General features: G+C 38.8%; 5 protein-coding genes across 7 annotated transcripts in view; 4 read left to right on the top strand and 1 right to left on the bottom strand.

Moving 5' to 3' along the window:
• LOC110724571 (histone deacetylase 19-like) overlaps positions 1-4,109 on the top strand; it is a 13,494-nt gene extending 9,385 nt beyond the window's left edge. For both annotated transcript variants that reach the window (XM_021903983.1, XM_021903982.1), the window contains exons 5-8: positions 881-951; positions 1,066-1,126; positions 3,487-3,561; positions 3,674-4,109. In XM_021903983.1, coding sequence (XP_021759675.1) covers positions 881-951; positions 1,066-1,126; positions 3,487-3,561; positions 3,674-3,772 — 306 coding nt within the window. In that variant the 3' untranslated portion in view covers positions 3,773-4,109. The remainder of the gene's footprint in view (positions 1-880; positions 952-1,065; positions 1,127-3,486; positions 3,562-3,673) is intronic.
• Positions 4,110-14,478: 10,369 nt separating this feature from the next.
• Positions 14,479-24,470, top strand: LOC110724569 (ABC transporter I family member 6, chloroplastic-like). 2 transcript variants are annotated; one of them, XM_021903981.1, is made up of 7 exons: positions 14,479-14,892; positions 17,134-17,184; positions 17,373-17,594; positions 17,954-18,076; positions 18,455-18,631; positions 21,444-21,544; positions 21,660-22,307. In XM_021903981.1, the coding sequence occupies exons 1-6, from the start codon at positions 14,524-14,526 to the stop codon at positions 21,528-21,530; spliced, it is 1,029 nt and encodes a 342-aa protein (XP_021759673.1). In that variant the 5' UTR covers positions 14,479-14,523; the 3' UTR covers positions 21,531-21,544; positions 21,660-22,307. The 2 variants fall into 2 exon arrangements, with proteins under 2 accessions (XP_021759673.1, XP_021759672.1); XM_021903980.1 differs by lacking the exon at positions 21,660-22,307 and adding an exon at positions 24,058-24,470 and having other exon boundaries at positions 14,485-14,892.
• Positions 24,471-30,865: 6,395 nt separating this feature from the next.
• On the top strand, positions 30,866-34,559 carry LOC110724568 (very-long-chain enoyl-CoA reductase-like). Its single transcript, XM_021903979.1, has 2 exons — positions 30,866-31,604; positions 33,278-34,559. Exons 1-2 carry the CDS (start codon positions 31,272-31,274, stop codon positions 33,749-33,751), a joined length of 807 nt encoding a protein of 268 aa, XP_021759671.1. The 5' UTR covers positions 30,866-31,271; the 3' UTR covers positions 33,752-34,559.
• A 494-nt stretch (positions 34,560-35,053) lies between these two features.
• On the bottom strand, positions 35,054-36,346 carry LOC110724472. The gene is made up of 3 exons (XM_021903890.1): positions 36,091-36,346; positions 35,531-36,000; positions 35,054-35,422 (listed from the first exon to the last, which is right to left on the bottom strand). The coding sequence occupies exons 1-3, from the start codon at positions 36,344-36,346 to the stop codon at positions 35,054-35,056; spliced, it is 1,095 nt and encodes a 364-aa protein (XP_021759582.1).
• Positions 36,347-45,378: 9,032 nt separating this feature from the next.
• Positions 45,379-48,028, top strand: LOC110724471 (ESF1 homolog). Its single transcript, XM_021903889.1, has 2 exons — positions 45,379-45,714; positions 47,435-48,028. The coding sequence occupies exons 1-2, from the start codon at positions 45,379-45,381 to the stop codon at positions 48,026-48,028; spliced, it is 930 nt and encodes a 309-aa protein (XP_021759581.1).
• Positions 48,029-71,405: the final 23,377 nt, after the last annotated feature.

Raw genomic sequence — 71,405 nt, 5'->3', positions numbered from 1 at the left:
GATCTTGTTTCTTCCACCTCTTATTCTTGCGTGTCTTGATGGTATGGTTCTCCTTGTTAAAGAGCAAACAAGTCATAATGACCAAACCTTGTGCCTTTTTTTTTCTTTGGTGCCTTTGAAAACACAGAAATCATCATGAACACATCATAGCCAATACCAAAGCTTTCAAGTGGTTTTGTTCACATAAATAATTTAGATAGTTAAAAACTATCTGAACCTATTTCTTATGGAGTTAGACTAGGGTTTGAGTGGAAACATCTTCTTTGGTTTAGTAGGCGTAAGTTTGCTTGCATCTGAATCCATCCCCTTGTTTATCCTATTTGAAGTGGGAGCTTTGCTGGAAGCATTGGGGTAATGATGTCGTATGAGCAAATTTTTTGCAAAATTATGAGAAACATAGGCCTCTTTAAGGTTTCTAAAGCATGCCTTTATCTAGTTGTGCGTCACATTCACAATAATGATGTGGAACCACTTTTGTGGGCATTGTGGCGTTGCCGCGAATTCACGGCTTAATATTGTGGTCATTGTAAGCTCAACAACCTTTACAATGTGTTTGTTACGCAGTGAAAGTCGAGTTTAATACCATGTTCTATAGTAAATTTGGATGGCGATGTCCCTCTCTTAGAAAATTAGTTGTGGCCTGAATGGAACCTCATGGGTAATTTATGTGCCCTAATTGAGCGACATAAATTTTTTTGAGGATTGATTATGTTGCAACTTATTTGGATTGTTCCAGTAACCAAAAAAAAAACACCCTATATATCATACTTTTTTTTCTAGACACGAGAAGCAGATTATAGGTCCTTGCCCTTAAATTTGCATATGCTACTGAGCATTATTTTAGTTGTTTATTGATCGTGAAGTTTTTCCTACTGTTCAGGAAGATGAAGATCAACAAGATCCAGATCGAAGATGGGATCCAGATTCTGATATGGAGGTTGATGATGACCGGTGTGTAAAATCGATTTTCCTTTGCTTATTTTAACATTTAATCCTTTTTTTTTTTTTTTTTTTTTTTTGCGGATCTCAGTTTTGTGTTATATATACTTGGTTTGCTTGGTGCAGCCCCTTATCAATACGAAGCAGAGTGAAAAGAGAGATTATGGAGCCTGATCATAAAGATTCGGTATGTCTCTATCTATCTTGAGGTTGATTTGCTGTATATAGTCTGTGCTATGGTTTTAACTTATTTCGGGCAATATTATCCTTAAAGTTTAAACCTTTCATTGGTTAACTAGAATATTTCTTTTTGAGGCATGGACATAATAATAGGGGTGATGACATCCAGGTATTTGAGGAAACGCTAATGTCTGTTTAGTGATAATAAGCTGAAACTATTTTAGTTCTCTTGTGATATCCAAATCAGTGAGGATGCACCCAGGTCTGCTGAACTTGCAATGTTGCATTGACATATGTCATCACAACCTTCAATTCCATTTTTATTGCTTCATGTAATCATGTAGAGTGTAGATAATTTATTTCTTTCTAGACAATAAAAGTCTTAATGCTTCGCAGCCTTTAGCTTGTGATTGTGTAGCCAGATTGGTGTATCTAGGTACTTGAACTTCTTTTGCCTTTATTGCAAAGTTTGAGCGGGGTAGTTGTATCCTTTTTTTCTTTTGCCTTTTCTGCCCAATATAATAGTAATGGGAAACATTAGTTATGTTGAAGCACACAGAAATAAGGTAATCAATGGTCTGTTGTGTTTGGGATATTAATGGAAATGATATAAGAAAAAAGCATAGTTGTGGACACAGCTTATGTGCCCTTTTGCAAGCCACTAGGTTGAATAATTATGAATTAAGCGAGTTGTGGACCAACTTTAAAGGATGAACCATCAACCTGTGAATGAAACACCATCCAAAGTGCAAAGGAACCTAGAAATTGAAAGGATCATAAGCAAGTGAAGGTAACAAACTGTAAATCAGAGGTAATTAACTTATTTAATATAAGGACATTACTTACAATAGTATGAATTATCCTTATTAAGCATTGAAAAACTAGTTTAGCCATTTAGGAGTTTCCATTCACCATATATTCTGTAATTATTTCAACTATTACAAACAAGCATTTTATTGAGTTCAATACATTTCTTAAGCTGGATAACCTGATGAACTTGTGCAAATATTTCTTAGAGATGAGCAAAATGAGTAACCAAAAAAAATAAATCAAAATGTTTTATGGCTTCTACAAGTTTCAATGCACCTTCCAATTGAATTGTTGGCAATATTTTGAGGAAGAGTTTCTCCTTAAATATCTTTTGAAAAGTAGTCTTATTGTGCAATATTACGTGCAAGTTTTCTCTTGAAAAGTTGTCAGTTAAAAGTCACAGAAAGTTTGTTTCTTTTCTTGGTTTAATTCCAAAGTTTGAGTAATTTAGTGCGTCGCCATCCAAGTGTCCATTAGATATTTAGATGTTCCCAGAGAGTGATCCGCCTAATGTTTGATCCTAAGTTTAGCAAATAGAATTTCCCACTTGCAAAGTTGCAATGCCTACTTTGACTTGGGATATACCACAGAATGCTGCAAGGATATAGGTAAGGTATCCATACATGACACTTGACCTTGCCACATATACTTAATCCCCAAGTAAAGATGGGAGCCTCCTCTTAGCAGCTTTAGGGGACTCTTATATTCAATTAGTTTATATATATTCTGATTTCAACAACAAAGCCTTGGTCCCAAATGATTTGGGGTTGGCTAACAAGAGCATTACAAGATAATCGATTGGATAAAAGCTTGAGAATTAAAAAGGTGTGTAAAGTCTGCTTACAATTCTGATTATTTTGAAAAAAAATGTTTAGATTGACATGTCCCCATTCCCAATGTCCAAATTCAAGAGTTCCCATGTCCTATAATTTGAGCCATGGTCTAATCATTCAGATATGTACCTGTGTCCGGTATACATACCTTAGTCTTGATTGTATAGCCTACTTGTAACTACATCACTCGGAAAGCAAGCTCAACCTGGCATGCAGTCTAGCGGTGTTTTTTGGTTTTTGTTGTTTTTTTTCTTTATTTTTTTTTTTGCATTGCTTGGGCTGCCCCTCCTGCTTTTCCCTTCATCCTTGTGTATCGCCAGTATTGTTTACCTTAATGGTGCATTTAGCGTGGCATCTCATTAACTGAGCAGTAACATTGAGTGGTTTTTTTTGCTATGCATGTACCTGCACCAAGGAATATCATACTCTCTTTCCAGACTCTTATGTGATCTTTATAACTTCCCTTCCTATGGGTTGTATTAACTTGTAATTGTGTTTCAATAGATAGAAACTTTCTCCTGTTTGGACTTGGTACATTATAAAAGCCCTTTTTCTAAAGGTGTGAGCTTAACTAAATACATCAATAAGCACCAAGACACTTTTCTATCTGTGGCTTAAAGATGAAACTCATTACTTGGCTGTACCTCGTGGTACTAGTGATTATTTTAGATTTCTTGAGGTCGTAGAGGAGCAACTTATTGGTTTGTTGTTATTATGTGTTCAGGAGGATGTCAAAGAGCCTGTGGATCATGCAAGAGACATGGCCGTCTCTTATAATACAGGAAATACATCTTTGAAGGTGAACTGATGACATATCATCTACCTTTTTTGAGCCTGTCAAGCATTTGAAAATTTACTTTTTTTTTACCTTTTATAGGTGGCTTACTTGTTTACTTTCTTCTCACTTGTAGGCTCCAAATTTGGGCTCAGATCAACCAGAAGCCTGTGTTAAAATGGACCAGGACAGCTCAAATAAGCCCTCTGATCAGCCAACTGATATGAATTTATGAGGAAGTCTGACACATTGTTACCAACTGCCACCGCGGTGTAGATTATTCAGATTTGTTATTTCTCTTTTATTTATTTTGTAAATCGTTGGGGCATTGAGCATACTGCAAGTGTAGTATATTAGTGAGTGCAAAGATTTTTGTAGTGAATGAACATGGTTGAGGAAAACCTCTTTTAGCAAATGTAACTAGGTCTTTTGACACTTTGTGCCACACCTGTAGGCACAAATTGTATTAGATGTCGAAAATCTTATGAATGATAGTTGCATTGCTTTTGGGCAGTTTTTAGTTATAATTTAAGCTTAATGCAATTATGCAACCAAGCTAATTTCAACTTCAAGGTTATGTATTGAATCCCCTCTATACACTTTGAGTGGTTTTTAGTCCTAACTAGGTTAGGTCTTTAGTCATGCACAATAATTTAACTACATTAAATTTAAAAAATATTTATATTTTCATAAACTTAACATGGACAAAATACAATTATAATATAATTCGTATTTTTTTTCTTCTTATTTTGCATATATAATATAATGAAATTAAATATAGAATATAACGAAAGAGTCGTTTACACCAATATGTATTATTTTTTCGGAGTATTCGGTGTGCCACATAAGTAAAGATATTGTTATAACAAAATGGAGGATGAAAACAAGAGGGATCGGATATTTCTTCTAGGCACGTATCATAGCAGCTTTCCTAATAGTTTATTATCGACCCTCTATGAAACAACAAGTTTAGCACTATATAACTATTGAGATACAAAAAGAGACAATTGATTTTGGTTGCTTATCAAAATCAATCTACGAGAAGTTTGTGAACAAGTGTTTGTAAAACCAATTAAGAGAAAATACTCTAGATTAATTTCTCTCAAAAGAAGCAAGTTAAAAATGATAATCTCTTCCATCATCTTTCATATATGTCATATAACTCCTATTTATAGAGTTTATATGAAGAGTAGTTAATATCCAACGGATATGTCCGTTCACAAAGCAATCCATTCAAAAACTGTCAAAAACTGTCAGTTTTGAACTCTGCCATGGCAGACTGGGCAAGGGAGCCCGGTCGGGCGCGCAAACCACATTTGGAAAACATGTAAAAACTGACAAACCCCCTTTGCCCAGGCAAACCGGGCATGGGCGCCTAGTCGAGTACGAGCAACATCTCAATGAAATAGAGATAATTGACTATCTTACTCGTGCTCGCCCTACAGGGTGCCCTTGCTCTATTATACAGGGTGAAGCACAAATTAGTCAATTTTTCCTTGTATTGTCACTTTTATACATCTTGCTTTGCCATACCTCTAAGTATAATCATTATACCAATGCTCCTCAACTCCTAGCATAATATAAACCTCATATATGGACTCATAAGCACACTTATCTATAAATGTTCCAACAATCCTCCTCCATTTATAGAATAAATGTATAATGCTTATGCCTTGCCTAATAAACAAACACTCAAACTCATGCATTATGAAAATTTCGTAACGATTGAATTTTCACTTAGTATAGTATACTTAACAATGATTCTGATCATAATGATAGACTAAGCTTTGAATCATACAACCACTTTGAACCATTGAAGATACTATACGCACAAGTTTCATACAAACTTTCATGTAACCTTGACACCATTAAGGGCCTTGTGTCCGTATCCAATTCATGAGTATCTTCAAGTTAAGCCCCTAACTTGGTGAAGCGGCCAAACTTCTTACTCATATAGGTAGACTTTCAATAAATACATGCTCTTGCTATATGAGCAACCTCCTAAAAGTCTATTAAGAAATAAATTTCAACGAACCTCTTTACATTGCAATACTAAGTACTAACCTTTGGAATGTATTAATAAATATAGTGCTTCAAATCACCAAGTAAAGTTGGACCCTCATTGAATTCAAGATCTAGCGTCGTACTAGACGTTGAATTGAGTTTTCTTTACCGGTAATTTATTTTGGTCTTAATTCTCATCCCGTCAGAATTTTATACAACGTTAATCAACATAACTAGGCAATACTTTGGCCAAAATTCCGCCAAGTTAAAAAATAAAATAAAATTGAACCTTATAAAATTCACAATCACCACGACTTCATGTCTCAGCTGAGAAAATCACACACATAATAATTTAATGCCGCATTGCATGTGTCATGAATACCATACATTACAAACATGATAATACAATATTGATATTTAATGAAATATATATATCACATTTACTAATGATATAGTACATGGAATTAAACCTTAAAACATTTCACATATCAATAACACCTAAATTATTTAATTTCAACATCATGTCCGTTCACAAAGCAATCCGTTCAAACACCGTCAGTTTTGAACTCCGGTCGGGCGCCCAAACCACTTTTGGAAAACATGTAAAAACTGACAAACCCCCTTCGCCCTGGCAGACCGGACATGGGGTGCCCGGTCGGGCTCGAGCAACATCTCATGAAATAGAGATAATTGACTATCTTACTCGTCCTCGCCTTATAGGGCGCCCTTGCCCTATCAGCCAGAGCGAAGCACAAGTTAGTCAATTTTGTCTTGTATTGTCACTTTTATACATCTTGCTTTGCCATACCTCTAAGTATAATCATTATACTAATCTTCCTCAACTCCTAGCATAATATAAACCTCATATATGAACTCATAAGCACACTTATCTATAAATGTTCCAACAGATATTATGTCAACCAATAAAAAAAGATATTCACATTTTATTTTAGAATTAAAACAATTAATCGCCACATCAATAAAATTAACGAATAAGATTTGAGATTGTAATTTTATATGCCACGTAGATTAAAAAAAATACAATATTATTTTAGGATTTAAATATCTTTGTACTCTCCCCGTATATTATTACTTGTTTCATTTCTCCATGCGCGGAGTTTTAGGAGGAATAGTGGAAAGTAATAAAATATAATGAAACTGGGGTTGGTTGAATAATAAAAAATCTAAAAAAGCAAAAGTGAGTACAAGCGAGAGAGGAGAGAATATGATAAATATTAAAATATGATATGAGGGGCCCATTAATGTGGAGGAAAATAGTAAAATACTAAGTTAGCACCTGTGCGACTTTCACAATTAAAATTGGCTAAAATTTGCGTAAAATATACGAAGCTCAACGCTTCAGGTACTATATTGTTATTGGAGTAAATTAAGAAAATTTAAAATTGAAAATCTTTTACAACATAGAGGTGCATAAACAAAGAGGGAGCAATTCAAATTTATGAAATTAGTTAACCCTTCTAAAGGATGTATAACAAAAAAAATTAAGTCTTCTAAAAACCTATCTTTGCAAATCCCAATTTCCTCTCAATCGTATTTGCATTTGCGTACCTACAAAATTAAAACAACGAAATTAAAATCAGAATAAGTGAACTAAAAGCAGTATGTAGAGTACGTTTTAGGGGTGCAAGAATTTAAATATTCCATTTCAAAAAAAAAAAAAAAAAAAAAAACTATTGGGTATTGGGTGGTTTAGATAATTGATTTCAAGATAAAACATACTTAAAGTTTATTGTACAACCTATTATAACAGTAATTTATCTTTAGATTTTTGTAAAATTTTGTTTTCATATTTTTTTGAGTTCAAAATGTTCACAAGTTTAGTTCAATTGACCTCATTTATGCAAACAACTCCTATAAAGACTCCAACATCCTAATATCAACATAAATTACCTAAATAATAGGTACATGTTTTAAATTAATTAATTACCTAAATAATAGCTACTACTTGTTTAAAATTAATTAGCACATGAGCGGGAAATCTTTTCATGCGGTAGCGCCACGTGTACAACTTTGGAAAAAAAAAGATGACAGTAGCGGTTGTTATTTTAGTAATAGTTATGTATATATATTTAACAGTTTTCAAAAAAAGAAAATGAAGCAAGTAATAAAATACGTCCGCAAAAGGAAATTAGAGCAAGTAATAAAATACGGAAGGAATAATAGCTTAAAGGTAAATGTCATCAATGACCTTTGGTGTTGTGTAAGGGCTTTTTATGCCTATAGTAACTTATGATGCTTTATTTTCCTTTGTTTGTTGTAAATTTCAAAAAAAAAACTTACAAACAATTGATACAAGTTTTAGCCCAGTTTATTTCAACTTATTTTTGCTGAATCGAAATTATTTTTATTGAAGTGAAATTATTTTTATTCAATATCATTTTTTAAAGGGAAGTGAACAGGCCTAAGTGTATAAAAAAATATGAAAATAATACAATAATTTTAAAACAGTTTTATTTCTAATTTTTTTTTATTTTTTTTAAAGCCGGATGAACAAAGCCTTACGCCCCTATCTCTCTTAGTTGACGTTCTCCATTGAAGCGCAGTTGATGTCCTCCATTGAATCGCACGACGCCTATTAATACCGGTATCCACCATTGAAGCAGCTTATGAGGTAAGTTGTTTCTTCTTTTTGTCATCAATTTCACATTTTAGGGTTTATCTTTCATCTAACCTAATTTAAAGCACACAACTTGTGCATAACTGCATTTAAGGCTAGTACCATGGATGGGAATGCTCTTAAACCTTGAGTTGGAGGCCGAGCTAGGACTTCCACTTCAACCACTATGCTCATAATAGTCATAAGAATTACTCCAAAATATCTGTTTGAAAATTAAAAGCACACAATGCGTGTATATAAGGCTAGTACTATGGATGAGAATGCTCTTAAATCTTGAGTTGGAGGCCGAGCTAGGACTTCCACTTCAACCACTATGCTCGTAATAGTCATAATAAATTACTCCAAAAAATCTGTTTGAAAATTAAAAGCACACAATACGTGCATATAAGGCTAGTACTATGGATGAGAATGCTCTTAAATCTTGAGTTGGAGGCCGAGCTAGGATTTCCACTTCAACTTCTATGCTCGTAATTGTCATAAGAATTAGGGTAATTTCACTTTTGCTACCACCAAAATACATGCATCTCACTTTTGCTACCCCTTAATTTTTTTTTTTTATTTTACTAACACCTAAAATCACAGTTGTTTAAATTGCTACCAAACGGATTCCGTTAAATTTAGTGAAACGCTAAACATCGCCCGCAATTTACCATATAAAGCCCACAAATATGATATGGTTTGACCATTATGCCCATTTTCTAAAATTGAAATAATCTCGGTGTAAAAAATGTGGAGCCGTACTGGCTCGCCGGGGGAGACCGGAGGGCAGGCCGGAGATGCGGGGGACGCCGGAGGTACGTCGTCGTCGACGGAAAACGAGGTAAGTCACCGTTAAAATTCACGGTTTACCGTCGGAGTGGTTCCGGCGCCTAGGGTGGACGCCCAAACCGTAGCCTGGACGTCCAAGCCAGACGCCAGAACCACCAGAGTGGCGTCCAGCCCAGACGCCTAGACCACCAGACCGGCGTCCTGGCCAGGCGCCACTCCACTGGGTGAGGCGGCCCTGCCAGGCGCCAGTCCAGTGGATGTGGCAGCCCTGGCAGACGCCACCCTTATAAATTAAATTTTTTTTTTCTTTTTTGATTTTGTTGTTGTTTTTTATTTAATTTTTTTTAAAAAAAAAATCGAAAATGATTTTTTAAAAAAATTCGAAAAATGATTTTTTAAAAAAACTCGAAATGGGTTTTTTTTAAATTAAATTTGAAAATTCGAAATAGGTTTTTTTAAAATTAAATTTGAAAATTCGAAATGGTATATTTTTAAATTTAGTTTGAAAATTCGAATTGGGTTTTTATAAAAATTTAGTTTGATTATATATAATTATGCTTTTTTTTGTGTTAGTTCTGTGTAAATATAGAAATTAAATGTATTATCCGTTAAATGTATTTATTGTAATATATAATTGATGCAGGAATATGGTGGAGACGGAAATGATTACAGTGGGATATTTAGACATGATGGTCCATTCGAAGAAGCTCAACAGGCGATTGATTGGGCAAAACAGGTTGCAATTGCAGCTGGATTTTGCTTGGTAGTAGTAACTCATAAATCTCAACGGGATGGTAGAATGGATCGCATTTTGAGATGTGACCGTTATCGCAAAAGAGAAGAAAGAGATTTTCGTACAACCACTCGGTTTGATACAAAGCGGAAAGGTTGTGGGTGTGAGTTCAGAGTAAAGGTTCGACAACTACGAAGTCGTGACGGTTGGGAAGTGATTGGTTACTCTAAATGGGGGTATCACAACCATGAGATGATAGTATATGAAGATGGTCATCGACAACTGAGCGGCTTAAGTCCTGCTGCGAAACTAGTTGTGAAAGAAATGAGTGATGCTCAAGTGAAGCCTGCTAAAATATTAGCATCTGTGTTAGAGAAATTTCCAGAAGACCATCCAAACCGAAGACACATCTACAACGTCAGACAGCAACTCAGGTTTGAACGGTCAGAGGGAAGGAACCCTATACAGCAGCTGCTACACCAGGCACAATCACGTGGTTACCTGTTCTGGTTTGATTCTGATGAAGATACAGCGGAGGTAACTCATCTTTTCCTTGTGCATCCTGATTGTGCTGATATGATCAAGTCTTGGCCATTTGTGATTTTGATCGACTCAACGTACAAGACAAACAAGTACAAGTTCCCACTGGTTGAGATGGTTGGGATGGCTCCAACGAACCAGAACTTTCTGATTGGTCATGCAATCATCAAGGATGAGACGGCTCCAAGTTATTATTGGGTGTTGGAGAAACTGAGAAACTACATCGGGCCTAATGTTCATCCAGCAGCCATCGTCAGCGACTGTGAGGGAGGTCTCTATATCATGACCGGATCCACGAATGGAACACCCTAGCTGCATTTTAGTTTTTCATGTTTACATTCTTTATTTGTAATCTTATTTGTACGTTGCTCTTTTAATGAGAACATTAATATTTTATATTGTATTGCTTACTGCATTCTATATGTTGCATGGGTAAGTTGCGCGGATCCACGAACGGTTATATCAAAATTTAAAAACAGCACTGATAATATGTTTAAGTTGGAAGCTAAAAGAACAATCTAAAATGTTACAATCTTACAACATAATGTCCAACATAATTCTCTATAAATAAAATACAATAACCATCAGTAATCCCTCCTCGACGACGACTCCCACTGCGCAAGGGTCTGTTCCAGACTATCAACAACAGCTCTCCCTGTTGCACTCATGCTGTCCTTCTCAATAGAGAGTTTCTGTACGTCCTGCATTATCTTTCCCATCCACTGCATACAACAAAAAACAGAAGATGAAATATAATAACAACATATAAAACTTAATTAAAAGACAACGATAAATATAATAAAAGACATACCGCTTCCGTGGCAGTAGGCGGTGGCACATAATCATCATCGCTGTGGTCGAGATCTGCGATCAACCTCGGGTGCGAATACCGGTTGAACCATTCCATGTAGTAATGGTCACACATGGGAGTAACCCCAGAGGGCGGCCGTTGCAACTCCGCAGTCCATAAGCGGGCCACCATCGGAAACTGGTCCCACGTCCCGGTCATGATATCCGGCCATTGCACGACGTAGTCCCTCGACGATGCAGGTCGGACCGCCTTCATCGGGCATGCCGGGGGAGGAGGGACAACTTGGACAAATCCAAGCTGGCGAAGACAACGCTGGGGCATGTACGCCTCGACGATCTCACGATACTGAACGAGTCCCGTGTACAGGGTCCTGGGTACCCTAACACTAGGGTTCGGGCCGAAAGGCATCCAGTTCACCTGTACAATAACAACATATAAAATTTAATAACATGAATATAATATGTGAAATAATAAAATGTAGAAACAATTTATAAACGTTACCTCTAAGGGGGACAGCCTGTCCAGCAATAACCGTATCGATCGGAGGCGGTCAACGGACTTCTTCTCCGAGCGCGGACTCCACGCACAAGCACGCGGCATCCCCTCATCAATAGGAACTGGGTCACGATGTGGTCGCAATGCAGGAAAGTACTTGTATATCCAGGTCTGCAATAGAGTCAGACACCCAGTGATACCTGCCGCGTCAGCCCGACTCGCAAATCCTAGTTGGCGATACAAATACGCCAACGTAGCCGATCCCCAGGAAAACTGGCCTACACTGTCGGGGTCACACGCCTCTACTATGTCGCGTGGCCTGAGCTTGTTTCCGCCGCTCTTATCCGGAAACAAGGTACATCCGAGGAGTAGAAAAACATAAGCACTCAGCTGTGCGTCGGGCGTCCTACGTGCACTGGGGTACAAACACCGCTGCAACACGGATGCGATCTTCACACCTCCGTGTTCCCAAACACCTAGCGCCTCGGTGTACAGTGCAGCCCTGTCCACCGCCAACAACTCCGCCAGCGAATCTGCCTGATCCGCATCAGCCACAGCACAAAGTCGTTTACCCTCAACACGAATCCCCAGAATGGCCTCGACGTCATGTAGCATGATCGTCATCTCACCGAACGGAAGGTGGAAAGAGTTTGTATCCGGCTGCCATCGCTCAATGAAAGCCGTGATCAGCGTACTGTCAATCTTATCGTGCATGGTGGCAGGAACGTGATTCACCCCAGTGCCCTCCAGTCGCTCGAACATCTCGCTCTCCGCCGGCCAGGCCTCAGCCCATGTACGCAAAAAGCTACTAGTCTTTTCCCGGGTATGACATTTCAACAACCCCGTAACTGAAGGCCTCTCCTGGTCCTCCCAAATACGGGCAGCTATGTGTCCTAGAAAGCTAGGAATCACACTCCCGTCAACAGGCCCACCGGGCACCTCACTCCTAACAACCCAAGAATCATTACCGGCCCTCGACCGTTTCCTGCTTGCCCCAGATACAGTGGACGCAGATGATGTGCCAGATCTACTAACAAACCTACCACCCCTACCCTTACGCACCTCCACCATATGTGTCTCGTACATGTCATCAACCCTCTGACTGAATGGACCGTAATCATCATACGGTCCACTGCCATCGTCCACATCCTCATCCTCATCTGCGCCCTCCTCCTGCTCCTCCTCCTGGTCACCCTCCTCAGCATCATCATCGTCATCCTCATCCCGACGGTGGATCCGTTCTCTACGAGCTGAGGCCGAAATACCACGGGATCTGACATGTCTATGCCCCGACCTCTCCACTGAATAGCTTCTACTAAGAAGCTCTATATTCTTCCCCGCACCATGACGACCCAGTGAATTCTACACAAAATTTTAAAATATATAAACATACAAAAATTTATACGAAAAATAGCTACCACTCCCAAATCAAATAAACTAAAAACATACAAATAATTGTAAACAAAATATAAACATAGAAAAAATACAACGAAATTGAAAAAATTTATAAAAATAAACAACAAAATATAAAAAGAATTCAAAAATATATTACACCAAAAAAAAAAAATTAAAAACAATTTTTTAAAAAATATATATAAAAAGAAAGGGGGGGGGGCGCCCTGGCTGGACGCCCAGCCAGCGGTGGTGGCGCCAGCTGCAGACGCCGCCACCAGTGGGCTGGCGCCTGGGCTAGACGCCACAGCCACGGCTGCGACGCCTTGAATAAACGCCACAACCGTGGCTATGGCGTCCAGCCCAGGCGCCAGCCAACTGGTGGCGGCGTCTGCAGCTGGCGCCACCACCGCTGGCTGGGCGTCCAGCCAGGGCGCCCCACCACCATCACGGCGGTTTTTCCCTTTTTTTTTTTTTTTTAACAAAATGTACCTTTCCTCCTTGGGACATCCTTCCCTCCGCCGCCGCCGCCAATTCCTTGCCTTGCCGCCTCGACATTGCCGTTCTTTGAATTTTTTTTTTTAGAGAGGTTGAAAGAAGATGAGCAATGAGAGTGTGAGTGTTTTTTTTAAGGTCAAGGGCAATTTTGGCAAACAAAGTGAATTTTGTGGGCTTTATGTAGTAATTTGTGGGCGATGTTTAACAAATCCCTAAATTTATTCAAAAAAAAAAAAAAAAAAAAAAAAAACCCAGCCACCCTCCCCCCTCCCTTTCCTCCACCTACGCAGCCCACCACTCCTCCCGTCAGCCACCCTCCCCCCTCCCCCCGACTTTCCCCCACCTACGCAGCCACCCCCCTCCCTTTTCCCCTTCTTGCTGCCTCGACCCCTACCTTGAACCGGAAACCACCCCCCTCCACTTTCTCCCCACCGGAATCGGCCCCCCTCTCCATTTCCCCCCGAAATCAACCCCCCTTCCCCTTCCCCCACCCAAAAATAGGCACCTCTAGCCTTAAACCATCAGCCCGAAACCACCCTTAACGGGTTTTAGGGTTTCGCTTATGGTGGTTTAGGGGTGGTGGGTTAGGGTTAGGGGTGGCCAAAAAGGGTAGGGGAAAGGGAGGGGGGACTATTCTGGTGGGGGAATGGGGAGGGGGGCGATTCCGGTGGGGCGAATGGGGAGGGGGGGTGGTTTCCGGTTCAGGATGGAGATCGGAGCAGCAAGAAGGGGAAAAGGGAGGGGGTGGGCTGCGTTAGTGGGGGAAAGGCAGTGGGGTAGGGTCATCGGCGCTTTAGCCGTCGGTCGCCGGCAGGGGGAGGGGGGAGGGTGGCTAACGGGAGGGGTGGTGGGTTGCGTAGGTGGAGGAAAGGGAGGGGGGAGGGTGGCTGGTGTTTTTTTTTTTTTTTTTTTTAATATTTTAATTTCTTTTTTTGAATAAACTTAACGGAGCTCTAACGAATTCCGTCAAGTGGTAGCAATTTAAACAACTGTGATTTTAGATGCATGTGTTTTGGTGGTAGCAGAAGTGAAATTGTCATAAGAATTATTCCAAAATATCTAGGAGTGAGTATTTCTCCTCTGACATTTCCTTTCTCTCCTTAACAGATGTGGACCGGAGCAGCAGCAGCAGCAGCAACAACAACATCAATGATGGCGCACTGCTCTACCTCCTCCTCCCTAAACCCATCAAATCTCTTCTCTCACCCTACTTTCCGCACAAAAACTTTGTCAATCCCTAGATTATGTTCACTTTCTTCCATTCGTATACCCCAATCCCACTGCGCCACCAACCGGAGTTCCCTCCGTCGTCTTCCGGTGGTCGCCGGAGCAGTTGCCGTTGACTCTCAGGCCTCGTACACCGACGAGAAAGAAGGGAAGAAACTTCTTCTCGAAGTTAAGGATCTTACCGCTGTTATTACTGAATCTCAGCAAAAGATTCTCAATGGAGTTAATCTTACTGTTTATGAAGGAGAGGTTCGTCTTTATTTTAGTTGTTTTTCTTGAAATTCAATTGAATTTCTATTATGATTGTTTGTTAATATTTAAACTGTAACATAATTGGAATGCAATTTATCTTATGTTTAATTAATACCCTTAATACGTATGATGATTGATTTTAAATTGTAATTATGCACAAATTTTTTGTGTTGCTGATTCTTATATGAAGTATTATTTTTAAAGGAATGTTGAAATTATTGGAATATACTAGCTTCTGTTTTTCATTGGTTAATTTACTTAATTATTGGAATTATAGAGATGAAATTTGAGCAGGATTTTATTGACGTCGTTGAAAGATATAAAATGAACAAGATATTGTTTACTTTTGGGGTTAGGGGGAGGAGAAGAGGGTGTATTGTTGTATAATGAGGTGATTACATCAATTAGAAGTGGGGTAATAGAATCAAAGGGGCGTTTCTTACATGCGAAAGTGCTCCTCGACAATGTTGGGTAAAAAAGTTTGCTAGTCAAGGGCTTTGTTACTCTCTATTAGATGATTCCGGGCTTCGTTTTCCCTTAAGTTTCGTTTGGTAGTTTCCTGTGGAAGCTTCCCCTTCCCCTCCACCCTCCTATCCAATATGCCTTTTTGTCAATTAATTCTATATATTCTCATAATATTGTAAACTATTTACATAGACTGACCCGTCCTAGTTGTCAAAGCCCATGCGTGTGCCTGCATGTAATAGTTCAATACCAATAGCCGCTCCCGCACCCATTACTTTTACACCTTCCTCCTTCACGCGGTCTTCTTAAGCCTATGTCTTGTGCTCTTCCTTCTTCTTTCCTGTGCCGCACAAACCAAACAAGCATATTCCACTTTTTTTTTTTTTTCTTCTTCTTCGAAGTTTCCTAGTTACAAGAGTCTCCAGTAAGTGAACATAACATCAATCAATCAAAGCCTTAATCCCATATGTGGAGCCGACTACATGAACCACATTTGATTATTCCATGTAATCATCGACAAAGATCCTCTTCCTCCATCCCTTACGATCCAATGCCTATCTTCATGCAAATCCATATACTTCATGTCCTTTCTAACTCCTTCCAACCAAGTCATTTTCGGTCTCTCTCTCCTTTGTTTAGCCCCTCCATAGTCCCACTCTTCCACTCTTCGTACCAGCGCACCCTCCGGTCTCCATCTTACATGTCCAAACCAATGCAAACAATTTTCCCTTAGTTTGTCGCCAATGCCTACCATACCTACTTTCTTGCGAATAACTTCATTTCTGATTTTATCTCTTAGGAGTGTTCCCGCACATCCACCTAAACAATTGCATTTCCGTAACCTCCATCTTTTTAATGTGCTCCTTAGAAGCCTAACATTATGTACCATAAAGTAGCAATACTGGTCTTATGGCAGTCATGTAGAATTTTCCCATCAACTGTAAGGGAATGCTTCGGTCACATAAGTGGGCGCTCTCCATTTAAGCCCACCCCGACTTAATTCTGTGGGTTACGTCTTGATCAATGTCACCATTTTTCTGGATGATCGACCCAAGATATTTAAAACATTCGCTCATGGTCAAGTCCTTACCATCCAAACCACCTCATTGGTTGCCCCCCTCTGAGTACCAAAGCGGCATGCCAAATATTCAGTGTTACTCTGACTTAGCTTAAACCCTCTAAATTCCAACCTTTGCCTCCATTGCTCCAACTTAGCATTTACCCTATCTTTAGTTTTATCCATCGAAACGATATCATCCGCAAACAACATACACCATGGGACTTCATCTTGAATTGGTCTAGTTACTTCATCTAGAACCGTTGCAAAAAGGAAAGGGCAATGCAGGCCCTTGATGCAATCCAATTGTAATAGGAAAATCTTTTGTCAACCCTCCACATATCCTCACATTTGTTGACACATCCCGATACATATTCTTAACCAGGTCCACGCATAAAAAATGAATTTAAAATGGCGGGAGTATTTAATTTGATACAAGTAACTTTTTTCTGTTTTAATGTGCCTTGGTTTCGTATCTTTGCGGCAGTGTCTTTTGAGCTTACTTTGTCATAAGTAGCTTGTGACTTGTTTCTGGATAAGGGAAAGATGAAGTAGCATGGGCATTGAATTGCTACCAACTTCTGTGTAACTTAGGCAATTTTGTTGAGTTGTTAATCTCTTTTTGTGAGACATGTAAGGGATCCTACTTAAATATAATATTGGTACAGATCCAAACAATGAAATAGTCATATCTTATGCTGCGTAATTGCTTGCAGGTCCATGCAATCATGGGGAAGAATGGTTCTGGGAAGAGTACATTCTCAAAGGTTAGTTTTTGTCATCAGTAAAGTATCTAATTGGCAGAATGCAATTTCATTTATCTGTTGCATCTTTGACTTGAAGTTGAAACCCAATCTGTCTTTCAACTTGACAAGTCTGTATCTTGTACAATATTTTAGACTTTTAGTTTATTTTAGATTTTTAAATTATATGTTTATAAATTATTATCTTCTAGGTTCTTGTAGGTCACCCAGATTATGAAGTTACTGGAGGGACTGCGATTTTCAAAGGTCAAGACCTACTTGAGATGGACCCAGAGGAAAGGTCCCTTTCAGGTATATTTATGAGCTTCCAGTCACCAGTTGCGATTCCTGGAGTGAGTAATGCAGATTTTTTGAATATGGCATATAATGCTCGACAAAGAAAACTTGGTCTTCCAGAATTGGGTCCTATAGAGGTATCACTTTTGTATTTAAAATATTATTGTTATAATAAATTTCCATCTGTCTTTGAATCATGCTAGACGTGTACATCTAAGAGAATGATCTGTCAACCTTTCTAACGTGTTGATCCTTAAATTTTTCTGGATGTTTATTGTTGATTATCTTGCTGATCATGTTGTAAAGCCGTAAAGGTAAGGTCATAGTTTTGTCTTGTTTGACAGTGACAGTGGAAATATGCAGTCTATAACTGATGGCAATTTATATTGATTTCTGTCCAATTATATTGGCAAAACGTATTTCTTGTAGAAAAACCATGAAGAAAGAGAAAAATGATGTGAAACTCCTAACTTTTTTCTTTTTTTATCCTTTGCAGTTCTTTAGCCACGTATATAGCAAGCTTGATCAGGTGAACATGAAGATGGATTTTTTGAATAGAAATGTTAATGAAGGATTTAGTGGTGGAGAAAGGAAACGTAATGAGATTTTACAGCTTGCGGTATGTCCTACTTTAGGGTGAGGGGTGTATTTTGTTTCCTGTTCTTTTTAAGGGGATGCTTTTAATAACTTGATCTTAATCAGTTGATTTTGTCTTCTATAATTTTAAATTTGCCTCTCTAGTGACCAATGTGGTAGTGATATTTGAATTTCAAAACAGTGAAGGTGTAGAATGCAATTTAATAATTTTAGGTGAAAAAATAAATTTCAAGAGATGCTTTTTGTGTAGCAGAGAACAATTTAGTGTTCATCTCTTTTTTGAATTGTAATTCATTATTTCTTCTATGTAGATTGAAGCTCATGCTAGAACCTAGATACTTACTAAAACGGCCCCTTATTTTGAATTTCTGAATCTGGCAACTGCTTCTGTAAACTGCAGGTTTTGGGGGCTGACTTGGCTATACTAGACGAAATTGACTCTGGGCTAGACGTTGATGCACTTCAAGATGTAGCAAGAGCAGTGAATGGTCTGTTGACACCAAATAATTCTGTGTTGATGATCACTCACTATCAGCGTCTTCTGGATTTTATAAAGCCTGCTTATATTCATATTATGGTAAGTAAATTAGCCAATGATAGCTGCCTTTTTGATTTTGACTCCTTATAAATGATTAAATTTTACTTGGAAGTTAGAAAATTAGCTTTCTGGTTTCTTGAACTATATTTTTTTTGTAAATTAATTAAATTTTGAGATGATGAAAGTTTAAGTAACGATTGAAAGATAGTAAAGGAGGATAAGAAGTCCACTATAAGTCAAGTAAAGGGGATAAAAGAATTCCACTCACGTTTTACATCCGAATATCTGATATGACCATGCTTGGAAAGGCCCTCTTTCCATAAGCTGAAAGAAAAGCTAAACACACTGCCCTCTCCCGTAAAGGATTACAGGGACAATGTAGTGGTATCACAAATACAGTCATGCACATAACCAAGCAAACTATAGAACAGTAAATTTAGGGAAGAAAGTTGGCAGCTTTCATTCACAAGAAAATGGTTTTTACAGTGATAGGATTGGCCTATCAATCTCCACAGTGAGTTTAGCTCATCACACTCCCCTCCCCCCCCCCCCCCCTCTCTATATATACAACCTAAGCAAAAAGGATTCTCCAACTGTCTTCTCTCATCATTCTCTGGGTGATGACTGCCCCTAGGATCTGCTGCCTGTGTATTGTGGTGAGTGCCACACTCCTTAGTGGGTCTGCTGCCTTGTCTTCTTCTGGAGTAGGTGTGGACCACTGGTGGTATGGCACGGTCTATTACAGACAACCGTCAAAGATCCTATCATTCTTCTCTATGCAGATACTCATGAATGAAGTAGGAAATGAATCAGTTCACAGAAAAATGCTATGCGCCTAGTGCAGTCTAAAACTCACATAGTCATCGTGTAATTGTTCCTAATTTCTTATTGGCCAAGTCACTTATTCCTACAGCAGTTACAACTAGTGAGCTTACACTACATTGAAGCAGAATCTAGTAGAGGTAAAAGGCTTGCACACGTGAGACCACCCTTTACCTGACTTTCAAATATAAGTATAAAAAGAGGAAAGGCCGTTAATCAGTGAATTCAGTATTCTTTTTTTAGTTTTTTACCATGGCTGTAGGAAGAATGGCCAGTATTAATACCTAATATACTACCTCCGTTGCATGTTAGTTGGAACTTTTGCCAAAACGGGTTGGCATACATTAGTTGCAACTTTCCATTTGTTTCCTTTTTAGTAAGTTTTTTATGAATTTACAAAAGTACCATTACTAAAGATTTCATAAACACAACTAGCTAACTAAATTAGAACTCATGAATATACTAATCTAACTTAATCAACATAATTATTCTCACCCAATTTCATTCTCCCAAAACTAAATTCAATCAACAATCAACCTAAATTCTAAAAATCATTCAACTTCCATCTATGATCATGTTCTACGAACTCATACAACCACCACCTTCAATGTCGCCGCAACCTCTGACCACCACCTTCAAAGTCGACGCCTCCTTTGGTGTTCCTTCAATAAGACTTTCGCAAGTTTCTGTATACATTATTCAAGAAACTAGGTCTCAACGATTGATATTCTCTCATAAATTTATCTTTTTGTAGCCAGTATGAAGTTGGTTGTTTTTAAACTGCAACATTCTTCTAGATAGCTTGTGATTAAATCTGATGTTGATAACTTGGCTGTAAGTAGTCGATGAAAAAGTCAACTATCAGAGCCTTGGGCTTTATGGGCATTTACCCGGCTAATGCCAAACAAAGTAGCATGGATCACTGTGCCTATGATTATAACTGCGCTGCAGCCACACGTTAAACCTAGCACTGTGCCTATCCTAGGTTTTGCATAGGTATTGGTCTTCATGCATGTACCAGCAACTCCATAGCTTAAATCTTCAAATTGGTTCGTTTACCATCTAAATACCTTAATCAAAATACACCACCAAATAAAGAATTTTAAATCTGAACATTGTTACCTTTGTGGCCCAATGCTAATATACTTTTCTTGTCTCATTTATTGCTCCAATCATTTAAAACCCCTCCCTCTCCTTCCCAATATAAGAACGAGGTAGAAAATTGAGGTCCTTTTTCTTGCTGTGTTTGAAGAGGATACATTTCAAAAACCTTTCACTGGCTGTTCTGGGTAAATTAAGGCTTGTTACAAGGAGAAACATCTTCTCCTATAAAATCTCACTCTGAGTATGACCATATGGAATATTTCCTTGAACTGCTTTTTACTTCACCATTACAATGCCTTCAAAACTACCAAAAGGTACTTTGTGCAAAAATAATGCAGGCATCTCCTCCTTTTCCAACCAATAGAACCCAGTTGATATCCACTTTTGTAGGTTTCTTATTCTCATGCTTGCTTTTTTTTTTGTTTACTGTCAGTGATAAACTTGTTTTGCTCCTCTTCCATCAACATTATTCTAATCATAAAATGTAGTATTGCTATGCTCAGAATCGACTAATGAGACTGTGGTGTTGTTATGAGAATTGAAAGTATTTATTGAAATCGAAAAGGCTTCTGTTTTAGTTCATTATGTTTTATTGTCTCAGTTAAAAATTATCTGTATGGCTGTATAACCCTTGATTTGTTTATGGAATTCTGTGCATAATATCCCTGGAGAAGGGCTAGTTGTTATTATTATAATTCAAAACTTAAATCAATTGGGGAGAGGGGATGTTTGAATGTTGATGAGTTTAGGGGTATGGTTATTTTTCCAAAGGTCATTATTTTCTTGGTCAGCAGTGACCGCACCCCCCCCCCCCCACACACACACACATCCAAAAAAAAATTAAATAGAATAAAATTAGTGGGCTTAAATTAATGATGTTTTGTGAATACTAACCTTCAAGACATGGATTCATGGTTTTACTCAGGAAAATGGAAGAATTGTGAAGACAGGAGACATTTCTCTCGCATCATTCCTGGAAAAGGAGGGGTACAAGGGAATAACAGCTGCATAAACAATCTTCATATGGTAGGTTTTCTCCCTCTCTTAAGTTGCCTGTCTTAACCTGGAAAGTGGGTTAGAATTACTCTATGGCCTTAAACAATCTTCAAATGTGATGTTTGGATATTTGGAATTGTTCTAGGATGAATTAACATCTCAAGGTATCGAGATTCAAATTCCAAAAAGGCCGGACAATTTTTTTCTCGCCTCTCTCTCGTTCTGTCCACCTTTCAGCCATTAAAGCTTAGTTGCAGCTCAATTTCAAGGTTCCGTCAATGTCACTGGTTCAAGCATATTCCTTCTTTTCTATCCTGAATTCTCTTCTTTCCAGCATGTTCGAAAAATTTCAAGGCTCCGGCAAATGTCACTAGCTCAAGCATGTTGTATCTTTTTTTTCCTATTTCAGTCTTCAATACATAGTTGCTAAAAATAAATCAAACCAAAAGAACACAATATCATTCAGAAATACGCCAAGGTTGGCATAAGCAGCTCGAAAAATTTGTTGAAGCTGGGAAGTAAGAGCTTAAATTTAGAAATTCAATCAATGGCAGAGGTGATGGTGGCTGCAGGCCTGCAGTGGCAGCCTTTTCAAATCACAAATTTATTTATTTTTGGGGATTCTAGAGTTAGGGTTTGAATTGTTTGATTTCATTGACATTAGATTTTATGCTTAAATGAATTATTTTAGGGTTTCCATGAATTTATTGTCCATATATCTGACCAATCAAATAATTATGTATATAGTTGAAACTTGAAAATGTCAGTTCCAAATTTTCAATTCCACTCAATTCCCTAACATTAGATGGAATTTTAAACTCTGAAATTGAAAGCCTAGTGTTTGCCTAGCATCATATTTGAAATTGAAATTGAATACATGTTCTAAATACATCCTTAAAGTAATCTCATCAAAATTTTGAAACAATATGAGTTATACTTTCTTTCGTATAGTATAAGTTGTATTTTACCATATGTGCTGCTTAATGCTCTAATTGCCCGTTTTGTAGCTGGGTATGAATGGAAGGGCCAGGGGATGGGGTTTGTTGGTATTAGATTAGTTGCTAATTCATGCTGTAAGATGTTTGGCATTGGTTTATTCTTCATTATGTATTCAGCATTCTTGCTGGTCTCAATCTCGCTTGGAATGACATCAACGTGGTTTAGTATGGGATTATAGGGAGTTTGCTTAAAACCTCATTGGCCATGATCTTTTTTATTCTAAAATTCATCAAAGTCTTAGTTAATCAGGTTCAGGTTTCATTGAGATTGTAATTCAGCACTACAGTATAATATGAGTATCATCTCCACCTTTTTTTTTTTTTTTTGAGGCAAGTATCATCTCCATCTAAGAACATTAATTTTAGTCAACTTTTGTAATTAGTATTCCCTTAGTTTTATACTAGTTAAAGTCCCGTGCAATGCACGGATTTTACTTAATTATATAGTGAAGTACAATATTAATTTAACAATTATATACTAAAAAAAAAAAGGAATTATAGTATCCTAATATACAATTTATTTGTGCTCATTTTTACAACAATATAACTCAAATGTAAAGTATATACATATAAAAATATTTCGTTTGAGTATGTATGGAAAAAATATAATCACCAAGCGAATCTTAGGCAATAAATACTTTTTATGAAAGATATACCAAAAAAAAAAGAAAAAGGAAAGGAAAAGTGGAGGGAAAATTTATAACCAGTGGATGACATGTGTCATCACTAGTTTTGCTTTAGTATTAAGTTATTGATGATAATTGTCCTTCCAACTTGGAATCTTTTTGTGAGACAAAATTGGTCAAAATGGAAAGAAAAATATAAAACTGAGGGGGTAGCTATGTTGAATTTTTGAGAATCCACTAATTAAAGATGCTCCTTCCTTCCGATACCAGTTTTGGATAGAATTATTTAATTTTTTAATATGTGAAGTGAAGATAAATAAACAAAATTGAAAGAAACGGTACGTAGTAAAAGGTTAAAAAGATGAGTAATATTTTCCTTACCCATAATCTTTAGTTTTGACCAATAACACAACCTCCCTCCTTTTGCACAAAAATGAATAACTATTGTCTGCTTCTCTGCTCTATTTCATTAGTCCAAGGTAGAAAAAAGGCTGGAAATGGTAAATGCCCGTAATGTCCTACTGAAAAAGACTTCTTAACTGCCGGAGATTGTAGATATGAGTCATAAGCTACAACCCTTGAAAAGTTCATATAGTGGCCCCTTGGCTCCAATTCTGCAATTTTTTCAACCGTATCTTCTATTATTTGATTTCCATCATTTAAAAAAAAAAGTTAAAAAACAAAACAAAACAAAAGAAAACTCGGAAGGACTTCACATTCATATACTTTTTTTTTTTTTTTTTTTTTATTTTAAATATCCTATGTTTCTTAGACTCTTCATTTTGTCTTCATACCCCTGTCAAATAATACATTAAAACATATTATGTTGCTGGAAATATGGCTTAGCTTTTCAGCATCTCATTTGAATGACTAGTGGTTCCGACTTCCGAGCCTTCTGACATTTCAACATTCCTTGCAGATTTGACTCTGACATCTGAAAGTCTCCTGAGAGCAGCTGTTAGAATCAAGAACTGATCCAGGACCAGCTGATACCTGATGTGCAGAAGTTATCACTACCTGGTAGGGTTCCCGTGGCGGAAAATCTTGCACTGTACTTGCTGCTGTAATACAGATATGATTCACATGTATAGCAGTGGCTTTTTTGCAAAAGGATCCACTAGTAAAATTTGTTTTAGCATGATATAATGTAAATTTTGTGACGTTATTAAAATAACGTCACAGTTATAGTTTCTCCATCTCTTGATTCAGCTATGTTTCGTTCCCTTTATATTGTTTTGTGGTTTACAATTGAGTTTTGATGGAGCTTACAGTGAATAACAGTGTAAACAAAAGTTTTAGGATGTGTTATCTTCCAATTTTTACTTATCTAAACTCATATTTCTCAAACTCAACTTATTCCACTAATCTAATGTTCTAAACCAATACTTTTTTTTAACAAACCTAAATTTCTCTTTTTTTAGGGCCGGGCAAAATGAAAGGAGCTGATGTAGAGTTACTATAATTATCCTACATTTCTACCACGTTCATCTTCTTATTTATTGACATGTTATATGTAGGGTTATGTATAAGCATTAAATGCATTTCTTAAAATGACATAAATTTGGGAATTCATGATAAAATATGCTTAGATTGGTGTAATTGTTTTAAAAAAAAAAAATGTCTATTTAAACTGTTTTTTTTTTTAACTATAATATATATATATATATATATATATATATATAGTCGGGATTCGGTGAGAACCACCCTTTATGTGAGAACCTTCATCTATGTGAGAACCAATACCAGCCATTAGATTATATGAAATTTAACGGCCGAGATTAAAATACAAAGCTGTCTAACAAAACCACTGCACGCTTAACTGCTTCAACTTTCTCATTTATTCTCTCTACACAACGAAGCTCCATAATTATCATTGGCAACTGATTAATCAATTTGAAGGCTTGACAATTTTGATTTCATCTTCTTCACAAGTACGAATAACTTCAAATTTCCGTTCAATTTATGTCAGATTTCAGCAACAACAAGAATCAACAAGCTTCATTGAACAATAAACAAGTAAGTGAAGTTCTTAATTTTGGCTAGTAATTTTCAAATTCCATGCTCTTTATTTTCAGATTTTTGTTAAAATTTTCAAATTGAGTGATCATATTTTCGGATAATTATTGATATTATTTTCAAATTCTACGAATAAAATAGCGTTTATGATCAAAATTTTCGATTATTAGTTCTACTTTGGATTATCATATCGATTTGTAGCTTCAATTTCATCAAAAAAAAATTTCTGATTTTTGTTCGATTTCCTGTGCGTTTCCTGTTCGATTTTTTTTTCAATTTCTTGTGCGAGTTCATAATTTGATTTTTTGTTTAATTTTTGTGCGATTTTATATGCCAATTTCATCGATTTTATTTTTATTGCTTTTTTTCCTGATTTTTGCGATTTCTATGTGTTTTTTTAATTATTTTTTGCAGACTTCTTCGTTCGATTTAAGTAGTTCGTTTTTTTTTTCTTTTTTTTTTCAATTCATCAATTGTTTGTTTTTCGTGATTTATCAATTTGCCTCGCATGAAGATCTATGTCAAATTGCTGGTTGGTACTGATAATTTAGTGTCAAATACTGATCTTTCATTATAAGTGGTGAATTCCACACTCATTTATCTATATATCTGGATGGTGAATTATTTGATTTCTCAAATATCTTAGAAATATAATTTGATAGGAATACTCAATCTGAATCTTAGAAATTCTTCTTGTTCTTCTTTGAGTTACTGAGGCTCTCTTTGCCTTATTATGGTATGGTGATTTATGACAAGGAGAATGGTAGGTTGCTCTCTTCTACAAGAAAGCAGTGTTTCTCAAATACTAGTAGATAAGTTCTGTCGGCATAGATTTTGGCTGATGTTAGTAGTGCAATATGCTGGACTCCTGGATTAAATTTCAATTCATGATATTCTTTGTGCTAAAAAGTATTCTTTGTACATTCTGCAGCAAGTCACTGACAATACCTGGTATCGAGTTTGCAAGTTAGCAAATTTTCGAGAATTAGACACCTTGTTGCTTTGTTCTTGGAAGATGTAAGTGTACGTATATACAGTATATGCTTGCGGACATTGGTAAGCGAGAATATTATAATCTGGTTGTTGATGATATATTTAGTCTACATATATGTACTGATATTGCTTCATACTACATGTTAAACAGAGATTCAAAATTTCAGACTTAGAATTGCTAGTATTATTGGTGTTTTGATTGTGTTTCCTACCATTGATGTTCTGATAGAATTCAATAACTTCTCTGGTGTTTAGGGTAAAAATACGCTATGCCACGTGGCCCAGTAGTATGATGACACATGGCAGCCCACCAAAGGCCCAATGGGATCCAATTGGATCCTGACGCGTGGCAATATACCCCCAATGGGGGAGCATATCCTCATCTGCTATAAATAGGGGAAAAATCCTCATTTATTACCCATTCAAAAATACATACACAAATTCCGAGCAATATTAATTGCGGAATCTCCGTGAATCAGAGAGAAACACCCACTTAACTTTCCGCACGTTTTCTCATCCGGAATCATACTAACTTGATCTTCGGAGGCGGAACTCCACCCAACCGGAGTTTCGTGGTTTTGCAGGTACAGAAGTCAGGCGCTCATACCCAGTATTGTAACTCTCCCGAAGGACTAAAAACACCTGAAACATCTGGTTAGATTGATTCTTCCAAATAGTGTTGATTACAAATTTTGTGAACAATTTCTGATTTAGTGGTCTGCCATTATTGAGATGTTCTTGTTTGAGATTCTTTCTTCTTCATTACAACATTTGTAATCTAGGAAAACTCAAATGAAACATGCTTTTTAATTGGATATGATTATCTATACGAATGATTTTTATTGTTTGAATGTGTACATGCATAGTGGGAAATTGGAAATGTGGGGGTGTCAGCTAATAATGAAAACTGAAGACTGCAAATCTATCTAGAACATACAGTGATTTTTGTTTCAAGGGTATTTCATGTTTTTACTCATAGTGAGAAGTATGTCTTTCTCACGTGACTGCAAACTAAATGGTTTTTTTTTATCATTTCAAGTTTAAATATTATTAGTTGAGAATTGAAATGGTTTGGTGGTTGGGGTAGGAAAGTAAAGGTGTTTTGTTGGTGTTTATGTGCCTGCTACAGTTTCAGATGAAAACATCCTTGAGAAGAAAAGTTCCAAGTTCTAGTGGTTGGCTGCCGGTTCGATCCCATTTTAAGAGGGGTAAGATGGTGAAGGGGTATGCCAAAATTGAGATTGAGAAGAAAAAATAACCATAAATGAAATGCTGGCTTTTTTTCAGCTAATCGAAGTGAGAAACAAAGTATGTAGCTGAAAGAAATTGACTTTTAAAGGGTATATAATGTGGTATATAAAAGAACAGATTATATAAAAATGTTTCTGTTGGTAGAATTTTTCATTGTGCTCTCCTCTTTTATCTGCCAGAATAGCAAACTCTACTAGTCTCCAATCAAAAGATTATTGTCAGGTAATAAGATAAAGAAAGAAAAAAGGAGCATTCCTTTTTCTCATATATTTTCTGTTTGGAGATCATTATTGTCAGAGGTGGAGCAAACAAGTCTTTGGTCATTTATCAGACGAGCAAACAAATCTTTGCTCATTTATCATGAGCAACAATTCTTTGTTCATTTTATCAAATGTGTAATTACAAACAATTCTTTGTTGATTTATCAAATGAGCTGATTAAAAATTTATAACATAGAAAATGATTTAAAACATATGATAAACCTATTAGCTCAAATGGTAGAGCACTATGAAAATGCATAGAGGATGTAGGTTCAATTTATACATAGGTTATCTCTATAAAAAAAATTAATTAAAAAAAAAAAATCAAATTCGTACTAAATTATATATATGAGCAAAAAATGGTTTGAAATGATTTATAACTATATAAACTTTGTTACAATTAAACTCTCATACAAACTTGTATCTCTACATTACATAAATGAACCTACGTGGGATTCGAACCCACATTTTTTGTGCATTTGCACAATGCTCTACCCTTGAGCTACTAGGCTAACGTATTTAAAACATTCAAATACACTCACAAATGAGCATTAATTTGACAAAATGAGCAAAAATCATTTGCTCATTTGACAAAGGAGCATTAAATTTTTTTGCTCATTTGACAAATGAGCAAAAAATAATTGCTCATTTGACAAATGAGCAAAAAATTAATTGCTCACTTTGACAAATTATTTGCTCATTTTTGACAAATTAGTAAAGAATAAATGTTAATTTTTGATAAAATGAGCCAAAATTATCTGCTCATTTGACAAATGAGCATTAAATAGTTTGCTCATTTGATAAATGAGCAAAGAATTGTTTTGCAAATTTATAACTAGTAATATTTTGTAAATATCAATGAAGAAAGATCAAGTTTTAGCAAATGAGCAAATAGTTTAGTTGCTCATTTGTCAAATGAGCAAATAGTTAGTTGCTCATGTGTTAAATGAGCAAATACTTAGTTGCTAATTTAACAAAAGAGCAAAACCTTAGTTGCTCATTTGTCAAATAAGCAATTAATTTCTTTGCTCATTTGTGAAATGAGAAACCATTTGTTTGCTCATTTGTCAAATAAGCAAATAATTTTATTTGTTTTTAAAGGAAATAAGCAAATAATTAGTTACTCATTTGTAAAATAAGCAAACATTTCTTTGATCATTTAGGAAATGAGCAATACATTTTTTGCTCATTTAGCAAATGAGCAAATAGTTAGTTGCTGAAAGGAATGGTGTCCTTCCAATAAGTTTATTATTCCGATAGAGGGTTCAGAATTATTAGAAAGCTAATTCTTCAGTGAGGTCAAGTGATCAGAATGTTTAGGTGGAGGCCGCTTCCGATCAGTAATATTAATGTATAATTAATGTTACGGCTTAATCTTGACTGAACCCTTCGGGTCGCACCCCAATCGAATAACCGATTTGACACGACGAATCAATTCGAAGGATTAGATGAGTCATTAGAGTATTACGAACAAAGACGTCGGATATCGAGCTTAGAGCGTCGAAACCGAGTGTCGCATGTCAAGTTGAATTTAGTATTCGACGAGACGTAGAATCAAGCAAGCGACAGGTGCGAGCTAAGCCGTAGCCTCGCATTGGCCTAGACATGCGAGTGCTAGGCTAGGCGAGGGCACCAACCGCATGCATGCTAGCGTGGTGGGCATCGCACCCAGCCACACGCATAGCCGCAGCTAGGTTGCACTTAGCATGCAAGCATCGCAAGCATGGTGCTATGCGTATGCATGCTATGGCTATGCGTGCTTGCTAGCATGCTAGGGCTAGCGCCTAGCTCCCCGCAGCATCGCACTCGCACAACACACGCATCGCAAGCAGCGTGTTGTGTGTGCGTGTGTGTAGCTGTGCGTACTTGCTAGCGTAGCAGCACCAAGCAGCAGCAGCTAGGCCATGCCTCTCGCACAACAACACGCATTACAACAGCAGCCCGCAACGCATGCGTGGCCTGCTTGCTGCACGCATGTGTGTGCGAGCTGGCTAGGGAGCCCAGCCTTGGTGTTAGGCGCCAGCTTGGCAGCCTTGGCGGCCAATTCAGGCTGCCAGCCAGCCATGTGGAGTGGTCAACACCAGTTATATGTGGGGACCGGTCTTGGTGTTTGGCTTGGGGAACAAGGAGTTTTGGTCCCCCCCTTTAGTGGTAATCACCAACCCTTGCTCACTATGTGCCACTTGTAGCTTGTTGATTGCTTTGCATTTTAATTTGTTTTTGATTAAAATAAATTGAGGGAAAATGCAACTCTCCCACATTGATGGGAGAAAGGGAGATCAAGGCTCCCTTCTTTATAAATACCCAAGTTTTGGGTTTGGGAAAAATCACTTGAGTTGAACTCAATAAGGCATCTCCTTGAAAGTGAGAAAACCTTTAAGTTCGTAATACTCTAGTTTTTCTTTGGTCAAGTCCCGACTAACCTTTGGGATAAAGACCGCTTGAGTCGGGTCGAGGGTGCGAGCCGTCGGAGGCCTTCACACTTGCGAGGTTAAGCTTTCAAGTAAGAGCTCGTTATCGAGCGAAGCAGGCTTCGAGGGTAAGATCGTCTTTTCTCTTTCTCTCTCTTTTGTTGTTTAATTATGTGGTTGCATGTTTAGTTGCTTTAATTAGTGGGCGGGTCTTGGGCGGGTTTCTCTTCCGCGTAGTGTTGGACACTACGAAACCCAATAACGGTATATTATTAAAACTGTTATTTTAAAGTAAGGTTCTATTATTAATTTACCAAGTACTGTTATTGATTTATTAAGTATTGCTATATACCCTTAAAAAAAAAAAAAAACTGACGTCACTTGGTATTGGGCGAGGTGGCCCATACTTAGGTAGCGGTCCTTCATTCCCCATAGTTTGGTATCCAATCCTAACCATGACAATTTTATAAAACTTATCAAGGGGCAAATTGGTAAATGGTTAAATATACATCTTTCTCACTCTAGTTTGGTACCAACTAAGCTTTTGTTTGATAACTTAAGTTTAGTAGTATTAGTACAATACACAACTTTGTTAGAGCAAGTGCAATGGTTGGGAAAAGGAACTAGCTTGCAAATATAACAAATCTTAAACTATTAGCTATACCATTGTTGCACATCTTGTTCATTAGCTTTGTCAAGTAAATTAACTTTGTAGAGCTAATTAGGTTGGTAAATATTTATTTTTTAAAACTTATTATTAAATTAAAAATAAATTAATTTACAATTAGCTTAACCATTAAAGTAATAAATAGCTAGAATTGTTATAGCTTAAGAAGATAATGTGGCATTACAACCTATTAAAAAAATTAGCCAACCATTATAGTTGCTCTTAGTACCAAATAATATTTTTTTTACTCCGTATTACAAAAAATTCCAATAATACCACTTGATACAGTTATGAATTAGAAATTTTCCAAAAAAATACCTCTAGATTGTTCATAATCTCCTCATAATAACCCTATCTCTTTGCACATGATCCTCCCACCCCAACTAATTACATTTATTATGCATTTATAATTATGTCTCACTTTCCCATCCAATCAGTTCAACCTTGAAATGACTTCCAACACTCCCATTTCCAATCCTTGAACTTGGCCAAATTTGACAGAAATTACCCAAAAAAAAAAAAAAAAAAAGTGAAGATGATGAATGTGTTGCAGAGTTTCCTATTCCCACCACCACCATCAATCTTTGTGACAGCTATGTCATTCATAAGCTTTGGTTCACTCGCAAATGCAGGTTTCTCTGAATTAAGGGGAAAACATTTACAGTACTCCAAATTTGTGAATTGGAATGTTTCTAATAAAACCCAACAAAAACAGATTATAATTTCTAGCAAAATTGGGATGGCTTTTCTTTATACTCCTGCTTTTTTATTTGGGGTTGCTTCCTTTTTCATTTTCCCTAATGAAAGTTTCAGGTTTTTATTGCTTCGTTCGGCACTTACTATCCATTTTCTCAAGAGGGTGCTTGAGGTAATTTGATTATATTGATTCATTTGGTTATGTTTTATCTTTATTACTATTTTTTTACATTATTGATTTTAGTTTAAAATAGTCCTAATTCTCATGTGAAATTATTAGAATTTCTTTTCTGCAATATGTGATGAGTGACTTAAGCCAAATCTTGTTACTATTAAAAGTTTTATGCCGTCTGTCTTTGATTGTTTGCCCATAGTCATATTTTATTAAAATTTGATGGGACCTTAAATAATTTTTGTGAGATTATATTGGTTGGTCCTTTATAAGCCGTTTGGGAAAGGACGGCCTAAAATGAAAAATGAGCTCGAAGGAGCATATAAAAATAAATAAATAAATAATAATAAGTGCGGGTGTACAAAGGATATCCTTTGAATCTTGAATTCTTTGGTGAGGATGTAGCCCTTGCTAGATCACTTGTTCATGGTGATAGGAAAGCTTCATTACTTTTCTGAATTGAACTCACAGTTTGTGTTCGGTTGACTGGATGAGTCTAATGTATATGATAATCAGTATAGTTCCGCAAAGGGCTAGTATGTGTCATAGAAAATATGGGATGAACCAGTCTCTCCAAGTATTAACCATAATAGGCAGTGATGATTACTTTGTGATGAATCGGTCTGTATTAGGTGCAGGTATGATATGTATGTTTATTTGGGAGGTTCATATAACGATTCACGTGATGTGGCATGAAGCATAGGCGACCTATGTATGTTGTAATGCATTCTTTGTTACTGCTTTTTAGGGATATCAATTACTTAAGCTGAGAGGGCCTTTTCAGAAAAATATGGAGTTAGGTTTATGATGTGGTATGAAGCATGGACAACCTTGTATGTGTTCAGCCATGAGTGCATCATGATCAAAGCTCATTGTGTTCCGAGCTTCTTTGTAATAACATTAAAAATTAGACTTTAGTTGCTGCCTCTTATGTTTTTGCATATGATAAGGGTATCACCTGAAATGTTTGCTGTAATGTTGATCGTAGTTTTTTTTTTCGACTCCCACTTAGATCAAAGTACACTACTCCCTCTGTTCTCGTTTGATTAACAAGGGTTTGCTACCATATTGAGATTTGCATATTCGGTATTCCAAAACAGTCAAACAAGTTACATCTAAATTGGTGCAAATTAACATGTGCTGTAATAATTCTATGTACTACATAGTAAACCCGATTATGCTATACTCGTACAAGCCTATACATATCTATTTACTATTGTATGGTTCGTGTCTTACTTTATGAACTGATCCAAGAAGTCTTGTGGTTCATTTGGTTACAAAGTTATTTTATGCATATTACTTGCTGTTATTATGTCTATAAACAATTGTAGAACAACTATGAGCAGCAACCATTTCTTCCCTAATAAAGGGACTATACAGAAATTATTGGCTTGTGTTCATGTAGCTGTCACCCAATAGAAATGCAGCGTAAAAGAGAAATCTCTTTGAAGACTATTAAATCTAAATGATGTTCGTCTTGACTATAAAATCTAAATGATGTTCGTCTTGATGCTGGTAATTATAAACTCAACTATAAGACATTACAGTATTTAAAATGTAAGGAAACTTTAATAGCGCTTCGATTATCATTTGGATTAGCTTCTGCACATGTAATGCAATGGTAACTAGATTGTGATTTTTCCTGCTAATACTAAATGTATTGTGCTTTGTAGGTGTTGTTTGTTCACAGATTTGGTGGTAGTGGGGTTGCTCTTCATGCCGCAATCCCAATTGCTCTTAGTTACTTCATCTCCACAGTGACAATGATTTATGCACAGCACCTATCGGGACAATTTCCAGAGCCATCTATCGACCTGACATATCCTGGAATTGGGTTGTTTCTACTGGGTATAGGTGGCAACTTGTACCACCATTACATCCTCGCTACACTGAGGGGAGAAGGTGAGAAAGAGTATAAGATACTCAAGGGCGGCTTGTTTGACTTGGTGCTTTGCCCACATTATTTGTTTGAGGTGTTGGGATTTGTTGGTATTTCTTGCATAGCTCAAACACCATATACCCTCGCTTTCACAGCCGGAACAACTATGTATTTGTTGGGTAGGAGTTGCTCTACTAAGAAGTGGTATTTGTCTAAGTTTGAGGACTTCCCCAAAGATGCCAAGGTTTTTCTTCCTTTTATTTTCTAGTTATAGTCAAGAAGCAGAGTTATGACAATTTTCTAGGTTATGTTTGCTGAATGACAGAACACCACCATATACAACACCTCAATTATTTAGGTGCTATTGTTTCGTAGACACACTTCAATGATACCAAGCTTGCTTTCCTACGTTGAATCACATGTTCGAATCTTCCCTAAGAATCTAAGATAGAATTCTCTATATCCGTCGGATTTTTGTAATTTTTTTCTTCACATTCTGTAATTTCGTCTCTATCAATCCATTGTTGCTCATTCCTATCAAATCAGTGCTTAAATTTTTAATTTTTTTGAATTATCTTTCTTTTTAAAATTAGGGCTTAAATTTCGCTAGATCGTGCAAAAGAGTGCTAAATGTTATTAATATTTGCTATAAACAGTGTACAAATTTTCATCTTCTCTGTTGTTTATATACAAAGTACAATTGGTTTCTAGGCTTAACATTACTTGAAGATCATGCTTTTTGATTGCTTTCCATTGAGTGGTGGGCTGATGGCAAGATAATTCCATAAAACCCTCAAGAGCATGTACTCCCTCTGTCCCATATTATATTTCCTGCTTTTCTATTTTGGAGATCCAAAATGTTGTTCTTATTTCTATTTTTGAATAGTATGTAAAGATCATTATACCATCATTTTTCTTTAACTTTATTCATAGAACTTCCTAATTTATCCTTAAATTATCCACTTGCTTTGTACTTTTTTTTTCTAACTTTTGTCTATGATTACTTTTCACTTTTCCCCCCTTAAATTATTCACTTGTCTTGTACTTTTGGTTAACTTTTGTCTAGCTTTTTTCCACCTTTAACGTACTTCATCCACATTCTCCTTCCATTTCTTAAATTTCGTGAAAAAAATACAAACAGGAACTATATATTGGGAAGGAAGGAGTACAATAATGTAGGTGTACATTAAGCAGTAAGTTTTTTTATTTTTATTTTTTTTTTCACTGGAAAAAGCAAGCTTAACAATAATAAGAAAGCGAGTTAAAAGACGAGGAAAAGTAAACTAAGTTATTAGCCGCTTCTTTAGCCAAATTATAAGCATCCTCCATCTTTGATCTTGGTTTATTTCGAACCACACACCACTCAAGAGTTTTCGAGTTGATTTTCATCTCCTTGATAGTCCACGCCAAACTCTTGTCACCAATATCCTCCTGCTGCAGAAGATCCACAAGCACGATGCATCCGTCTTGATCACAATGGACTTAATACCTGCTTTAACGCACCAATTAATAGCATCCGAACGAGCAGTAGTCTCCGCTTGTAGAGCTAAATTCGCTACCTTGAAAATTTTCAACCATAGATAGTAGTCACCATTCCATTCTTCTCCAAGACCCATCCCGTACCCATTCTTTTTGTATGTTTGGACCAAGCTCCATCTACTTGTATAGAAAACATCGAGCTTCCAGAATCATACTTACCTATGCTTGCTCTTTTGAAACCTGGAGGTTGATTAGGTTCCATTTCTGGCAAATGAAGGAACTGCAAGGAATCCGAATCCCTTTGTCTGAAGGTGTCCTGCTCTTGTAAGCATTGATCAATTTGTGACATGATTTCATCAAATTGTAGTAGATTACCCCTGAACACATAATCATTTCTTGCCACCCATATTTCCCACAAAGTAGCAAAGAAGTACAAAACTCTAGGACTCTCATGTCCATCCTGGCTATAGAAAAGCCGGATATAGTAACAAATCCATTTTTTAATCATGAGTAACTCTAACTCACGAGAATGAATACCAAGCAGCCCACGCTGTCAAATTCTTCCTACATTCGTACAATGCGTAAACATATGATTTAATTCCTCATCTTGACACCCACAAATATCACAAATGCCTGTCTCACTCATCCCCCTGTAACACAGATTCTCCTTCACAGCCAAACCGTTATAGAAAACTTTCCAAATTAAAATTTTCCACTTTGGAAGGAGGTTTCTTTTCCATATGTAATTCAAAAGCTCTGCTTCTTCATGATCAAGTTTGTCATTAATCACCTGTTTTCCCATAAGATAGGCATAACCCGATTTTGTAAGGTTCCACAGGAACACATCACTATTATCAGAAATTGGGAGTTCCATAGAGCAAATTTCTCGAGCATCTGCGAACGTAAAAGCTTCCCGAATTTTTCTAATATCCCAACTTTTAGCATCTCTGTCAATAAAATCTTTCACCCTCCAAGACATTGCCTGTCGAAGTGTAATATTTAACCCTGCTTCTCGAACTCTTCCATTTACCCAGTTATCTGTGAAAGCACGCACACTACAACCATCACCAATTTTCCAAGCATGCCCACCCTTGAACTTAAACTCACTACTTCAAATACCTCACATACCCCACGATAAACGTTTATTCCTCAACACCATTCCTTTTCCCGTTCTTAGCATCGATTGACCTTTTCCTCCGTAAACCCTCGACACAAGTAATTGTGGATTTTTGTGCATCCTCCATGCTTGTTTCATAAGTAAAGTATCATTTAGTGTATCCACCTTCCGTATACCCAAACCCCCCATACCTCGTGGCAGCTGAACTATACTCTTCTTCACCCGATGAATACCCTTATTACCTTTATTACCCCATAAGAACCTCATTACTAGGCTTTCAATTTTTTAGGTAATGCTTCCAGGTAGCTTGGAACAATTCATAACGTGAGCGGCCATAGTGATGAGAACCGTATTTAGCAAAATAATTTTAGCCGAGAAAGAGATATTCATATTATTCCATGCTAAGATTCTCGCTGCAATTTTATCTACTAGAAAAACAAAATTCGAAATTTTGCTCCCTGAAGATTCACTGGCGATCCCAAGTGATGACCCAAATTATTAGCTTGATCCATACGCAAGATACTCTTGTAGCAATTTTGGTCAGCAATACTAGTACCTGGGCTGAATTTGATAAACGATTTATTCAGGTTTAGCTTTTCACCCGAAATTTTACAAAATCGTTGAATAATGCTAGAGATAGTCGAGCATGCCTCTACATATGGTTGAAAGTATAGAACTACATCATCCGCAAAGAATAGGTGATTAATTCTTGAGCTATTCCTTGAGATCCTTACACCCTTATATAATTGCATGTCTTCCCCAAATTGAAGCATCCTAGAGAAGGCATCCATAAAGAATAAAAATAAGTACCGGAAAAGAGGGTCACCTTGCCTCAAGCCGCACTTTGGTTTGAAAGTCGTAGAAATACTTAGCTTCCATTAATCAAAACCTTATTGTGAGGAGGGTGGCCCGTCGTTGGGGATCTCATTTCCTCTATGTCCATGGCCCTTTCAAAGCCTAGGACTTTACACCTTTTAGGGTGTATTAGGATTTGAATTCCTGACTGTTTATTAGGAGACCTTGAATTAGAGTTGAGTCCGTCATTACTTTTTTTTTTTTTTTTTTTTTTTTTTTTTTTTTTTTAATATAAGTAACCAATAGAGAGTCGCCAATGAGTTTTAGGAAAACTCATAAACCTCGTTCATACCTTTCTTTCAAGTAGTGTTCAAGGGATAATTAGCATGAATCATAAGTTTACCCATGCCTAAACTGGTCTACTAAACCAGAAATGAGTTCGAGAGCGAGGGTACTAGAAAAACGTTCTCTTTGAGAATCGCAATCCTAGCCCTAGTGCGGCCTCTATTATCTCTTCTTAATTTTTTCACAATTTCATTACCAAATAATATATGCAACGCGATTCCTAAAAACTAAGTTAGTTGATTTTATTTAGAAACATTAATCACAAAAAGTCTACATTACAACGAATGTCGTTATTCTTTTTTTGATTAAATTCGTGAAAAGAACAAAATAAACATTATTCGCCGATAAAACAACAATTTAATTATTCCAATTCTAGTCTTGTTTAACGAAAGAATACTATGTGAATTAATTAATTAGATTTTATTTAAAGTGAACAAACAACACTAATTAATTGATTAAAGTTATTTAAACAATAAAGGAAAAGTGATTTAACTAAGTGCTCAGGAAACTAACTATATATTCTCCTTTTTGCTAGATCTCCGTTTTGGGCGTTTATGGACTTCCCTCCTTGTTTGCACCTCCAAGGACTTCAATGGAACAAATTAGGGTTGAAGAGTAGTTGGGAAGAGAGGGGAAAATTAGTATGATAATAATAGAGAACTTGAGAGATTAGAGTTTTTAGAATTCTAGGGTTTTAATTCAGACTATTATGTTGTATTTAGGGATAACGAAGACCCATATTTATAGGCATAAGAATCTAGGTTTAGGGTTTTAGAGCCGCGTCTTCAGGGGGCACGTGCAACCCACAAAGTCACGCTGGAGTTCCGAGCGCAACTCTGGGACTTGCGCGCGGCAGGCACGCGCAACTTTGAAAGTTGCGCAGAGTGCGATTTGCATTATACAAAAATGCGTATTAAAAACTTCCATAACTTTTGATTACGAAGTCAAATCAAGGCAAATAAGATATCATTGAAAACGTATGATTGTCTACTTTCTAATGCCGTTGAAATTAGGTTAAAATCTGTTATGGATCAAAAGATATGGCCGTTTGCGTGTAAGGGTGTCGATTTTAGTGCCTGGTTTAGTATTTTGATGATAACTTCTTCGTTTTAACTCAGAATTGGGCTTATCATATACCGTTGGAAAGCTCTTTGAAAGGGTTATCCAATCTTTATAGTCTTTGAATGGATTTTATGTTGTTAATTGTTCTGATTGGCTCGATTTTCAACAATGTAAGATCCATTTGATCCAATCACTGCATTTGATGCATTTAGATCCGTTATTAATCAAGATTGAACATGTGTGAACGCGTTTTAGGCCTAATTAGTAATTGGACTATGATATAAGATAATATGATCTCAAATACAAGTTCTAACTTACTTCATAATGCATTATGGAGTCTATAAACACTTCAACTTTGATCTAGCATGAAGAATGAGTTTTGGTAACATCATCGCACTTCCCGTCAGGACAGGAGGCCAAAAGTAGGTGTCTACAGTTATCCCCCACTTTGATCGAGTCTAGAATAGACGAAGATCAAAGTAGTCAAGGAAATAAATCCGAGACTCATTCTGCGAAGTTCTTTAAAAATAAAGACACTACTAGAAAAGAGGCCATTTTCGACGGAAAAATTCTGTCGGAAACACCCTGAATTCCGTCGGAAAGTGCTGTCGGAAGACCCTTTGTAGGAAAAACGACCATTTTCGCTTGAAATTCCGTCGGAACGGTGTTTTTCGACGGAATTTTTCCATCGGAAGAGGTTTTCCGTTACCGAAAAGTCCATCGGAAATTTCTGACGGAATTCATATCCGCCGGAAATTTCTGACGGAAATTCCGTTGGAAAACAACATAAAAAAAAATAAAAAAAAACCCAGCACCACCCTATCCAGCCACCACCTTAACCCACCTCACCAGACCCACCCACCTCCCACCTCACCAGACCCACCTACCTCCCCACCTCACCAGACCACCCCACCTGACGTAAACCCACCTCCCCACCTCATCAGACCCACCCACCTCACCGAAACCCACCCAGCACCACCCACCCCACCTGACGTAAACCCACCTCCCCACCTCATCAGACCCACCCACCCACCTCACCGAAACCCACCCAGCACCACCCACCTAGCACCACTACCCACCCAGACCACTACCCACCCAGCACTACCCCCCAGACCACTACCCACCCAGACCACCCCCCACCCACCACCACACCCACGAACCGAACCCCCCTCACCCACCAAACCCAGACCAAAACCCACCCTGACCAACCACCCTAACCCACCCACCGAAAAAACCCAAATCGGAAAAACCACCAAAACAACCACCAAAAACCAAAACAACAACCAATTCCCTTACCCACAAACCCATTACCATCGAAATCACAACCTCCAAAATCGAAACAACAACCAAAATTAAAAAAAACTAAAAAAAATTGAAATCAAACAAAATAAATAAATATACAATTACCTTATGAAATTAATCAAATAACATTACAATTATATCAAAAATTAATTACAATCTGAATTGTTAAAAAAAAAAACTAGATCTAAAGGAAGAACAAGAAGCTGTTGTCGACTTGTCATTGTTGCTTGGGCTCAAACCACCAGCCGTTGTTGCTTGGACACCTCACACCACCACACCACTAACGTATAGAGGAAGGAGAAAGGGGCGACGAAGGAGAAGGGGCGAGGGAGGAGAAAGAGAAGGAAGGAGAAGAGAGAGAAAGGGGCGAGGAAGGAGAAGGAAAGAGAGGAGAGAGAAAGAGAAGAGAGGCGGAGAGGAGAGGAGAGAGAAAATAGAAATGTTAGGGGAGGGGGAACCGGGTTTTCTAGGTTTTTAGGGGTGCTTTTTTTATTATTATTTAATTATATTCCGACAGATTACATTTCCGTCGGAAACATAATGTTTCGACAAAATAATCCGTCGGAACTTTCCGACGGATTTCATTTCCGTCGAAAGATTAAGTTTCCGACGGAATATTCCGTCGGAAAGCCCATAAATTCCAACGGATTTTTATTTCGTAGGAAATCCATCGTAAATTTCCTACGGAATTAAAATCCGTTGGAACTTTCCGACGGATTTCATGTCCGTCGGAACTGGTCCGTCGTAAATTGGCCTATTTCTAGTAGTGAGAATCTTTCAGTAGTGTTGAGAATGTCGAAACTATTCTTGATTCGCTAAATGTTCAAGAAAAATAGCTACTAAGACCTAGAAAAGGTATTTTCTGAAATTAGTGCACTAAAGAATCTAGATTGACCATTTGCATGTATAGAACGCTTTTACAAGTAAAGGCTGTCCTGGGTGATGTCATGTTATGAGAAGGTACCGGGTTTAAAAAGATTAAAAGAGGATGATACCTTCTCAATATGTCATCGGTGGTCTGAAGTCCCACGATCTGTCATTAGAACTTTAGTCCATGATGTTAACAAATGAAAAGATGATAAATAGGGGTGTTTGGCATCCGTAGCCTAACACTTGAATAGAATATTGACATACGATGTCAAAACAAAGATTTGATGTCCACAAGATAAAAATACATGTCTCAGGACTGGAGGCACATATCCAAATCCAGTGAGAGAGATGAAAATCGTCAACTCTCTCAGCAGTTTTGTCCACAAGATGAAAACACGCGTCTCGGAGCACGTGTCTAAATAGGTGCAACTTAAGTTGGGGCCGCTCTTTATACAGGGGGTGGTCGGACACCCTAACTGTTCGGTAAAGCAAGTCTTCTTTCAAGCTAACCGTATTTGCTTCCAACAGGGGTTGTCTGCCCCGATGGTCGGCACTCTTTGTCGACTTGTAAAGCTAACGCCAAAAAGAAGGATTCTACCGTTTTTGACGAGAGGTAGATCACGTTGCTAGTGCAATTTTATGCAGCACATACGCCATACAATTTTATGCAGTATGTACGCCATACAATTTTACGCTGTATGTACGCGGTATTTTTGTTAAGTAAAGACAAAAATACGAAAAAGGTGGCATTTCTTAATGGGCAGTACAAAAAAATGCCAAACTGTCTATGAGAGCTTTTACGTAAAGCACCACTATGTGATATTTTTCTGTCGTCTTCCGAGAAAATATCCAAAACGTATGCTTGGGAAGGCACAAAGCACGGTGTGCATGCAGGATGATGCAAAAAATTATCAAAGAAGAAAATAAACTACTAGATGTAAAGCAATAAAATGTTTTTGAAGGCTTTAAAACTTTGCGAGAAAGCCTGTCGAGGCGCGAATTCAACGAGCTAAAATGTTTGGTTTGGAAGACTTAACAAAAACCAGGAAATGGTCAATTTGAGCGACCAGTATTCGCGCGCAACTTTGAGGGTTGCGCTGGAGTGTGGCGCGCAATATTAGACGTTGCGCGCAGTTGTCTCATGCAACTTTGTGAGTTGCACGCAAAACTTAAACAACGAACAATTCTGGAAGAAACAGGTCCGTGGCTTGTGCTCTTCTTCGTCATTTGCCATTTTCGATCTCTTTCTCTAGAGCTCCATTTTCGCTGTCGTTTGAAGCTAAGGAAAGTAAATCTTGCTCCTTGTTTGTTGTGCCAAACTTTGAATTTGGTCAATAAAATGAGGAAAATAAAAAAAAGAACCCTAATTTTTGAAATTAGGGGAATTCGATTCGACTTGTTTTCATGAATTTTTTCTATGTTGTTGTGACATGCTTAAGGAATATCTAGCAGCAAATTTCCATGTGAAATGGTAAAGTATCGAGTCCTTTATGAGCATATAAAAGCATATATGAGTTTTTCTATATTTGAGTTTGAATTTGTGTTTGAACTTATTTCTTTTTTTGCTCACATGGACTATACTTGTTAATTTTAATGTAAATTGAAGTGTTAGTACAACAATCATGCATTAAAATTAGGATTGAAATTTTGAACTTGAAAATGGTATGAAACTGTTCTTGCGACTCATGTTTATTTTTGCCATGCTTAAGTTGCAAAATTGGTTTTATCAATGAAAACAATAATTGATAGTTATTATTATTCGTTTATAAAACTGTGATTTCAAGATTTGCATAAACTAGTTAGTTTAGGAAATTCTTGAAGACATCATCGAACTAGTACTTTGACCATATTTCGGGCTTTTGGGCACCCTTTTTTTTTTTTTTTTTTTTTTTTTTTTTTTTTTTTTTTTCCGGTGTCGTAGCCCCCAATATTGGGTGACTTTGATGACTTGTTTGTTTTTTAGCATTAGACCCTTTCATTCGTGTTACTTGAAATCAGTGGCGGATCTTGGGTCAAAAAGTTAGGGGGGCCATGGTTTGATCCCCTAACCTTTTGTTCAAAAATAACAGTACTTAACCACTATGGCATAACTTTTTATATGCAATTAATAGACATCAACTTACTCATAAAGAATAACTCAAAAATATTTAAGGGGGTTGGGCCCTTGCCAGCCTTAACAAAGGTCCGCCCCTGCTTGAAATGGGTCTAGAAATCCCATGTTTCGTGTTATTATGTTAACAACTAGGATCTTGGGAACGATTAAACGAGTGTGTTTAAATCGTTTTCGACCATTTATAGTTTTAACAAAGAAAACTTGCTAAGTTTAGTAATATTGGTCGTTTATAGAACAAGTAAGAGGAAAATGAGATGTAATTATTCCTTCTCTTCTTGCTACTTTCAAGCTCTTTCTCTTGAACCCAAATTTTTTACCGATTGAAGTCTGAGAAAGTAGTTATTGTCCCCTTTGCAAAATTCTATTGTTTTAAAATTTATCATTTGTGCAGGAATTGGGAATTTTGAATGAAGACCCCTTAGTTTTGAACTCGGGAGTTTTCGATTCATGTTGTAACTCATGAAATTGTTTGTCTTATGTCAATGAAGTATTTTGATACAATTTTCATGATGAATGATTGAGTATTAAACTTTCGTATGAGCAAGCATGTCGTATGCGTTTGACTTTCCCATTATTTTGATACTAGTCATACTCTCTAATCCTTAGAGTAAATTGAAATATTGAAACAAAAATTATGCACTAAGATTAGTTTTTGAAGTTGAACTTGAAAATGGCTTGAATATGTGATATGTTTGTAGTTGTAGTTTGTTTTATGGCCAAATTCAGTTGCAAACTTAATTTTCAAATGAACATAATGATTATTAAATCATTGCGATGTATTTGAAAATTATAAGGCTTGAGATCTATGTAAACTATTTATAGTTTAGAAGATTCTCGAAAGTAGTTCGAATGACATGAATATCTCATTTTGTTTATTGTGAATATTGGAGCTCCCATGTGTCGGGTTATGCACATTCTTGCTATTTCTTAAGTCTTGTAGCCCCAATTTAGGGTAGTTCCAATGACTTGCTATTGTTTAGGCCATTCATATCATCATGATGTGGTAATGGGCCTATGTATCCCATGTTGTGTTTTGAGAATATTTTAGGATAATGACATGGCTTACGCATTTTTAGCTAAAGTCATGTTTAAGGAAGCAAGTTAATTCTTTGCTTGTTTATAAACCAAAAACAATTGCAGTTAAGGTTTAGTAATCTTTACCTAATGTCAAAACGTTCGTAGAGATCATTGCGGTGATATTATTCTCAAAGTTGATTTAGAACATCAATATTTTCTTCGTTCTTATCAATCTTTAATTTTGGCCTTATAGGTGGTTTGTTTACCATCCCTAAACCAATATTCGAAGGATGACTAGGCAAGAACAAGTTCGAGTTAAGAAGAAGTCGAATCTTAGTTCATTCCTTTTGAAAATATTTATGTATATGCAAGTATTATTGTCCAAAAGGTTATGGAAAATCTTAAAATTTATTTATTTTGAGAAAATGAAACAAAGTTCCAAAAGAATTTTGAAGACTATTTTTTTGAGAGAGTAGGAAACACGTTATTTCAAACTTGAATTCAAAATTTGGAGAGGGTTCAATAAATTTAATGAAAGTTTGTTTTGAAAATAAAGTGAAGATACTAATTCTAGGGTGCAAAATACATAAACATGTAATTTTCGAAACTAGACCCAAAATGGAAAGAAAATCCTAGTTTTAATTGAGTGTGACTTTTTTGTCCAAAATTGATGAAGACAAGTTGTGTTTTGGGGTTTTCTGATGTCCTGCGGGAGAGTTACGATTCCGGAACTGGTACCCTTGCGCCTGTACCTGCAAAACAACAGAGACTCCGGGTGGTGGGAGCTCCACCTCCGACGATCAAGTTAGTACTTGTATGTGGAGTAAAAAGTGCGGAAAGTAAAGAGGGTGATCTGGTTCCTCGAAGGGGAGGAGTGATCGGGGAGTGCAAATAATGCTAAGTCTGGTCTAGCGATTAGTATGCACATGTGTTTAGGCTTCTCTTAGTGAGAGTAATTAATTCCGAATAGTCTTAAATGGAGGCTTAATTACTGTATTTATAGCCTCGAGATGCGTGCCCAATATTAGGTTTAGGTTAACCTAGGGCTGATTGGGCCTTTCTTGGAAACCGGGCCTTGGTGGTCGTTCTCCTGACGAGCAGACAGCAGGCCACGTGGCGTGGCGCGATTGGTCCATGCTGGACTGATTGCTGCTTAACACGTGTCGAGTCCTTATTGGTCCATGTGGCGGACACATGGCAGGACCTGATTGGTCCATGTGGCAGACAGTGATTGGACGGGGGAAAATCCCCTAATCATTTGCCCTTCACAGGTGGCACGTGACTTGTCACATGTCACCTGTGACAGGTGTCGGCCTGCAACAGGCGACGAACTGCTACAGGTTCCGGCCTGTGATAGGTCGAGAGTTTTTCCCACCTTATTTCAAATTTGGAAGTGACCCTTCGCATTCTCATTTTTCCCTATATAAGGGCATGTTGACCAAGGCGTGTTCACATTTTGCGAACTTTGCAAGAGAACTCTCGGACCCCTGAACTTGAGCTTAGATTTTCTGGACGACTGATTTTACCAACCGCCTGCTTTTACTAGACGCCTGTTCGACCAAGCTTCTTCTTAGAACTTAAGTTTCAGGTAACCGTTTGTTTCTTTATCCTTTTTTTTTTTTTTTTTTTTTTTTTTTTTTTTTTTTTGAAAATGAGACCCTTAAAGCATCCGACACGGCCTAGGTTAGCAATTAGCCGGTCACCAGGAACGACTGAGTTTAGGACTAGGGGTGCCGACTGCCCTGCGGTACTTCAATCTTTGCGCAAGTCCCGGAATCCAACTGTCTTTATATCTATGCAGGACAGTATGGCAAGAACCAAAAGAACAAAGAGGATTGAAAACTCTGATGGCTCTTCATTCTGGGTCCAAGTTAGTGAGCTATCAGACCGGACGCCTAATACCGCTGGTACCCCTGGTGACTCTGTCACGGGGGGCTCTGAGGAGAGGGTTAAGGTGGCCCCTTCTAATGCTTTTGTTGACCTAGTTGGTCAGCAGTTGGCCCCTTCTGAAGAAGAGGGGTCGGCCCCCTCAGGGAGAGGGGAGTCGGACTCTTCCGATAGTGAGTCTGAATCCAGCTCTTCAAGCCGTCTTTCTCCAAGTTCGGAGGAAAGGCATTCTCGCTTACATGAGGCAAGACTATCCCATTCAGTCGAAAAAGGGGTCAACTAGTTAGAACCATCCGCCTCCCATAGGGAATTGAACACCCCTTTTTACTGTCACGTCCCAAAAGGTCGAATCAAGGCCATAAAATAGCGAACAGGGATTATTCTAACGAGCCATGTGATGGGTCCGAATTTTAATTTATTTATGTCGGATGCTGAAGATGCAGTCGTTTGGCGCGCGGGGTCTAGTTACGGGGACGCCTGTTTTGGCTGCTATAAGGTGGCCATTAAGGCTGGACTCCGATTTCCCTTGCATCTGGCAGTTCAACAAATCCTCGATGGGTACGAGGTGGGGCTTTGGCAGTTAGCTCCAAATTCTTGGTTCAACATCCTTGGCTATGTAGCCGGATGTGAAATGCATGGGGTGAACCCTAATTTTGAGGCGTTCACCCATATGAACTATTTAAGTCGGACCCCCAAAGAAAGCGGTACCGGATGGTACCAAATAATGAGCCATAAGGGCTATTTGATGACTAGGGGGAAGGAAAATAAGTGGAAAGATTGGAGAAACACTTTCTTCCTCATCTCTAGTCCCGACAAACTTCTAAAAAAACGGTACAACAGGTGGAATAGGGATCCACCTCTTCTTGCAGGCGGCCCTAGCATGCCGCCTGTTCCTCGTCAAGCAAGGGAAGAGATCCTTGACCGAGGACTCTTCAAAGTAGAGATTAGGGCCAACTCTACTACTGGGGTACGGGAGCAGGTGCCTTTGAACTGCGTCCCCAAATTCCAATGGCTGTATGATGAATATTTTTTGGCCGCCTGTGGCCTGAGCAGTCGGACCTCCAGAGGTAGCCAGCCTTTTATGCCTGTATATGCATCATTTGATTAATTTTTTCAAGTTTTACCAACTCTTTGCTGCCTATTTTCAGCCAAAGCTACGGACCACATCTCTGCATCAAAGAAGGCGGCCACCCTTCTTCGGACCTCTATTATGAGCCTTAAGCAGCCATCATCTGATTCTCCTACTAAGGAGATGCCCAAGGTGAGCTCTGATCTTTCGAGTTTTTCTCTGAAATCCTCTTTTTGCCAGTATTAACTTTCTATGCTTTTGCAGACGGGCTCGTCCAAACCCTCTTCCTCCCAGCAGCCGGACTCAAAGGTTCGGAAACCGACAGCCGGGAGTACGCCTGGCTCTGCTAGGAATTAGGCGGCTGAAAAACAGTCACGCACCCCACAAAGTGGGGGAAAACAAACACAAGTGCCAAGGGACAGCCGACCTCCAAGAGGTATAACCAGCTCTCTCGATCCTTGTTTGATTTTTCTTACTTTGATACTTTCTTTTGTTCTAATTTTTTTGATTTCGGAATACAGGCGACCCTTAGGAACTGACTTGGTCAACATGGCCAAGTCTATGGTGAAGGCCATCCCTCTAGAGGAGAGGGATGCGATCAAGGGAGTCGGTACCCTTGACCTAGACGGTATCATGGGTCTCCTCTCTGAGGTAGAATTAGCATCTTTTTGAAAGATTGAGTGATTTTGCCTGCCGCATGTTTTTGCAAATCTGACGCCTGGTGCCCCCCCTTTTTTTTTCAGACCATGCTTCGTGTACACGGCCTCCGTAGGTCGATTAGCGCCAAAACAAAGAGGTAAAAGATGCCAAAGCCATGGCCGCCTCTGACTTTAACAAGGTAATGTTTCAAATTGCCCAAAATGAAATTTTGACATTTGATATTCTTTATTATCAGGCGGCTGCCACTTCAAAGATCAAAGACAAGTTGGAGGCGGCCAATAAAAAGAACCAAGAGCTGGAGAAGACGGTCAAAAGCCTCCGGGACGAGTTGCAGCCACTTAAGAACATTGCCCATAAAGCTGAGAGTCTCCAAAAGTCTTTATCCAAGGTTAAGGAGCGCCTAGAGAAACAAGACGCGGCCATAACTGAAGAGCTCAAGGCCAAGGCTGAGACTGAAAAGATGGCTTTAGCTCAGGCCATGATGGAGGACTCGGCCAATATTATGAAGATGACCTGGTCGACCCTCTTCCCAAAAGGTAACTATGCCGAATGGGATTCCAAGTTCACCGCCTGTACTGAAGAGTACAATAGAAGAATCATGCAACAGGCGGCTGACGAGGATGAAAAAGAGGAGGAGGAGGAGGAGGAGGCGGCCAGCTCCAGCTCAAGTGAGGATGAGGAGATGGTTGACCAGCCAACGGAGGCGGATGGCCCTAAGGATCCTGCCCCTGAAAACGAGTCAAACAAAGAGGATGCCTTGAAGGATTCGGCGCCCATAATTGAGCTCGATCAGGCGGCAGTTAACTCCGAAGCCCCTCCCAATGTTTAAAGCTTTTATTTTTCCAACTTTTCTCCGGCCTGTGTGCTCTTTATTTGTGAATTTTCTTTACCCGACCAAGGGGTCGGGGTTATAAATATTTTGCCGGTCTTCATGGCCAGCTGTTTTATTATGAAGCTAGCGACCACTTTTTGGTCGTCTTTGATCACTAAATCTTGTTTATGCTTATCTGCTTTATGCTTATCCGCTTGAATGCCAAACCGACTGTTTTAGCTTATAATCTGTTTCTTAGAATGCCAAAATTTTGAAAACTTTGCGAGTAAGTGAGGTTTATTAGGTGCCGACTACTCACGATGACGACTGCATATATGCCCCTAGGCGACTTGTTGTCGTTAATCCATATTGGCAACTAGTCGGCCATGAAACCAGTCGGACCCCCAACGTTTGTTTTAGCAAATACATTAGGTCTCTTAATTTTTGCAAGTTTGAAGGGAACATATTGCTTGTTGTCAGGACGCTTGTTTGATTAAGTAGGAATAGTGATCTTGAGCCACTGTTTGCCAAAAAACAGTCGACTGTCAAACTTTTTTGATCCACACTTTGCTTGAGTAGTAGGGTAACCAGGCGGCGTATGCCGGCTGGTCCCCTTGATTCGCCAAGTTTTGCTTGGCTACTAACTCAAAGGTTGGTAACCTAGTAGGAATAGTGGTTTGAGTACCTCTGTTTGCTAAAAAACAGGCGGACTACTCATACCTTTTAGGTTCCATACTAAGTTTGAGAGAGTGACTATGAGTTAACATTTGAGTTTACTCAGTCTCCGTCACCCTAGCTTGAGTAGTAGAGGTACCAGGCGGCGGAGGCCGGCTGATCCCCTTGATTTACCAATGTTTGTTGGCTATTAATTCAAGAGGTACCCCCTGTATTTATCCTTAGTAATACAGGCAGTCATCCGACTCGGATGTCAAGTACTACCTCTGGCTCGGTTAGTGGCAGAGTTATCCTTGTCTCAGTTGTAACGACTACGTGGTTGTCCTTGGGGAGAGTCGTTTAGGGGCCGTGTGTTTAGTTTATAGAGCATTATTCCACCCAAAAGGGAGCTGCTCTCTGCGACGAATCTCATCCGGAGGGATGTCGCCGGACGCCTAGTATGATGTTGGGACATGTCGTATTAGTTTAATTTTAAGAGAGGATCAGTTGGCAAGGCGCCTGAGCTGATCATCCGGCCGTAGGCCTTGTTTAATTCATGGTGAACAAAGGAGAGTAGCCGACTGTAAAGTTACAGGCGGCATGCCCCTTTGAAACAGTACAAAGTGAAGAAAATGGAGAATAGCCGATTGTTTTTCCAGTTAGCATGCCCCTCAATTGGTGCAAACTGGAGAGTAGCCGACTGCTAATGGAGCAAGCAGCGTGCCTCTCTATTTATTTATAATATAAATGAAGCAAATTTGCAAGTTTTATTAGTTGCTCTCGGCAATTACATCATTCAAAAATAATACTTCTTTAAATTATCAACATTCCAAGTTCTAGGTAGGAGTTGTCCGTCTGGTATTTCCAGGCGGTATGTGCCATCCCTAACCTCTTCAAAGATTCGATAGGGACCCTCCCAGTTGGGAGTGATTTGCCCAACTCATTGGCCCTACCAACCGCTTTCATCTTTCGTAGTACAAAGTCCCCCACTTTGAGTGGACGCCTGTGTACCCTTTTGTTATATGCCCTTGTCATTCTCAAGCGGTAGATTTCATGGCGTAGGGCTGCATTTCCCCTTCGTTCTGGGAGTGAATCCAATGCTAGGCGCATGGATTCCCAATTTGCTTCTTCGTCATACAACATTATACGAAGAGTCGGCTCGTAATGTTCAATTGGCAGAACAGCTTCTGCCCCATAAGTTAGGAGGAATGGAGTTTCTCCAGTTGCCCCTTTTTCAGTCGTCCTGATGGCCTAGAGAACATGCGGTAGTTCGTCTGCCCACAGGCCGCCTGCCTTTCAATCTTCTTTTTGATACCGTCTGAGATGATTTTATTGAAAGCTTCCACTTGGCCGTTTGCTTGGGGTCGGCCGACTAATGCAAAGCAATGAGAGATACCTTGGTCTCCAAGCTAGTTTTGGAGAACAAGCGTCTCAAATTGGGGACCGTTATAAAAAACCATAGACATGGGTACCCCAAATCGAGTGATGACATTCTTCCATATGAAGGAGATGACGTCCTTGGTCTTGATACCCTTAACTGCTTCTGCCTCCACCCACTTAGTGAAGTAGTCGACTGCTACCAAAATGTACCTCCTACCGCCTGTTGCAGGCGTGTAAGGCCCTAGAATATCCATGCCCCACTTGGCAAATGGTATAGGACTATGGATGGCTGTGAGGTCAGTGGTCGGACGATGGATTAACTTGCCAAACCTTTGGCACTTGTCACATTTTTTGACCATTTCCATGGCGTCTGATTCTAGGGTAGGCCAAAAGTAGCCCTGCCGCCTTGCTCTTTGAGCAAGGGACCTGCTGCCTACGTGAGAAGCGCAGTACCCTGAATGTAGATCCTCTAAGACCTCTCGTCCTCTTTCTGGAGTGACACATTTTAATAGAGGTTGAAGATAGCCCTTCTTAAAGAGTTCTCCCTTGGACATTTCAAAATTGGACGCCCGTTTTTTCAGTAGAGTCGCCTGGGAGTGATCACTTGGCAAGGTGTCGGTTGTTAAATAGGCCCTGATAGGGTCCATCCAGGTTGAGCTTTTATCAAGGATTCCAATAGGTTCTTCCTCAATGCTTTGCTTCTCCATAACTTCCCAGAAAACGGTCCTTGGAGTGTCACAGGAGGCCGAGGATGCCAGTTTAGAGAGGGCGTCCGCCTGGTTGTTCTCGGACCTGGGTACTTGAGTTAAATGAAATTCTCCAATGATTGCCTGAAAGAAGTAGAGACATTTGTCGCCTGCCCGGCTGAGAAATCTCCCCAGGGCCTCCAGACAACCTGTTAATTTCTCGACCTCTTGGACAGTGCGGGGCGACTGCATGTCTATAACCGCCTACACCTTCTCGGGGTTAGCCTCTATACCCCTTTGATTGATAAGAAATCCGAGAAACTTCCCAGAATCAACTCCAAAAACACACTTCTTGGGATTGAGCATGACATGGTGCCGCCTGAATGTGGTGAATGTTTCTCGGAGGTCGACCAAATGGTCCGTCTAGAGTTTGGATTTCACAATCATATCATCTATGTATGCCTCCACATTCCTCCCAATTTGGTCAAAGAAGACCGTGTTTATCATTCTCTGGAAGGTGGCTGGGGCATTCTTCAAACCAAACGCCATGACCGTGTAACAATACAACCCTTGATCAGTGACGAAGGCCGTCTTCTCCTGATCCTTCTTCCACAGGGGAATGTGATGGAAACCAGAGTAGGCGTCCATGAATCTCATTAAGGCGTGGCCGCCTGTAGAGTCGACCAGGCTGTCGATCTTGGGCAATGGATAACTATCTTTAGGGCATGCCTTGTTCAAGTCTGTGTAGTCCACACACATGCGCCAGGTACCATTCGGCTTTTTCATGAGCACAACATTTGCAACCCAGTCAGGGAAATAACATTGCCGAATGAACCCTGCATCAAGCAACTTTTTAACTTCGGCGGTAGCCTCCTGGCTTCTTTCTTCGCCATGGTTCCTTTTCTTTTTCCTAACCGGCTTATTTTTTGGATCCACAGCCAGCTTATGTACTGCCAAGTCGGGACTTATACCTGGCACTTCATGTACCTCAAATGCGAAGATATCCTTGAATTCCTTCAAGAGTTGGTGAAAATCATCACCAAGCGCAGCAAGAGCAGTCGTCCAAACCTTAATAGTTCGGTCAGGACGTAAGTCGTCTAGAACGACGTTCACATGCTCACAAGCCGGTGAGGGCGGAACTCGTTTGATCGCTCCTCGGCCAGTGATTGCTATCGTTTTTCTTTTCTTTCGACCCCCAGGTGGGCGGCCTTTCTCTTCTTCCCGCCTACTATTTAAGCAGGTGCATCATCCCTGATTTGATCAAGGTCAGCTTTCTCTCCACTGAGGCTAGCAGTCGCCATAGTGGGTTTGATATCAGAGAGATAACACTCTCTAACCCTTTTCTGGTCTCCCCTTAGGGAGCCGACTGTTCCATCATCCCTCTCAAACTTGAGGGGCATGAGAGATGGTATGATGACAACTTTTGAATTGTTCAGGTGGGTCGCCCCAAGATCATGTTGTATGCCGAGAGCTCCTCGACTACCAAGAACCAGACCACCATGTGACGACCCTCCCCTTTCTCACCTAGGAGGATAAGCAGATCCACCCGTCCAATTGGGTGGACTCCTCCTCCTCCAAATCCTACTAAAGGATGGGAGACAGGTTGCATGCTTTCAGTTATTTACTTCAGCTTGATCAAGCATCGGTGATTGATGAGATCAGATGAGCTTCTAGTATCAATAAGTATTCGACCAACTCTTTGGTTGGCCACTTTGCATTCAATTACAATAGGGTCGTCATACGGCCCCCTAACACCTCCCAAGTCTTTCTCAGTGATTACAACCTTAGGAAATGAGCTTTTGGAGGTACGTCCTTGCTCGACGGAGTTAACATCCAGCCGCCTGATGTTATCTTTGTTGGCCTGAATAGTAGGACCACCTCCTGCGAAGCCGCCTGCTATGGTATAAATGGGCGCTTCATCGGTGTCAGAATTGTCAACTGTTCGTTGCTTCTTTTTGGCCGCCTGTTTCTGTTTAAGGGGTGGTTTCCCCTTGGACTTCTTGACATAAGAGTCAAGATATCCTTTATCTGTCAGGCGGTCCAAAAGATGCTTAAGGCTGATACATTCATTGGTTTCATGACCAATGTCCTCGTGATAGTGACATTATTTATCTTGGTTTCGATTGCTGGCAGAACCCTTCATTGCGGCCGGCTTCTCAATTGACATCCGACCCTTGATTTCATCGAGGATAGCATGGCTATCCTTGTTAAACTCATACTTGGGGGAGTATGGTTTAAATTCCTTCTTCTTTTTCTGGGACGGCTGTTCTGAGGAGTCAGCCGATTAGACTTCTTTTCTCTTTTTCTCCTCCTTATTGGCCGACTACTTTGGCCGGCTTTCTCTTTTGTTGGACTTTTTGTGGTCCGACTATTTTCCAACATTACAGAGGTCAGTCGCCTATATGTAAGAATCCGCCTCCATTATTGCTTCTTGGAGGGTGGTCACCCTCTTTCTGACAAGGTCGAACTTGATGTTCGACCCGTCCTTTAGACCTTTGAAAAAGTCTGTATAGGCTACCTCATCAGGTAGTCCTTGTATCTGAATTCTCATCAGATTGAACCTCTTGATGTAGGAGCGCAGTCCCTCCTTCTCTCCCTGCTGTATGGCCCCCAGATCAAGGGTGGTCTTCTTAAAATTGTTGATACACCCAGCTGGCAAGTTTCCAAACCATTGTTGGGCGACTCCTTTCAAAGTGGTCGGGAAACACTTGCACCATGTGGTATCATCCAACCCTTGGAGGTACATTAGGTTGATGTATGCCATCATGTGATCTTCTGGGTTGGTAATGCCATCATATGCCCCTACCAACACATTTTTTACTTTGGCTGGCTAAGCGGCCTCTATTATTTCCTTAGAGAAGGTGGATGGCTGCTCTCCAAGTTTGAGCAACCTAAGTTGCCAGTCCAAAGGCTGGACATTCCTTGCCGCCTGTCTTCCAAAAAGAGTAGGCTGCATGAAATATTGGGACTGTGGGACGTATGGTTGAGGGACATACGGGGCCGCCTGATGCTTTTGGGAAGCAGAACGAGATGAGGCTCCGGGCGTTTGGCTCTCATAGTTTGATCTTGAATACCTCAGGGAGGTATTATGTGGGCTGTCCTGAAAATAAGACGTAGAGGCCGACTCTAACAGTCGGTCACTCTTCTTCTGATCAAGCAACATTCGAGCATCAGAAAATGTTCTTTTTGACCCGTCCGGCTGAATATGACGAATGGGCTTTCTCTTCCCTGGTGAGGGAAAGCGATACTTAGTTAGGTCGATCACTGGCGCCCCCCTCTCCCTAGGCTTAGGATAAGGGGTTGCCTCCCCATCCTTTACAAGCTTCTTCTTCCCAGATTGGGAGGGTCTTCTAGCCGACTGTTCCTTTAGTGGAACAGGCGTCCTCTTATTGATCAGATCCTGGATCTCCCCTTTAAAACTATTCATGAAGGTCATGAGTTCGTTTCTAGTGATGGGGGCAGATCCCTCGGCCGCCTGCTAATGATCAAGCGGCTGGCCGGCTGGTTTACTAGATCTAGCTAGGCAGTCCTCCTGTTCCTTCCTTTCGGAGAGACGGGTGCGTCGAGCTCTTAAGGTCCCGTCAGAGGCCGTATGAGTCTCGACTTCAAATTCATTGTCAGTGTCCTGGTCCGTCTGAACCAGGGGATCGTCCATGGGACGCTTGTCACTTAGAATCGGTACAGACTGTGATCAGGTTCCTCGAAGGGGAGGAGTGATCAGGGAGTGCAAATAATGCTAAGTCTGGTCTAGCGATTAGTATGCACAGGTGTTTAGGCTTCTCTTGGTGAGAGTAATTAATTCCGAATAGTCTTAAATGGAGGCTTAATTACTGTATTTATAGCCTTGGGATGCGTGCCCAATAATAGGTTTAGGTTAACCTAGGGCTGATTGGGCCTTTCTTGGAAACCGGGCCTTGGTGGCCGTTCTCCTCACGGGTAGACAGCAGGCCACGTGGACTGATTGATGCTTGACACGTGTCGAGTCCTTGTTGGTCCATGTGGCGGACACATGGAAGGACCTGATTGGTCCACGTGGCAGACAGTGATTGGACGGGGGACAATCCCCTAATCAAGTTGTAATTTGCAACTTATTTCAAAAAAGATATGAAAATGTGAGCAAAATCTTGTATATCTAATCTTGTTATCCCTCCTTTTTTTAGTGCTTGTCATCATTGTTATATTTTGCTAATTGAAAGGGAAGTTCTTCCAATTAAGCAAGCACCATGGTTTGAAAATGAATATCTATCAAACTTAGGTTTGACGGAGTGTTAGATAATTTATGAAATCATTCGAATCACTTTCCAAAACATAGTCTTAATTCAAAAGGCTAAGGGGGACTTATATTTTTGTTGCCCCCAAGTGTTGACTTAGGTGGCTTTTAAAATTCATGTAAACATATGCTAGGGGATGTTTCTCATGTCTGAAGCCCCAGGATTTGTATTTTCAATTTGTGGAATTTTGCATATGTTTATCATGAATTGTTTAATCAAGTAACATAATTATCTTGGTCAAATAATAGGAAGTAGTATTCTTCCCATTGTCATTTAAAGTTATTAAGATGGTTCATGGTAAGCTTTGTTTGACATTGATTTCGCCACATACAAGTTAACAATCAATTAGCACGTTCAAATCTGTAGATAGAGGGAAGTGGGGATGTCCTGGCTTTCTTAGCCCCAAGTTTGAGGCAAAGAGCGAAAAAATATACAGTTTTTGGAGTTTTTAGTTGCCAATGGGAGGGATCATCCCGACTTACCCCCCAAAAAAGAAATGAACATAAAAGACGGATTTGCATAAAAAAAGGAAGGGGAATACGACTTTCCCATAGAAGAATTAAAAAAGAGAATTAGACATGTGTAGACACCTGATTGTGTCTCCCCAAAAACCAAACCTAGTGATGAGTATCTTTCACGTCTTTGATTTAGCGAGTTTGGTAAATAGTTGAAGAGTCTCGTGAATTTTCCTTAAGCCTTAAAAATATTCCTAGCCTCACCAAAAAGGTTTTAAACCAAAATCATTTATTTCGTGCCATTAAACCAAAAATCATTCATTTCGAGTCTTTGAAAATCATTCATTTCGTGTTGTCTTTATAAAATTGTCCAAACCAGTGTATTTTGGTCCATAATCCTGATCCAATTATTGTGTAGTTGGATGGGTCTTGAAAATATCTTTCTAACGATATATTATAAGCCCAAATCCGACTTGTAACGAATAAGTTATGACCAAAATATTAAACCAGGCCCAAACCGAAGCTAGGTCCACCTTCCCTACGAGCCAATGATCATGTGAGGGTTCAAATACCGTAATCTCAATCCTAAACCAATTAGGATTCATTAGGAACTTTTAGAAGTCTCTAAAAGGTTCTAATCTATCCTTTCCAAAAGATAAAGATCAAAGAATTTGTAATTGAATAAAACTCCTCTTTTTGATTGTCCTTGTTCTATTCGAATTCAAAGACGGTCAAAACTGATTTTTATCTCTCATAATTTTTATTCATATCTTATATTGTTGGTTAGCCCTTGAAATTATCTTTCAAATGATATATCATAATCCCAATTCCGATTAGAAACGGAAAAGATATGAACGAAATACCAAACTCTATAAAAAACTAACACTGTTCCACTATTTCAATTATATCTTTTATTCTACAAAATAAATCAATCTGATTCTAATTGGGTGTAATAGTATACTTCAACATCTTTCTAACTATATATTATTTGTCTTATTTCGATTTTTGGATCAAAAGTTATGATAAAAACAAAAATTGCAAAAACTGCTGTTTATTGCGCCGCGATGGACCTGTGGCTTGTCGACCCGACAAAGCTGTCGCACCGCGATGGAACCTGCATTACTTTGATTTTATTTCTGACTCTTTTCTGATCCTTCCACCCTCTTTTTTCCTTATAAATATAGGTCGTTTCACCCCGTTTTCAATCATCAACAAGTTTGATCACCAACAATCATCATTTAATCCCCTCTCTAAGCTAAAAGCTTTTCTCTCTCTCTTCTTTCTTGATTTCTTAGCCTAGCCTAAACACATCCTAAAACCTTCTTTATATTCTCTTCAATCACACATCATACCTCCTTCACGAGCTTCGAATAATCCTAGCCAACCTCGAAATTGCCTTCGACATCATCATGAAAGGTTGATAATTCTGAGGGTTTGGTCCTTAATCTATATTTCAATTCTTATTTAATTTATTTTTTTGATTTGTATCTTTCTTGAAGTTACTAACGCGTGTATTGTTTTGATAGAAAGAGGTATGAGGCATCAAAGTGAGTAGATCTACTATCCTTGTTCCTCAATTTTGATATAGAAATCATGTTTAGAATATTATTTTAATTCCTAGTATCATGTTAGGATGCTTTTATGATTTCTAATATCATGTTAGGATGTTGATTTAGATTTCTAGTATCATGTTAGGATGTTGATTTTGATTCCTAGTATCATGTTTAGGATGTTGATGTTGATTCCTAATATCATGTTTAGGATAAAGCTTTGATTTTTTTTATTATTAGTGACATGCTAGGGTTTGTTATTAATCCGTTTAGTATCATGCCTAGGATCTTGCTAATAGTATTACGATGATGATTGTTGTGTCAATTTATTACATTACTTGATTATTCATGATTTATTGTTATTGCTTGATCACACCCTCATTTGCAGGATTAAAGGGAATTTGTACTTGAAATCACGCTTAATAAGATAATTAATAATTTGATTTAGGTTTATGATTTTAATTCAAGTGATCGCTAATAATAGATTTATTTGTGTATTAATAATCAACCAATGTAAATTAAACAGGTTTAGGATTAATTTGTTGTATGTATGTTGATCGGAAAGCGCACATGAATATCATAAGAATTAAGTAGAAGTCGATTTAGGGCGGGTTCAATCTCTTTTAGGTTGGATTTGTACCATCATCCCCGAATATCCAGTCATGGTTCCGGACCACTATGGAGTTAGCAATCTCCATGATTGTGAATGGGGTGTAACCTTCACACCCGTGAACGGTTTACAAGTTCCTAAAACTTGTTGGCGACTCTTTTATCTCTAGCTTCTATCCCTATGGACACCACCATGCTTAAATGCATGATCACAATGGGGCTAAAAGTTGAGTTTGAAAATTTCCCTACAACATGTTTTCGAAAAGCAAGGATTATTGACTTAATAGTTGAATCATCGTGATGACTTGGCAGTGAGGTATACGTGTAATAGTGATAACGATCATTTTTTCCATGTAGCGATCATGTTCAATTAATGTTTTTCGCTTAGAGAGGATGAATTTATCCCACGCAGGCGGCCATGATAAATGAGATGGCTAATTCTAAAGAGTTGTAAGAGACATCTAAACTTGACGTTGAGGTTGTCATATATCAAATCAATTTACTATATTCACTCGTTTTCTTCTAGGCAACGTATACAAGACTTGAATCACCATAGTAATAAATAGCCCTATTATTAATAGAAAATAAGATGATTGTTTTTGGAAGTGTATTCATTTTAATTTTCTTGGCAAAAGATATGGAAAATATCAAATAAATTTGATTTGATTGCTCAACTAAAAAGGAAGTAATCAAGCCAATGGCTATCAAATCATCTAAATTATCTGATTTTTTTTTTTCACGGTTTTTTAAACATTGCTCAACACTTCATGCACTTTATGTATGGGCATAACTGATCAATAGTAAGTCCATATGTGCAAAGGCCTAAGGTGGGCCATATTTCTATAGAATGATGACTTTTGTGGTACATGGTTATGGTCTACCTCAAGGAGGGCCTTTCCAAGGTTGTCACATGGCTAGGTTTGGGGTTATGAGGAATGGACAGGCTCAAGTATACTGCCTTAATCCTTTATTTTTGGTGCTTCTCAAATTAAACCTTCCTAGTTCATTTAACAACTCCTACATTAGGTGCCTTTTTCCTTGTCCTCTTCTTTTTTTTTTTTTTTTTTTTTTTTGACAAGTTTGGTTTTGAATTTAAAACGATTTTTAGCTTTTGCATTGGATTTTTTTTTCTTTTTTGGGTTTAGACTAACTTTTTGTCCCAATCTTATGTTTCATTCCCCCAATTTTTCATTTGTATCTCTTTGCACCATTCCCATTCCAAGGTTTGGAATAATGTAGGTTGGATAAGTAAGGCTCAATTAACGAGGCTCAAAAGGGCTACCAAAAAGATGGATTTGTTATAAGGTAAAAAACATGGGATTATCTTCGTGGAGTTTCAAGTTGCCTCCTGTGTTGGTGTATTCATCATATCCCTTTTTAGTGGCCAAAAGACGGGCCTCTTTTTATTTGATAAATCTTGTGAGCCAAAGCTCATCTAGATTCTTAAAGTGTTGAGTATGTATGCCTTGTGAGCGGTAGATTTCATTGCGTAGGGCTGCATTTCCCCTTCGTTCTTGGAGTGAATCCAATGCTAGGCGCATGGATTCCCAATTTGCTTCTTCGTCATACAACATTATACGAAGAGTCGGCTCGTAATGTTCAATTGGCAGAACAGCTTCTGCCCCATAAGTTAGGAGGAATGGAGTTTCTCCAGTTGCCTCTTTTTCAGTCGTCCTGATGGCCCAGAGAACATGTGGTAGTTCGTCTGCCCACAGGCCGCCTGCCTTTCAATCTTCTTTTTGATACCGTCTGAGATGATTTTATTGAAAGCTTCCACTTGGCCGTTTGCTTGGGGTCGGCCGACTAATGCAAAGCAATGAGAGATACCTTGGTCTCCAAGCTAGTTTTGGAGAACAAGCGTCTCAAATTGGGGACCGTTATAAAAAACCATAGACATGGGTACCCCAAATCGAGTGATGACATTCTTCCATATGAAGGAGATGATGTCCTTGGTCTTGATACCCTTAACTGCTTCTGCCTCCACCCACTTAGTGAAGTAGTCGACTGCTACCAAAATGTACCTCTTACCGCCTGTTGCAGGCGTGTAAGGCCCTAGAATATCCATGCCCCACTTGGCAAATGGTATAGGACTATGGATGGCTGTGAGGTCAGTGGTCGGACGATGGATTAACTTGCCAAACCTTTGGCACTTGTCACATTTTTTGACCATTTCCATGGCGTCTGATTCTAGGGTAGGCCAGAAGTAGCCCTGCCGCCTTGCTCTTTGAGCAAGGGACCTGCTGCCTACGTGAGAAGCGCAGTACCCTGAATGTAGATCCTCTAAGACCTCTCGTCCTCTTTCTGGAGTGACACATTTTAATAGAGGTTGAAGATAGCCCTTCTTAAAGAGTTCTCCCTTGGACATTTCAAAATTGGACGCCCGTTTTTTCAGTAGAGTCGCCTGGGAGTGATCACTTGGCAAGGTGTCGGTTGTTAAATAGGCCCTGATAGGGTCCATCCAGGTTGAGCTTTTATCAAGGATTCCAATAGGTTCTTCCTCAATGCTTTGCTTCTCCATAACTTCCCAGAAAACGGTCCTTGGAGTGTCACAGGAGGCCGAGGATGCCAGTTTAGAGAGGGCGTCCGCCTGGTTGTTCTCGGACCTGGGTACTTGAGTTAAATGAAATTCTCCAATGATTGCCTGAAAGAAGTAGAGACATTTGTCGCCTGCCCGGCTGAGAAATCTCCCCAGGGCCTCCAGACAACCTGTTAATTTCTCGACCTCTTGGACAGTGCGGGGCGACTGCATGTCTATAACCGCCTACACCTTCTCGGGGTTAGCCTCTATACCCCTTTGATTGATAAGAAATCCGAGAAACTTCCCAGAATCAACTCCAAAAACACACTTCTTGGGATTGAGCATGACATGGTGCCGCCTGAATGTGGTGAATGTTTCTCGGAGGTCGACCAAATGGTCCGTCTAGAGTTTGGATTTCACAATCATATCATCTATGTATGCCTCCACATTCCTCCCAATTTGGTCAAAGAAGACCGTGTTTATCATTCTCTGGAAGGTGGCTGGGGCATTCTTCAAACCAAACGCCATGACCGTGTAACAATACAACCCTTGATCAGTGACGAAGGCCGTCTTCTCCTGATCCTTCTTCCACAGGGGAATGTGATGGAAACCAGAGTAGGCGTCCATGAATCTCATTAAGGCGTGGCCGCCTGTAGAGTCGACCAGGCTGTCGATCTTGGGCAATGGATAACTATCTTTAGGGCATGCCTTGTTCAAGTCTGTGTAGTCCACACACATGCGCCAGGTACCATTCGGCTTTTTCATGAGCACAACATTTGCAACCCAGTCAGGGAAATAACATTGCCGAATGAACCCTGCATCAAGCAACTTTTTAACTTCGGCGGTAGCCTCCTGGCTTCTTTCTTCGCCATGGTTCCTTTTCTTTTTCCTAACCGGCTTATTTTTTGGATCCACAGCCAGCTTATGTACTGCCAAGTCGGGACTTATACCTGGCACTTCATGTACCTCAAATGCGAAGATATCCTTGAATTCCTTCAAGAGTTGGTGAAAATCATCACCAAGCGCAGCAAGAGCAGTCGTCCAAACCTTAATAGTTCGGTCAGGACGTAAGTCGTCTAGAACGACGTTCACATGCTCACAAGCCGGTGAGGGCGGAACTCGTTTGATCGCTCCTCGGCCAGTGATTGCTATCGTTTTTCTTTTCTTTCGACCCCCAGGTGGGCGGCCTTTCTCTTCTTCCCGCCTACTATTTAAGCAGGTGCATCATCCCTGATTTGATCAAGGTCAGCTTTCTCTCCACTGAGGCTAGCAGTCGCCATAGTGGGTTTGATATCAGAGAGATAACACTCTCTAACCCTTTTCTGGTCTCCCCTTAGGGAGCCGACTGTTCCATCATCCCTCTCAAACTTGAGGGGCATGAGAGATGGTATGATGACAACTTTTGAATTGTTCAGGTGGGTCGCCCCAAGATCATGTTGTATGCCGAGAGCTCCTCGACTACCAAGAACCAGACCACCATGTGACGACCCTCCCCTTTCTCACCTAGGAGGATAAGCAGATCCACCCGTCCAATTGGGTGGACTCCTCCTCCTCCAAATCCTACTAAAGGATGGGAGACAGGTTGCATGCTTTCAGTTATTTACTTCAGCTTGATCAAGCATCGGTGATTGATGAGATCAGATGAGCTTCTAGTATCAATAAGTATTCGACCAACTCTTTGGTTGGCCACTTTGCATTCAATTACAATAGGGTCGTCATACGGCCCCCTAACACCTCCCAAGTCTTTCTCAGTGATTACAACCTTAGGAAATGAGCTTTTGGAGGTACGTCCTTGCTCGACGGAGTTAACATCCAGCCGCCTGATGTTATCTTTGTTGGCCTGAATAGTAGGACCACCTCCTGCGAAGCCGCCTGCTATGGTATAAATGGGCGCTTCATCGGTGTCAGAATTGTCAACTGTTCGTTGCTTCTTTTTGGCCGCCTGTTTCTGTTTAAGGGGTGGTTTCCCCTTGGACTTCTTGACATAAGAGTCAAGATATCCTTTATCTGTCAGGCGGTCCAAAAGATGCTTAAGGCTGATACATTCATTGGTTTCATGACCAATGTCCTCGTGATAGTGACATTATTTATCATGGTTTCGATTGCTGGCAGAACCCTTCATTGCGGCCGGCTTCTCAATTGACATCCGACCCTTGATTTCATCGAGGATAGCATGGCTATCCTTGTTAAACTCATACTTGGGGGAGTATGGTTTAAATTCCTTCTTCTTTTTCTGGGACGGCTGTTCTGAGGAGTCAGCCGATTAGACTTCTTTTCTCTTTTTCTCCTCCTTATTGGCCGACTACTTTGGCCGGCTTTCTCTTTTGTCGGACTTTTTGTGGTCCGACTATTTTCCAACATTACAGAGGTCAGTCGCCTGTATGTAAGAATCCGCCTCCATTATTGCTTCTTGGAGGGTGGTCACCCTCTTTCTGACAAGGTCGAACTTGATGTTCGACCCGTCCTTTAGACCTTTGAAAAAGTCTGTATAGGCTACCTCATCAGGTAGTCCTTGTATCTGAATTCTCATCAGATTGAACCTCTTGATGTAGGAGCGCAGTCCCTCCTTCTCTCCCTGCTGTATGGCCCCCAGATCAAGGGTGGTCTTCTTAAAATTGTTGATACACCCAGCCGGCAAGTTTCCAAACCATTGTTGGGCGACTCCTTTTAAAGTGGTCGGGAAACACTTGCACCATGTGGTATCATCCAACCCTTGGAGGTACATTAGGTTGATGTATGCCATCATGTGATCTTCTGGGTTGGTAATGCCATCATATGCCCCTACCAACACATTTTTTACTTTGGCTGGCTAAGCGGCCTCTATTATTTCCTTAGAGAAGGTGGATGGCTGCTCTCCAAGTTTGAGCAACCTAAGTTGCCAGTCCAAAGGCTGGACATTCCTTTCCGCCTGTCTTCCAAAAAGAGTAGGCTGCATGAAATATTGGGACTGTGGGACGTATGGTTGAGGGACATACGGGGCCGCCTGATGCTTTTGGGAAGCAGAACGAGATGAGGCTCCGGGCGTTTGGCTCTCATAGTTTGATCTTGAATACCTCAGGGAGGTATTATGTGGGCTGTCCTAAAAATAAGACGTAGAGGCCGACTCTAACAGTCGGTCACTCTTCTTCTGATCAAGCAACATTCGAGCATCAGAAAATGTTCTCTTTGACCCGTCCGGCTGAATATGACGAATGGGCTTTCTCTTCCCTGGTGAGGGAAAGCGATACTTAGTTAGGTCGATCACTGGCGCCCCCCTCTCCCTAGGCTTAGGATAAGGGGTTGCCTCCCCATCCTTTACAAGCTTCTTCTTCCCAGATTGGGAGGGTCTTCTAGGGACTGTTCCTTTAGTGGAACAGGCGTCCTCTTATTGATCAGATCCTGGATCTCCCCTTTAAAACTATTCATGAAGGTCATGAGTTCGTTTCTAGTGATGGGGGCAGATCCCTCGGCCGCCTGCTAATGATCAAGCGGCTGGCCGGCTGGTTTACTAGATCTAGCTAGGCAGTCCTCCTGTTCCTTCCTTTCGGGGAGACGGGTGCGTCGAGCTCTTAAGGTCCCGTCAGAGGCCGTATGAGTCTCGACTTCAAATTCATTGTCAGTGTCCTGGTCCGTCTGAACCAGGGGATCGTCCATGGGACGCTTGTCACTTAGAATCGGTACAGACTGTGATCAGGTTCCTCGAAGGGGAGGAGTGATCAGGGAGTGCAACTAATGCTAAGTCTGGTCTAGCGATTAGTATGCACAGGTGTTTAGGCTTCTCTTGGTGAGAGTAATTAATTCCGAATAGTCTTAAATGGAGGCTTAATTACTGTATTTATAGCCTCGGGATGCGTGCCCAATAATAGGTTTAGGTTAACCTAGGGCTGATTGGGCCTTTCTTGGAAACCGGGCCTTGGTGGCCGTTCTCCTCACGGGTAGACAGCAGGCCACGTGGACTGATTGATGCTTGACACGTGTCGAGTCCTTGTTGGTCCATGTGGCGGACACATGGAAGGACCTGATTGGTCCACGTGGCAGACAGTGATTGGACGGGGGACAATCCCCTAATCAAGTTGTAATTTGCAACTTATTTCAAAAAAGATATGAAAATGTGAGCAAAATCTTGTATATCTAATCTTGTTATCCCTCCTTTTTTTAGTGCTTGTCATCATTGTTATATTTTGCTAATTGAAAGGGAAGTTCTTCCAATTAAGCAAGCACCATGGTTTGAAAATGAATATCTATCAAACTTAGGTTTGACGGAGTGTTAGATAATTTATGAAATCATTCGAATCACTTTCCAAAACATAGTCTTAATTCAAAAGGCTAAGGGGGACTTATATTTTTGTTGCCCCCAAGTGTTGACTTAGGTGGCTTTTAAAATTCATGTAAACATATGCTAGGGGATGTTTCTCATGTCTGAAGCCCCAGGATTTGTATTTTCAATTTGTGGAATTTTGCATATGTTTATCATGAATTGTTTAATCAAGTAACATAATTATCTTGGTCAAATAATAGGAAGTAGTATTCTTCCCATTGTCATTTAAAGTTATTAAGATGGTTCATGGTAAGCTTTGTTTGACATTGATTTCGCCACATACAAGTTAACAATCAATTAGCACGTTCAAATCTGTAGATAGAGGGAAGTGGGGATGTCCTGGCTTTCTTAGCCCCAAGTTTGAGGCAAAGAGCGAAAAAATATACAGTTTTTGGAGTTTTTAGTTGCCAATGGGAGGGATCATCCCGACTTACCCCCCAAAAAAGAAATGAACATAAAAGACGGATTTGCATAAAAAAAGGAAGGGGAATACGACTTTCCCATAGAAGAATTAAAAAAGAGAATTAGACATGTGTAGACACCTGATTGTGTCTCCCCAAAAACCAAACCTAGTGATGAGTATCTTTCACGTCTTTGATTTAGCGAGTTTGGTAAATAGTTGAAGAGTCTCGTGAATTTTCCTTAAGCCTTAAAAATATTCCTAGCCTCACCAAAAAGGTTTTAAACCAAAATCATTTATTTCGTGCCATTAAACCAAAAATCATTCATTTCGAGTCTTTGAAAATCATTCATTTCGTGTTGTCTTTATAAAATTGTCCAAACCAGTGTATTTTGGTCCATAATCCTGATCCAATTATTGTGTAGTTGGATGGGTCTTGAAAATATCTTTCTAACGATATATTATAAGCCCAAATCCGACTTGTAACGAATAAGTTATGACCAAAATATTAAACCAGGCCCAAACCGAAGCTAGGTCCACCTTCCCTACGAGCCAATGATCATGTGAGGGTTCAAATACCGTAATCTCAATCCTAAACCAATTAGGATTCATTAGGAACTTTTAGAAGTCTCTAAAAGGTTCTAATCTATCCTTTCCAAAAGATAAAGATCAAAGAATTTGTAATTGAATAAAACTCCTCTTTTTGATTGTCCTTGTTCTATTCGAATTCAAAGACGGTCAAAACTGATTTTTATCTCTCATAATTTTTATTCATATCTTATATTGTTGGTTAGCCCTTGAAATTATCTTTCAAATGATATATCATAATCCCAATTCCGATTAGAAACGGAAAAGATATGAACGAAATACCAAACTCTATAAAAAACTAACACTGTTCCACTATTTCAATTATATCTTTTATTCTACAAAATAAATCAATCTGATTCTAATTGGGTGTAATAGTATACTTCAACATCTTTCTAACTATATATTATTTGTCTTATTTCGATTTTTGGATCAAAAGTTATGATAAAAACAAAAATTGCAAAAACTGCTGTTTATTGCGCCGCGATGGACCTGTGGCTTGTCGACCCGACAAAGCTGTCGCACCGCGATGGAACCTGCATTACTTTGATTTTATTTCTGACTCTTTTCTGATCCTTCCACCCTCTTTTTTCCTTATAAATATAGGTCGTTTCACCCCGTTTTCAATCATCAACAAGTTTGATCACCAACAATCATCATTTAATCCCCTCTCTAAGCTAAAAGCTTTTCTCTCTCTCTTCTTTCTTGATTTCTTAGCCTAGCCTAAACACATCCTAAAACCTTCTTTATATTCTCTTCAATCACACATCATACTTCCTTCACGAGCTTCGAATAATCCTAGCCAACCTCGAAATTGCCTTCGACATCATCATGAAAGGTTGATAATTCTGAGGGTTTGGTCCTTAATCTATATTTCAATTCTTATTTAATTTATTTTTTTGATTTGTATCTTTCTTGAAGTTACTAACGCGTGTATTGTTTTGATAGAAAGAGGTATGAGGCATCAAAGTGAGTAGATCTACTATCCTTGTTCCTCAATTTTGATATAGAAATCATGTTTAGAATATTATTTTAATTCCTAGTATCATGTTAGGATGCTTTTATGATTTCTAATATCATGTTAGGATGTTGATTTAGATTTCTAGTATCATGTTAGGATGTTGATTTTGATTCCTAGTATCATGTTTAGGATGTTGATGTTGATTCCTAATATCATGTTTAGGATAAAGCTTTGATTTTTTTTATTATTAGTGACATGCTAGGGTTTGTTATTAATCCGTTTAGTATCATGCCTAGGATCTTGCTAATAGTATTACGATGATGATTGTTGTGTCAATTTATTACATTACTTGATTATTCATGATTTATTGTTATTGCTTGATCACACCCTCATTTGCAGGATTAAAGGGAATTTGTACTTGAAATCACGCTTAATAAGATAATTAATAATTTGATTTAGGTTTATGATTTTAATTCAAGTGATCGCTAATAATAGATTTATTTGTGTATTAATAATCAACCAATGTAAATTAAACAGGTTTAGGATTAATTTGTTGTATGTATGTTGATCGGAAAGCGCACATGAATATCATAAGAATTAAGTAGAAGTCGATTTAGGGCGGGTTCAATCTCTTTTAGGTTGGATTTGTACCATCATCCCCGAATATCCAGTCATGGTTCCGGACCACTATGGAGTTAGCAATCTCCATGATTGTGAATGGGGTGTAACCTTCACACCCGTGAACGGTTTACAAGTTCCTAAAACTTGTTGGCGACTCTTTTATCTCTAGCTTCTATCCCTATGGACACCACCATGCTTAAATGCATGATCACAATGGGGCTAAAAGTTGAGTTTGAAAATTTCCCTACAACATGTTTTCGAAAAGCAAGGATTATTGACTTAATAGTTGAATCATCGTGATGACTTGGCAGTGAGGTATACGTGTAATAGTGATAACGATCTTTTTTTCCATGTAGCGATCATGTTCAATTAATATTTCTCGCTTAGAGAGGATGAATTTATCCCACGCAGGCGGTCATGATAAATGAGATGGCTAATTCTAAAGAGTTGTAAGAGACATCTAAAGTTGACGTTGAGGCTGTCATATATCAAATCAATTTACTATATTCACTCGTTTTCTTCTAGGCAACGTATACAAGACTTGAATCACCATAGTAATAAATAGCCCTATTATTAATAGAAAATAAGATGATTGTTTTTGGAAGTGATATTCATTTTAATTTTCTTGGCAAAAGATATGGATATTATCAAATAAATTTGATTTGATTGCTCAACTAAAAAGGAAGTAATCAAGCCAATGGATATCAAATCATCTAAATTATCTGATTTTTTTTTCACGGTTTTTTAAACATTGCTCAACACTTCATGCACTTTATGTATGGGCATAACTGATCAATAGTAAGTCCATATGTGCAAAGGCCTAAGGTGGGCCATATTTCTATAGAATGATGACTTTTGTGGTACATGGTTATGGTCTACCTCAAGGAGGGCCTTTCCAAGGTTGTCACATGGCTAGGTTTGGGGTTATGAGGAATGGACAGGCTCAAGTATACTGCCTTAATCCTTTATTTTTGGTGCTTCTCAAATTAAACCTTCCTAGTTCATTTAACAACTCCTACATTAGGTGCCTTTTTCCTTGTCCTCTTCTTTTTTTTTTTTTTTTTTTTTTTTTTGACAAGTTTGGTTTTGAATTTAAAACGATTTTTAGCTTTTGCATTGGATTTTTTTTTCTTTTTTGGGTTTAGACTAACTTTTTGTCCCAATCTTATGTTTCATTCCCCCAATTTTTCATTTGTATCTCTTTGCACCATTCCCATTCCAAGGTTTGGAATAATGTAGGTTGGATAAGTAAGGCTCAATTAACGAGGCTCAAAAGGGCTACCAAAAAGATGGATTTGTTATAAGGTAAAAAACATGGGATTATCTTCGTGGAGTTTCAAGTTGCCTCCTGTGTTGGTGTATTCATCATATCCCTTTTTAGTGGCCAAAAGACGGGCCTCTTTTTATTTGATAAATCTTGTGAGCCAAAGCTCATCTAGATTCTTAAAGTGTTGAGTATGTATGCCTTTTTTGATATTACCTGTTTGTATGTGTATTTTATTCAATTCGAGCTAATAACAACAAAGTGATTAAAAAGAGAACAAGATAGACGTACTTGAAAATAAAAATTTTATTCATTAATTCACTTACAACAGAAATTACATTTTATAGCGGTTTTTGGATCGCTATTAATGAGTCCGCTGTAAAAGGAAAATGACACTTTTAATAGCGGTTCAAAAAACCACTATAAAATGTACTTTTAGGATGCAGTTCAAATTTCGCAATTATAGCAAATTAGAACCGCTATTAGAGCACTTACAGCAGTGAGCAAAAATTTTGCCCACGGGCTAAATGTTGAGCAAAATACATAAATTGTATTGAAAGCAGTGAGCAAAAAAATAATTACCCGTGAGCAACTCTCAATTTGCTCAAGAGTTGGGCAAATTTGATGATGAATAGTGCACGTGGGACCCATCTAGAAGAACCAAGCAAAAGCCGCCACATATCCAAGCAAAATAAGAAAAAAAAGGGGACCAATAGTGGGCTGACACTTGTCCCAGCAAAATCAGAAAAAAAAGAAATCAACAAGCAAAATCCGCCACGTGGCTAGCAAAAATCAGAAAAAAAAGGAAAGGGTCGCTGACTGGGCGCGTCAAGGGGATCAATCCCATGCCGCCACGCGTCCCAGTCAGATTAATCCACCAATCAGATTTTTCTATTTGTTTAGCAACTGCTATTTTATTTAAAATGATTTTCGTGCTTTATAAAATAATAAAAAAAAAAAAATTACCAACGGTTATAAAATATTTTTCTCTACAAATAGACATCCATTTTCATATTTTTTGGTATAATTTCTGAAAACACAAAAATCCTCTTTAATTTGTAATTTTTCAATTTTTCCTTAATTAATATAATTGTTGTTAAAAGCCTAAATTCAGGTATGTAATTTTTTTTTCAATATAATTTTCAGTTATTAAATATTATAGCTAATTATTTGTTGTGTTATATTATTTTTGTTTTGCTTAATAATATATTTTGGAACAAAAAAATTTTAAATTTGTGTTGTTAAACTTTGTTGTTGTTATTGTTATTTTTCAAATGTACCTGAATTTTCTCTATCACCATAATAATGGTTAATTATTTTTTTTTTAAATGTATGTTGTAGAAGTTAATTTCTTGTTTAAATATTGTTATTTTGAGCATCATTACATATGATTAATTATTTTAAAATATGTTGATGTAATGCAGATAATTTTCAAATGGATCCGAACAACCCAAATATTCGTCAACATTTTTCTGATTTAAGTGATGATTTCTTAACCAATCCCCAATTTCAAATGTTCTTGCAAAGATTAGGAAATACATCTTTGCAACCTCATTCACAACATCAAACACCCACTGAATTCCCCAACGAAAACAATGATGACGAAGAACGTACACCTCCAACTTATCACGGGAGCAACTCCCAATTCGTTGACAGTGAAGAGGAAAATGTACCATAGACGCCTTAATACCCTCCACAAGTTCCCACAATACAATCCAACCAGGTTGCTGCACGAGCATCTCGTGTTTGGTCTGTTGCGGAAGATGAAGTTCTAATTGGGTTGTACCTACAAATAAGCGAAGATGCTATTGTAGGTACGAACCAAAAAGCATCTAACCTATGGCGCAATGTACACGCAGCATATCAAATAGCTCAGGCGGAAAAGCCGCATATACTCTCGCCAAGAAAAATGAAGAGTTTGACGTCACATTGGAGAAGGTTGGCAGTAGACGCGCTACAATGGATTTCTTGTTATGATGAAGCAGGTAGACTTCTGGAGGGAGGGAGTGGTTACATTGAAGCCGACCGTGTAAAAAGTGCATCAAAGTTGTTCCATCTTGCCACCGGTCACAATTTTAGCTTTTATCACGCAGTTTAAATGCTAAATAAAGATCCAAAGTGGAGGCCAAAGCTTAGATGGTCCTTGTCTAAAAAGGAAAGAAAGGTTGTTTGTGTTGAAGAGGATCAAGGTAGTGCTGGTAGTGGGAAGAGGTCGAGAGATGAAATAGGGGATGAAACCCCTACGGATGATTTTTCATCTGGAGGTATACGACGACCTGATGGTGTGAAGAAATCAAAGGCTAAGCTTAAAGGAAAAGCAGTGGCGTCAGAAAGTGTTTCGTCTGACATTGGAGAGCGAATAAAGGAATTCACTACAATTTGAGAAAGGGAGGCCATTATGAAACGAGAGAGGATGCAAATGGAAAAGGAAAAAGAACAGAGGAAACAGGAGGAACTTCACATTCATAAGATGAAAACCATGTTTGGTATGCTGCAAACTCTGAATAATTCGCCGCCACTTACTCCTCAAGAAGAGGCGTACAAGAATTATTTACTCCAAAAACTGAGCGGCATAAGCGATTGAGATAGGTGTTGTGTTTTGTTAGTTAAGTATGATGTTGTTGCTTTAGTTTTTTATTATCTAAGTGTTGTAACTAGTTTTTTTATTATCTAAGTTTTTATTGTCTAAGTATTAACTATGATGTTATCATGTTATTTGTATAAGTGAAGTTTTTTATTATCTAAGTTTTTTTTTATTAGTGAATTCGTATTTATTACAACATTTTCAGTTTGACAATTAATAGTGAGTAGTTAGTTTTGTTGACATAATTGGACAAGTTGCATTGAGTAGTAACTGTTATTGACAGAATTGGACAACAACCATTGAGTAGTCACACCAGTCTTGCAACTTGTCATTGAATGTGCTTGTCAATTTGCATAGTATACCAATTCTATGGCTGAAATTTGATTCTGTTAATTGGTATTCAACTCAAATTTGTAACCACATATTCATTTGATATTCTTGCTACATATAGTGAACATACCACCTATCCACAACAACATCCCTAAAAAAATTTTACATACCCAAATAATGTATTCCAGACCATCATCAATATCTAGCTCATCTTCTTCAAATAATGAAGG

Source organism: Chenopodium quinoa, unplaced genomic scaffold (genome assembly GCF_001683475.1).
Source record: "Chenopodium quinoa cultivar QQ74 unplaced genomic scaffold, ASM168347v1, whole genome shotgun sequence".
Lineage (NCBI taxonomy): Eukaryota > Viridiplantae > Streptophyta > Magnoliopsida > Caryophyllales > Amaranthaceae > Chenopodium > Chenopodium quinoa.
Note: the sequence above shows the minus strand (reverse complement) of the source record. Positions and strands in the feature narration are given on the sequence as shown.

What these genes read in the sequence shown, in the direction of transcription:
- LOC110724569 (XM_021903980.1), top strand. Translation starts at nt 14,524, where the DNA reads ATGTGGACCGGAGCAGCAGCAGCAGCAGCAACAACAACATCAATGATG. An exon ending in TTACTGTTTATGAAGGAGAG is followed by an intron (nt 14,893 to 17,133) that starts GTTCGTCTTTAT and finishes AATTGCTTGCAG; the next exon opens with GTCCATGCAATCATGGGGAA. An exon ending in GGAAGAGTACATTCTCAAAG is followed by an intron (nt 17,185 to 17,372) that starts GTTAGTTTTTGT and finishes ATTATCTTCTAG; the next exon opens with GTTCTTGTAGGTCACCCAGA.
- LOC110724568 (XM_021903979.1), top strand. Translation starts at nt 31,272, where the DNA reads ATGATGAATGTGTTGCAGAGTTTCCTATTCCCACCACCACCATCAATC. An exon ending in TTCTCAAGAGGGTGCTTGAG is followed by an intron (nt 31,605 to 33,277) that starts GTAATTTGATTA and finishes TGTGCTTTGTAG; the next exon opens with GTGTTGTTTGTTCACAGATT.
- LOC110724472 (XM_021903890.1), bottom strand. Translation starts at nt 36,346, where the DNA reads ATGAGGTTCTTATGGGGTAATAAAGGTAATAAGGGTATTCATCGGGTG. An exon ending in GAATAAACGTTTATCGTGGG is followed by an intron (nt 36,001 to 36,090) that starts GTATGTGAGGTA and finishes GTGCTTTCACAG; the next exon opens with ATAACTGGGTAAATGGAAGA. An exon ending in TGTTTACGCATTGTACGAAT is followed by an intron (nt 35,423 to 35,530) that starts GTAGGAAGAATT and finishes TTCTATAGCCAG; the next exon opens with GATGGACATGAGAGTCCTAG.
- LOC110724471 (XM_021903889.1), top strand. Translation starts at nt 45,379, where the DNA reads ATGCAGGACAGTATGGCAAGAACCAAAAGAACAAAGAGGATTGAAAAC. An exon ending in GGCATTCTCGCTTACATGAG is followed by an intron (nt 45,715 to 47,434) that starts GCAAGACTATCC and finishes CTTTATTATCAG; the next exon opens with GCGGCTGCCACTTCAAAGAT.